We start from the raw sequence: 72,089 nt of genomic DNA, 5'->3' as shown, positions 1-72,089 counted from the left end.
AACGCAAGTGATTTTTCCATGTTGTTTTCATATCCTGCAACTTTGCTGAATTCATTCATTAATTTTTATTGCTTTTTTTGTGGAAACGTCAGGGTTTTCTAAATATAAGTTCATGTCATCCACAAATAGATACTTTTATTTTGTTCTTTATGATTTGGATGAGTTTTATTTATTTTTCCCGCTGTTAGTTTTGGCTAAGACCTCCAGTACTGTGCTGAATAGAAGTGGTGATAGTGACTTTGCTATCCTTCTCTGAGAGGAAGTACTTTCAGCCTTTAATCATTCAGTATGAAGTTAGCTGTGGGCTTTTCATAAAGGGTCTTTATATTGTTGAGGTAGTTTCCTTTTGTTCCTAGTTTGTTGGGTGTTTTTATAATGAAAGGGTGTTGAATTGTATCATATACTTTCTCTGCATCTGTTGAAATAAGCATATGGTTTTGTCCTTAATTCTGAATCATCCTCACATTGCAGAAATAAATCCTTCCTGGCCATGGTGAATGATCCTTTTAAGGTGCTGTTGAATTTTCATTGTTAGTCTGTGGCATCAATTGTAAGTCCCCTTTCTGATTTTCCTTTCTGAATTTTAGTTGAGTCCTTCTTTTCCTTCGTTAATCTAAATAAGGTTTTGTCAATTTTGTTGACCTTTTAAAAAATTGACTCCATTTCATTGATTTTTCTCTCTTCTCTATTTTGTTTATCTCTGCTGTAATCTTTATTATTTCTTTTCTTTTAGCTTTGGGATTCCTTTGTTCTTTTTTCTAGTTCTTTGAAATGTAAAATTTTGTTGTTGATTTTAAATCTTTTTTTTTCTTTTTAATGAAAGTATTTATCACTATAAAATTCCCTCCTACTACTCCTTTCACTGCATCTCATAAGTTGTTTTATGTTGTGTTTTTATTTTCATTTGTCATAAAGGAATTCATAGTTTCCTTTGTGTTTCTCTGAGTCTTTGGTTGTTTATGAGTGTGGAGTTTCATTTCCATGTATTTGCGGATTTCCCAGTTTTCCTTCTGCTACTGATTTCTAGTTTCATTCCAGTGTGATCAGAAAGACACTTTATATATTTCTAATCTTTTTTAATTAGTTAAGACTTATTTTGTCATTTTATATGTAGTGTATCTTGCAGATATGCTTCACATGTGCTTAAGAATGTTTATTCTGTTGTTCTTGGATGGAATGTTCTGTAGATGTCTGTTATGTCCAGTCCAGTTGATCTATAGTGTAGTTCAAGTCCTCTATTTTCTTATTGATCTTCTGTCTGATTGTTCTATCCATTATTGAGAGCTGAGTATTAAAGTCTCTATTATTATGCTGTTATCTATTTCTCTCTCAATCCCATCAATGTTTGCTTAATATATTTAAAATTTCTGATGTTTGGTGCATAAATATTCTACCAAGTGGACTTGTATTTCCAGGCATAATGTGTCAGGTTTTTCTTAACTAAACCAGCCATAGATAGAAAAACTAGATTAATTAGACAAAAAAGAAAAACGAAAATGAAAAAGAAATGTGTAGAACGTAAGGAATTTGTATAATGACTACTGAAAAGACAAGCATTTGTGCTGCTTTTCTCTCTGGATTATTTGCCAATTCTGAAAGGAATCCTTGAGAAGCTGAGCAGCTAAGCAGAGTTTCAAGCTAAAGGTACAAAAAAATGAAAACATAAAGTGCCAAACAGGAAGTACCATTTCAATATTCCAGACTTACAGTTGGAACAATGAAAGGCTATGTTAGGGAGTAAAAGTGAACCAGAAATAAATCTTCTGGGGGCCAAAGACCAACCCATTCACCTCAGGCCTTAATTAGATAAAAATAATTTAGGATTTCTAGATTTATAGCCTAAAAGCCCATTGGGAGCTAAAGTAAAAACTCTCTTAAAGAAACACGATTATTCAGAAGCCCAAATTGCCTCTAGAATTTTTATAAACAAGGTCTGGCATTCAATAAAAAATAAAAAGACTTAGAAATAACAAGAAAACAAGATGACAGAAATTAGGAGAAAAGGCAGACAATAAAAGATTTTACAAAAATTTAGATAATAAGATTTTCAGAGTAGAGCATAAAATGACTGTAGTGAATATGTTCAAGGAATTAAAAAAATAAGAATATTTGGATGCATAATTGAGACTATAAAAAAGGATCAAGTGAAATTCTAGAACTAAAGAAATACAACACTTAAAATCCTTAAATTAAGAATACATTGGATAAGTTAAATGCAGATGAGACACACCTCAAGGATGAAGTTCTAATACCTAGAGTTGGGATTCCAGAAGGAAAAGAAGGAATGAATGCACCACAGCGATATTTAAACATTTAACAACTGGGAATCTTCCAAAACTGGTATCACTGTATCTACAAATAAGTTCAGAATATTCTACTAAATCCAAAGTAAGATAAATATACCCACAAAAACAATAACAAAAAAAATAACTATACCTGGGCATATCCTAGTTAAACTGCTAAAAAACAAAGGCAAATAGAAAAATGTAAAAGCATCCAATTAGAAACAAAAAAGAATAAGAGTGATATGCAACTTTTCAACAGAAAGCCAGGAAACCAGAAGACAGTAAAATATCTTCAAACTGCTGGAAAAAAAAATATCAGCAACCTAGAGTGAAAACATCTCTTGAAATTGAAAATGGAATAAGAACATTTTGCTCAGAAAAACAAAAAAGTAAGATAATTTATCACCAGCAGACCTGCACTAATGGATATATTAATGGTGAAATTCAGACAGAAGGAAAATGTTCCCAGATGGCAGCTCAGAGATGCAATAAAAAGTGACAGAAAGGGTAAATGTATGTAAAAATATCTGTATGCATGCTAGGAAATACAACAATAATAATGTGTGGCATTTAAATTATAAAAGAATGAAAAACAGAGACATAACAAGTTGGTGGAGAAGGGTAAGTGTGATTAAGTTTATTAAGGTCTTCGTATTATTCAAAATATTCTAAAAATATATGTGGAAATCCTTAGGGTAATCACCAAAAAATAACAAATATGTATATAACTAAAAAAGCAATAGAGCTAGAAGAAAAATACATAATGATGAAATATGCTTAAATAATCCAAAAGAAGGCGAAGGTTGATAGCCATAATATTGAACAGATGGGGCAAATAAAAATTGGGTAGAAAAAAAAGAAGGTCTAAAACCAAATATGTGTCATTTTTTTAATTTAAACAAAATAGACAAAAAAATGAGAAATGTACGTTTGCTTATGCTGTTAGGTAAGATGAAAAAGGTCATGGCAGTCTAACAGACCTGGTGAGAACAACTGATTCCAATATAAAATCAGATTACTTTAGTTGTTTGCACAAGAACTAGAGGAACACAGGTTCCAAAGAGCAACTTTCAAAGGTGAGTCAAGGAGCTTTAGCTTCTCTTTGGCTGCACATACTGATTCTGGGCAGGGCTACAGACCCAGCATCTTGACTTGGCCTAACAGAGGAAAAGAGGAATTATCTGAAGAGTGGAGATTTCCCAGTGCTGGGGAGACAAAGACCCTCCACGGGCAAGAGTCTGTGAAAAAAACCTAGAGTAGAAAACCCTGGAGGAAAATGGTGAATTGACAGTGACAGGTTGTGGCTTCCTTTGCTTTATGGGGGCCTTGGATGGCAACAGTAATGACTGAAAGGGGCACAGAAGGACTGCCGCAGTGCTGGTTATATTTTATTTCTTCATCCAAGACATGGTAACACCAATGTGTTCTATCTACGACAATTTAGGAAGCTATATGCTTTTGACTTAATGAATTAATTAATTTTTAATATTTTTATTATTTTTTAATTCCGCTATAGCTAACATACAGTGTTATATTAGCTTCGGGTGTACAATATAGTGATTCGGCACTCAGATACAACACCCAGTTCTTGTCACCACAAATGCACTCCTTAATCCCCAGCACCTGTTTTCCCAACCCCTACCACCCCCCACCCCCAGCACCCCCCCCCCGGGCACCACCCCTCCCTAAGCAGCTTGTTCTCCATAGTTAAGAATTTGATTTCTGGTTTGTCTCTCTCTCTTTTTCCTTTACTTGTTTCTTAAATTCAACATATGAGTGAAATAATATGAAATTTATCTTTCTCTGACTTATTTTGTTTAACATTGTACTCTCTAGGTCCATACATGTTGCAAATGGCAAGATTTCATTCTTTGTGATGACTGAACAATATTCCATTGTGTATATATGCCACATCTTCTTTATCCATTCATCTACGGATGAACATGGACTGCTTCCATAATTTGGTTATTATAAATAACGTTGCAATAAACATAGGAGTGCATGTATCCATTTGAATTTGTCTATTTATATTCTTTGGGTAAATAACCCAGTAGTGCGATTACTGAATCATAGGGTAATTCTATTTTTAACTTTTTGAAAAAGTTTTATTGGGGCACCTGGGTGGCTAAGTCGGTTAAGCATCTGACTTCACTTCAGGTCATGATCTCCCAGGTTGTGAGTTTAAGCCCCACTTCAAGGCTCCGTGCTGACAGCTCAGAGCTTGGAGCCTTTTCCAATTCTGTGTCTCCCTCTCTCTCTGGCCCTCCCCTGCTCATGCTCTGTCTCACTCTCTCTCTCTCAAAAATAAATAAACATTAAAAAAATTTTTTTAAGTTTTATTATTAGGGCGCCTGGGTGGCTCAGTTGGTTAAGCATCTGACTTCGGCTCAGGTCATGATCTCGCAGTTTGTGAGTTTGAGCCTCGTTTTGGGCTCCATGCTGACAGCTCAGAGCCTGGAGCCTGCTTCAGATTCTGTGTCTCTTCTCTCTGCCTCTCCTCTACTCGCACTCTGTCTCTCTCTCTCTCAAAATAAACATTAAATTTTTTTAACTCTTATTATTTTTTTAATGTTTATTTACTTGAGGGGGGAGGGCAGAGAGAGAGGGAGACACAGAATCCCAAGCAGTCTCCACACTGTCAGTGCCAAACCCAACACAGGGTTCAATCTCACCAACCATGAGATCATAACCTGAGCCAAAATTACGAATTATTTTTTTTAATGTTTATTGATTTTTGAGAGAGAGAAAGAGAGCAGAAGCAGGGGAAGGGCAGAGAGGCGGGCAGGGGATCCAAAGCAGGCTCTGTGCTGACAGCAGAGAGGCGACACAGGGCTTGAAATCACAAACCCATGAGATCATGACCAGAGCTGAAGTTGGACACTTAACCCACTGAGCCACCCAGGTGCCCCAAGAGTTGTTTTTAACTTTTTGAGGAACCTCCATACTCTTTTCCACAGTGGCTACACCAGTTTGCATTCCCACCAACAGAGCAAGAGCGTTCCTTTTTCTCCACATCCTTGCCAACACTTGTCGTTTCTTTTTGATTTTAGCCATTCTGACAAGTGTGAAGTGATATCTCATTGTAGTTTTGATTTGCATTTCCCTGATGATGAGTGATGTTAAGCATCTTTCATGTGTCAGTTGGCCATCTGGATATCTTCTTTGGAAAAATGTCTCTTATGTCTTCTGCCCATTTTTAATTGGATTATTTGTTTTTTGGGTGTTGAGCTGTGTAAGTTTTTTACATATTTTAGATACTAACGCTTTATTGAATATGTTACTTGCAAATATCTTCTCCCACTCAGTAGGGTGTCTTTTAGTTTTGTTGCTTTTTCCTTCATTGTGCAGAAGACTTTTATTCTGATGTAGTCCTAATAGTTTATTTTTATACGAAGCTATACATTTTTGTTGAAAACACCTTTCCTATATGCAAGTTATCCTTAAATAAAAAATATTAAGGAAAATACGTGGATTGTCAGACTGGCCAGTTTTTAAAATTTAGAAAACACAACCATATGCTACTTAAAAATATTAGGATATGAAAAGGTGAAAAGTGAAATGGAGGAAAAAGAAAGTTGGTGTGGCTGTAATTAACTCAAAACAAAGCAAATTACTAGAGTAATAAGTGTTACTAGAGAAAAACAGAGAAATTTTATAATGATAAAATTGTTGAATCACTAGAAAGACAAAAACATTCTAAATGTATAGGTACTTAATTATGTAGCCTCAAGATATAGTTAGCAAATATTTACAGAATTAAAAGAAATAGACAAATATAATTATAATGGGAAATTTTAATACCCACCTCTTAACAGAACAAGCACAGAAAAAAAATCAATAAGTACTTAAAAGATTTGAAGTGTACCATTAACCAACTTGACCTTAACATTCCTATTGTAGTTCACTTACATAAAAGAGTGCACAAAGCTACTGCATGATACACATTGTTCTTGCACACAAAACATTTACTGAAACTGACCACACACTGTGTCATAAAGCAAGCTTCATCAAATTTTGAAAGATTGTATCATACAAAGCACAACATCTGATCATAGTGAAAATAAATATAATTAACAAAGAGAAATTAACACAAACTTATCAAGAAAATTCCCATGCTTTGCAAATAAAACAGTAGTTTCAAATAACCCAAAGGTAAAACAATCAGAGTGGAAACTAGAAAATATTTTGAAGTGGATTATAATAATAATAACATGTCAAAATTTGATGGATGTAGCTAAAGCTGTATTTTGAGAGAAATATTTGAATGCAAATGCATATATTGGAAAAAGAAAAGCCATCAATGACCTGACTTGCATCCCAAGAAGCTGGCCAAGAAAACAAAAAACAAAAAAACAAAAAACAAAAAATGAAGATACCATACAAACAAACGTACCATGTATATATTAAAGCCAAAGATATAAGGAAGAAAATGATAAAGATAATATAACTGAAGAGAAAAAACAAATGTGTAATCATAAAAGGAAAGGCAAAAATCAATTACTTATGAAGCCAAATAAAATTGAGAAGCTACTGGTAAGAATGATCAAGTATAAATGAAAGAATGCAAAATTACCAATATCAGGAATAAAAAGGGAGATAGTCTATGGGCCTTAAAATATATAATAAAATGAAATTTTGAAACTTTCTTACTCTTAATTTAGTGAAATTTTAAATAAAATAAACAAAGTCCTATATTAGCACCATATATGAAGATGAAAGATGAACAATGTTGTATCTATTAAAGAAACTGAATCTATAATTTAAGGGATTCCTACAAGTGAAACTATAAACCTTGTTGGTTTCATTGATGGTTTGTACCAAATGCTTTAGAGAGATATCATAAGAGCCTTAACTAATTTCATGAGAAAATAGAACCACAGGCTCATTTATCAACTTATTATGAGTGCAGCATATCCTTGGCACCTAGCTCTGAAAAGGACTGTTTTCAGAGTCATGTGGCTGTTAAGAAAGTAATGGGAAAAAAAAAAAAAAAAAAAACAAGAGCGAGAGAGAAAGGAACCAAGGAACACACTCTGAACTGTAGAGAACAAACTGATGGTTACCAGAGGAGAGGTGGTTGGGGGGAAGGGGATATCGGTGATGGGGATGACAGAATGCACTTGACGTGATGAGCATTGGGTGATGTATGAAAGTGTTGAATCACTATATTGTACACTTGGAACTGATAAAACACTGCATGTTAACTAGATAGAATTAAAAAAACAATTAAAAAAAAGAATGTTTAAATCCAGGTGAACTCTTCCAAACCATATAAAAATGTCCTAAGGAATTTTTTTAAATGTTTTTTAATGTTTATTCATTTTTGAGAGACAGAGAGAACAGAGAGTGAGCTGGGGAGGGGCAGAGACAGAGAGGGAGACAGAATCCAAACAAAGCAGACTCCAGGCTCTGAGCTGTCAGCACACAGCCCAGTGCGGGGCTTGAACTCACGAACAGTGAGATCATGACCTGAGCCGAAGTCGGATGCTTAACCGACTGAACCACCCAGGCTCCTCAGGTCCTAAGGAAAATATTAACAAACTGAATATATTATAATATAAAAATATAATACATCACAACCAATAAAAATGTATTCCTCCAGTACAAGGTTAGAAATCAATAAACAAAATTCACCATACACAAACTATATATATATATATATATATATATATATATATAGTCATTGAAATGATGCAGAAAAACTATTTTGATAAAGGGTATTTTCTTAATTTAATAAAAGGTATATACAAAAACCTTGCAGTGAACATTATACTTAGTGGTAACCTACTATAAATATTTCCCCTTAAGCCAAAGAATAAAATAAGATTGTTTGACATCATAGCATCTCTACAACATTGCACTGGTGGCCATAGTCATTGCGATAAGACCCCACCCCCGCCAAAAAAAAAAAAAAAAAAGGAAAGAAAAAAATGACACTCATATGGAAAATATATAACTGTAATTTCTTTACAGAACAAAAGTTTGTCTATGTATAGTAATTCCAAAAGAATTCATAGGTAATCTGCCAGAGTTAACATATTAATTAAACAAGAGTTCTGGGTACAAGATCGATATACAAATAGTAACTATATTTTAATAAACCATAAAATAAAATTTTTTTCTCTTCATAAAAAAAACTCTAAAGCATTATTTTTTAAATGTTTATTTAATTTTGAGAGAGAGATCAGGAGCGGGAAAGGTGCAGAGAGAGAGGGGGGACAGAGGATCGGAAGCAGGCTCCACACTGACAGCGCAGAGCCCAATACAGGGCTCGAACTCACAACTGAAGTCTGACACTCAACACACTGAACCACTCAGGCACCCCATATTTTTAAAGAACTAAATAAACAGAGCAATAAGCTATGTTGAAAAACTAGATATTCTAAAAGTATTGATTCTCCCCAAGTTAACCTATAGACTCATGCCATTTTAATCATAATATCATCAATTATATATTTTTTTACTAGCAAATCCTAAAATTCATATGGAAATAAAAAAGCCAAGAATTATCCCAGTTCGCTTGTGCCATCTTTTTTCTTGCACCAACCTTAACTCATTTACCCTGTTATTCTACAATTAGATTTCTGAATATGAAAACAACAGATATGTATATATTTATACCCAGAAGATAAGTAGAAGAATTTTCATTGGCACATTACTTATAGTACTTAAAAATGGAAAGAGCATAACAGATTTGCTGAGGGTTGGTATATTCCTACAATAGGGTACCACCCAACAATTAAAATGAACAGACGGTTGCCACATGCAATAGTGTGGATGAATCACACAAATATAATGTTAAGTAAATGAGGCTATTTACAAAGAATATATAATGCATGATTCCACTTTTTAAAAAATTCAAAACCAGGGGTAACTAATCTATGGAGTAAAACATCAAGAGAGTGGTTATTTTTGGAGAAGCTGGGTAAGTAGGAATCAGGACGGTGTGTCAGGTATATCAGCCTCTGGCATCCTGGTTACTTTATTTCTTGATGTAGGTGTGGTTATGTGAATTGTTCACTTGCAGATCATCTACCAAGCACGTTTTCCTCTAAAAAAAAGTATTTATAACATAAAGTAAATAAAATCCAGTGGGTTTTGTTATTGTTGTTTTAATAGAGTTAGATATTCTGAACTTTAGTTCCTCATGATAAACAGTTTAAACTTAGATTGGTGGCTTGGTCCTAAATTGCTATTCTGTAAGATTACTATGAGAGTTTGGCTTATTTTCAGGAGTAGACTCAAGGACTAATTTGAAGTAGTAAGTAATTTGAGTATACAGGGAAATAAATGCAGATGTGAGCGTAGAATATATACATAATGGGATGATTCTGGGGGAATGGGGTGGCAAATGAAGATCATGGTCTACTGTCATTAGAAACACTAAAACCAGTTGCTGTTCTAGTCTAAGGAAAGGAAGGATATGGAGAGGCAGCATGGTTCAAAGCGTGGGTTCTAGAGCAGGCATACCTAGATTCAAGTCCAAGTATTGGCTAATTACATTCTGTGTGTTATTGTGCATTTAAATAAAATAAATACACGTGAAAGTGTCTAATTTTTTAAAACTGTTGAATTTTTTAAAAATAAGTAAGTAGAAATAAATTAGCTAAAATGATCTCATCTCATTTCTATTTACCCTTAATTAAGATTAGCTCATATAATTAGTTGGATCATGCCCAAATTTCTGTGTTTCATATTTCATGCAACTGAAGTTTTCAACTGAAAGGGAATCTTAAAGCATACTCTCTATTCTAAAAGCCCAGCAGGAGAAATAAAGCTCCTGTAATTAATGTAAGTAAAATGGTTATTAATAATATGCCCAAAACTCATTATGCAATCAAAAATGAAATTTGCTTCAATTGTCTATCAGCTTTGTCATTTCATGCTTGAACAGTATTAGAAAGGAATCTCTCTAGTTACCTGCCATATCAAGATTAATGGATAATACAACAGAAACTTCCTTCTCATGAAAGTTTTCACAATTTACTCATCATTCTTAACTCTACATCAACAAATTAACCTTTCCTGCCAATCCAGGAAATTAAAGTCGGAGATTTTGGAGGGGAAAAAAAAGGGTGTTTTGTAGTCATTGGCCACTTGTAATACTGCAGTAAGGTAGTTCCAATGAGTAAGCTCATAAGTCTATGTATAAGTTTGCCAGATAAAATACGAGACACCCAGTTAAATTTATTTTTCAAATAAATAATATTTTTCTTTTTTTGGTAAAAGTATGTCCTTAATATTGCATGGATCCAACTTATACTAAAAAAAATATTTATTGATTATCTAAAATTCAAATTTAACTGAGTGTTCTACAGTTTTATTTGCTATTTCTGGCGACCTTACCTAGGTAATAATCATAAGCACAACTCAAATTACAGTAATAAAATTCTAGTCTAATGCTGTCCAACCAAAGAAAAAAAAAGAAGTCATGTCATTTGATAGCTTAAGTATTATACAAACTACTTATTGCCTCCAAGCGTAGATTTTTCTCACAGGCTGAATTATCTAAGAAGCAAAAATTTTAATTGACTTATTTCAAACCAAAAGTCTGCTGACCACTGCCAATCTTCAGTAGTTTGTTACTGCCAGCTGGTTTCATACTGAGATAAGGCCAGTATGTAAATCAAGTGCATCGTTAGGAACCTCTTTACTTATCTGACACTTTTTTGGTAGTGAGGTCTTTTGATAAAGTAGTGTGTTGATTGCAGTTCTGAGCCAGGACCCTTATCTACACATTAACTGAGCTCAAGGACTTTAAGGATCGGATGGTATTGTGGTAGACATGTTTACTTAGAGAAACCCAAAGGTAAATTTTCTTTGTAGACAATTCTTCTTTGGTGTGAGTTGTATATTTTCTATTCTTGGATTCAATACATACTTCATAGGCAAGATACTTCTTTAACAATTGACATTTGAAAACATATTCAACTCTGGTATAGATCATGACAATATTATACTATGGATCGTAAGTAACATAAGGTAGAACAGAAGAATGCCAATCAGCAAAGTCATTGTGTAGATTCCTGTACTATTGTTAAAACAACAATATGCATCATTAAATGAAACCCTGTGACAATCTTTTATAATGTGAACATGTCAATAAAGTAAAAAAAATATTATTCTAAAAACTAGCTTTTATTGAGCACTTATCACATATCAAGGATTGTTCAAAGTGCTTTATTCAGTTAATTCATTAAATATTCTGTCAGAAATGCAGGTTTCCTGTGCTCACATACAGTCAAAAACTCAGGCATACCATTTCTTAGTAAGAAAGCTTAAACATCACATTAAATTTAGGAGAATTCGGTTCAAATAAAACTGATAGTAAGAATGCAAACATGACTTTAGTTAATGAATTTCCTACTGGTGATTCTCTGTTTTGTTCCCTAACTCTCATTTAGTTCTGACATTGACACGAAGAATAGTCTAAATAGGATAAATGCAAAGGAAGTAAAGGAGTTACCCAGTTACATAAATTTTATTTCATTACCAATGTTTATTTATGAGTAGTGTTATTTGAATTGTGAAAGGGTTATACCATGCTGTTTTTAGGAGATCGAGTGATGGCAGAAATGAAGTACAGCAAAATCCCTCAGAGAAGAGGGATTCATTTGACATTGTAGATAAAGATGATGCATCTGAGTGGCTACAGTTTGGAAAGAAGAGGCAACTGAATTCTCAGGTCACAGTTCTCCGGGTTAGGACTGAGGTTAAGTGTGCACATGGTCAGGGCACAGATGTGGGCTGGAAAAGCAGCCAACATGGGAACAGACTGGCTGGTCCAAGGAAGACAGTTGGAAAACTATGAAGAAAAACTTGCACTAACAGAGAAAGAGGGCTTCAACTCCGCCCAAGAAGGATCTAGAGATAAAGAATAAAATGATAAAAAGGAAATGTCCTAAATCTTACGGTCCCAAAGATTCACAAAATGAAAGACTATCCGAAATCAACAAACCAATGATTCAAAAATACTTCTTTAAAGATATATTTGGTGGAGGGGAGATGGGTGGTTCAGTCGGTTAAGCATCTGAGTCTTGATTTCAGCTCAGTTCATGATCTCCTTGTGTCATGAGTTTGAGGCTGCATTGGGCTCTGTGTACTCACCATGTGGAGCCTACTTGGGATTCTCCCTTCCTCCTCTGTCTGCCCCTCCGCTGCTCATGTTCTCTACATCTCTCTCAAAATAAATTTAAAAACTTGAAAAACAAGTCATATTTGGAACAAAATGAACAAAAATGGAGTTGTCCCATTGTTACAAGCCGTCTGACTGATGTCCAAAGAAAACTTGGATCTTAACTATTTTGTAGCTAGCTTCAATGTTGATGAAAATGACTTAGAGATCAAAAGGAATGAAACAGTCACTCATAAGGGAGAATAGAAGTATAAGCTACATGGAAAAGGTACGTGTGCATGGTTGTTTACATGTATGTGTGCATGTGTCTGATTGTACCCAGTCACACTGAACAGATTGAGGTCTATGCCAAAAATGAATTATATGTCCGTCACTGAGGAAATTGTGAGTGAAATCTCTAAGTGTCTACTGATGATCCCTAGTGGAGGGCAAAGAATGGGAAAGACACAGAATAGCAGCTGATGGAGAGATGTGGCTTTGCCTTTGAAGGATGAGAGAGCTGTGGGCATAAACTATAAGTTAACTTTTGTCCAGGACATTTCATGAGTATATAGAAAAGGAAAGAATATCACTTAGATCCAGAGCAAGACATGCTATATTAACTTTATTTCATTTTATCGGTATTTTTAAGCAGGTAGGTTGTACACACACTTTGGGCATTATACATTTCTAGTTCAGCATTTAATATGAAATGATCTCTTATGCCATTTTAAGGAGAAATTGAGATAACACAAGCTGAATGACAGCATAGGGTAAATGACAGTTGGCTTTGCAACCATAAAAATGATTAAGGACTGATATCAATCTGGAAAGAAGCTTCTATAGAAAAAGACTGAAGGGTTTGGATTAAAATTTAGGGAAATTATCATTGCATTCCTGGTCTTTTTTAAAGCTCGACAAGATAGCAAATGCTTTGGCTGATTGGATCAGGGCTCCCAGGATAAAATGAGAGCAAAATTTGACAAGTTGAAATTTAATAGAGAAAAGATGACAGGACTTGCACTTGGGTCCCCAAAATAACTCTAGAAATGGAAGATGGGACAAATATTGCTTTGTGGCAGCACACGAAAACAAAAGTTGTGTTTACTGGTGAGGTGTTGCCAAAAAAGATAATGCGCTCTTGGGCTACATTAATTAAAATATAGCACCTCATCAACAGATACCATAATCCTGCACATGATTAGACAGCTCTCACAGAAAGTTCAGGGAAGTGGTTGGTGCCCAGCCATAAGAAGAAATCGAGCTGGTGCAGGGACTAATAAACAAGGAGCTAGCATGATTCACAATCTAGCTGCCTGAAGATAAATTAAAGGTGAGAGGACATTGCCATGACATCACCAGTGCCCTGTTCAGTCCTCTTTATCTGGCTAAGGAATCACAGATGCCTCCAATTCTTCTTCTGACAATGCACTTGTCCAAACGGGAGACCCTCTCCTGGAGAGTCACTTACTACCACACAGCGCCACCATATCACAACCCAAGGGGCAAGCCTTCTGCCCACCACCGACTGACACAGAGGTGCAAAGTCCAAACCCTTTCCCTCGATGTGGGACTGGCATTGTGGTATCATTCATTTGTACTCCAAAACTGTCCCGGTATCTAGGTTGACTCATCCTTGAGCCCTAGACATGGTGCATTCTGTCAGTCAGTTGAGGTACACATGTAACACAAATAATATAAAGAAAGCAAAGAAAAGAATAGACTGCTAGGAAAAATGATGGTACCCCAAAATAGCTTGCCGTCCAGCAACCTCAGTTAAAGTTAGTCCTTTCCCGTATTGCGAATGTGCAAGTTAGTGAATTCAGGGCCAGTCCAGACACGGGTGATGCTCAACATTCTTTCCTGTACCTAATGTGCAGCTTAGAAAATATGGCCATTGAAGTTTGTAATAACATAGAGAATAATATATATACTTTAAAGTTTACTTATTCTGAGAGAGAGAGAGAGAGAGAGAGCGAGCAAACGTGTGGGAGGGGAAGAGAGAGAGAATTCCAAGCAGGCTCTGCACTGTCAGCGCAGAGCCCTACATGGAGCTCAGACTCATGAACTCTCATGAGATCATGACCTGAGCTGAAATCAAGAGTTGAGTGCTTAACCAACAAAGCCAACAGACTCCCTGAAAACAATATCTTTTTAAATTAAGATTTATTTTTTATATATTAGAAATTTATTGTTTCATGGTGTCATCAAATTTTCCCTCTTTCAGCCATATACTGATGTTAATATTTGGCATTTTTCCAACAACAACAAAAAAGGGTTTGCTGAGCTCATATATACATATATATGCACCTATGTACATATATAAACACATGTACATAAAGGAAATAAAATTTCTTTAAACAATATTTACTCTTACCATGTGAGTACTGACATTTCCTATTTTATTCTATTATTTGGTTAAATAACCCATCAAACTCATTTTATAGCTAAGAAAAGCCTGAGACCATGACGTGCAACATTTGATTAAAGGGTCCCGATGTTCTTTCAAATCCCAAGCCCGCTTATTTTTTTTAGTGTTTATTCATTTTTGACACACACACAGAGAGAGAGACAGAGTGTGAACGGGGGAGGGGCAGAGAGAGAGGGAGACACAGATCAGAAGCTGGCTCCAGGCTCTGAGCTGTCAGCACAGAGCCCGATGCAGGACTCAAACTCACCAGCCATGAGATCATGACCTGAGCTGAAGCAGGATGCTTAACCGACTGAGCCACCCAGGCACCCTTGAGTGGTAGAGTTTTAAATGTGAGTTTCTTTAAGTTATAAGTACACAATAGGGGAGGTGCCTGGGTGGGTCAGTCGGTTAAGCAACCGACTTTGGCTCAGGTCATGATCTCGCGGTTCATGAGTTCTAGCCCCACATCAGGCCCTGTGCTGACAGCTTAGGGCCTAGAGACTACTTCAGAATCTGTGTCTCCCTCTCTCTGCCCCTCCTGTACTTGTGCTCTGCCTCTCTCTCTCTCTCTCTCTCTCTCACAAATAAATGAGAACAAATAAGTTAAAAAATTTAAAACTCTACTGCTCAGTAAAAATTTCTGAAGGTACCAGAGAGTCCAGCTCCTTGAATACTTGGTAAAACAAAACATTTGTGCAGTTTGACTGTCAGCTAAGCCCCCAGATTCCTGGGAAATCTAGACTTCATGAGATGTGATCACTTGTTCACCCCTAAATCACCTGTTCCAAGTCCTAAAAAAATCCTAATCCTCCCGTTCAGGTTTTGGAAACTCCTATCCTACTTTTGCAAACTGCTGCTTGCTTTCTTAAAAGAGCCTAGGTTTTCCATATATTGTATTGCCCCCAATTATCCATTTCCTCAAAGAATGCCTAAGAATACAATTAATATTTTTTGAGAGGTTCTGAAAAGGCATTACTCATAGAAATGTAGTGTTGTCATGAAGGGTGACACGATCTGCCCCATGTCAGGAGTGGCACTGGTTACCACCACTCTCAGCCTCTCTCTGTCTTTCTAGCTTCTTGGCCCTTGGCTTCCCCCTTTCTGGTCCTTTGGGTCTCTCTTCCTCCAAATTCTCAAACTCAAGATATCTTTTAAAAACAACCTGAGAGGATTCTTATGATAAAACAAATTTTTTACTATAAGAAAGGCAATTGATTTTATACTTGCTAAGCACAAACATCATTTGAAAGTGGAAATGACAGGAGGTATAAGGATTATCAAAGACATAATAAAAAGATGATACTAGGTCATGCGATAAAGCTTAAAAAGAGAAAATTCTATAAAGTGCTTCATCTAGAGCAGGTCATGAAACCGATGGCAGTGTTAATGGATTAGAATTTATGTTTAAAATGGTCTGATTTGTATTTAAGAATGCACTAACAGAATTTCTAATGGCTTCGATATAGGTTTTGAGAGAAATCTAGGAGTAAAAGATGATTATGAGCATTTTGTCCGAACATTCTTTACAACCAGTAATAACTTAGCATGAACAATTAGCATCTTCACCATCAAAAAAAAATGTAGTCAATTATTAATCTGGTTCGTCCTTCACATCAAAAAAGGTGTTTGTATATTTCTCCTGGACAGAGCAGGAGAAAAAGTCTATGAATGATACTCACTTATGAATTTTTACCTTTTACCATTACCTGTCTCTGTGTTATTACTCCGTTTTCTAGATGCTTCTCTGTAAAAAAATTAACTTGCAAAAATTTCATAAAGCAAACCATTTTCTGAAAATATGTTGGAGGCCACTCTACCTCTGTCTGGACTCTCAGAAATTCTCAGCCTACTCATTCAGTGGCCTAGTGCTGAGTGATTCATTTGTTCATTGAAAATGGATATTAAACATATATTTACATATACAACTACAATATACAGACTAATGTTTCTTCAATTATCATTTACCTGAGTGTCCTTTGGAGTGACATAGGTGGCTATAGTCTTAGTCAAATATTACAATTTTTCCTCAAACAGTTTTGGAATTTCCATGGGAACAGCCTTAAGATAAAGCCTCTGAGTCACATGAGAAAAATGGCATAATTATTTTTAGCCAAGCTTGATTTTGGAGTAAAAGAATATTTTCATTCATATATCCAATAAACATTTTTGAACACCTACAGTGTGCCAGGCACTACTCTAAGTATTAGGAACTCTGCAGTAAAATAGTTTCTGCTTGAAATGTCTTTGACCTGTGTCCAAATTTTAAATCAAACCTCAAAGAACAGATTTGCCAGCATAAAGAACTTTCAGACAAATGTGCTGAAGACTTAAACCCAAGTCTCCCAGAGGTGATTCTAAACTGTGTTGAAGCGTGACACATCCCTGGAATGAGCAGAGAGCCCACTTAGACAACTGGTCTGCACGATTATCTATCTTAGAGCCATGACTATAAACAAGGGTTGTAGGATTTACTAAAAAGTTGAACCTCCTGCATTTGCCTTCCATATTTCCCTCTTTTCTTTCTGACTGCCTCCATGATCTTTCAAAACTCCTATCATGTCCTACCTCATCTGTCCTTGCACTGTCCATATAACAAATATTCACTGCTCTAGTTGTGCTCCCTCTCAGCACAAGGGATGCAAACTGAAAAGAACAATTGTCTCTGGACATTTCTCTCTGTTTATTTTGGGTCAGTGGTGATACACAGACAAACACAGGAAGGTAGGTGCTGAGATAGAGGACCTCATGGGTTCTATGGGAGAGCAAGGGAGGAAAGCTAGCTAGACCAGGATAAGTGTGCATTCAAAGAAAGCATGGTCCAAGCAGAGAGAACTGGTCAGTATCTAATGGGTTTGCCAGATGACTGATGCTTGGGAGAAGAAAGGTCTTATTAGAGAATCACAGGACAGAGAGAGTGTTGGAACACCGAGAAGCTTATGACTGGTTCACATAGGTGTCTCCTTCAAAGAGAGTATGCTCCCCTAGGAAATAGACTGCCTGATTCAGTTTTTCTATCTCTGGGGCATGGTCCAGTGCCCCACTGGATCTAGTTGGTGCAAAATGAACACTTGTGGGAATGAGGAAGTACTGCTGTGCTTAAAGAGATAAATGAATATATCTGGGCAAATTAAAAAAAAAATAATTGAAGTGCCACTCTTAGATAATGATAAGAAGTCTACTTTTCCGTGTTGGACCATCTTTGTTGTTTGTTTTGTTTTGATAATCAACCGTGCCAGCCAGCAAATTCTATGTATTGGAGTTAGTGACATTTCTGATATACAAATCTCATGTACCACACAGGATTATGTTCTGTGGGCTTGCATCAGGGCAATTTGAAGGAGGCAGAACCCTGGAGACATGAGGATATTGGCTGTTTCAAAGTACAAAATGAAGAGAATTGCCTAATTTGGAATAATGAAGCTAGTTGCTATGTTAGTAACTACAAATGAATGGGTTTCCTTCCTTATTTTTATTTACTTGTTTATTTATTTTTAAAATGAACTATAATTAACATACAATATTGTATTAGCTTCAGGTGTACAACTTAATGATTCAACAATTCTATACATTACTCACTGCTTATCAGATAAGTGTAGACACCATCTGTCACCAAACAACATTATTACAATATTATTGGCAATACCCCCTGTGCTGTCCTTTTCATCCCATGCATCATTTGTTGTATTAGTGGAAGTTTGTACCTCTTAATCACCTTTATCTATTTCACCCTTCTCCCACCCACCTCCCCTGTGGCAACCTTCAGTTTGGTCTCTGTATTTGAGTCTGTTTGTTGTTTCTTTGTTCATTTGTTTGCTTTTTTAGATCCCACACGTAAGTGAAATCATATGGCATTTGCCTTTCTCTGACTTCTTTCACTTAACATTGTACCCTCCAGATCTATTCATGTCATCACAAATGTCAAGATCTCATCCTTGTGTATGGCTGAGTAATATTTCATTGTGTATATATACCTCCTCTTTTTTACCCATTCATCTATCAATGGACACAAGACATGGGTTGCTCCCATATCTTGGCTACTGTAAATAATGCTGCAACAAATATATGTGTGCATATATCTTTTGGAATTAGTGTTTTTATTTAAGGGGTATAGTAAATACCCAGTAGTGGAATTACTGGATCGTAGGGTATTTCTATTTTTAATTTTTTGAGAAAATTCCCTACTGTCTTCGACAATGGCAGTACCAATGTACATCCAGTCAACAGTGCATGAAGGCTAGTTTCCTTCATTGGAAGGAATGAGTCAGATATAAGTGTGGCATAACACAAACATTTCCCAACCAAGAAAGTGGCTGTTGCAATAATATTTCCAGAGAGGAAGGTTAGTACTGAATATGTGATGAGCTTTTTCAGAAAAAATAAGTAAATAAGAAGTTTTTATCACCAGATAAAAGCTTTTATCACCAGTCTGCAATGCACAGACTGACTCAGATGAGGGATAAATATCAGACAAGCCTGAGATGAGGCATGTTCTAACAAAAACAACATCAGAGGTTCTTCAAAAAGGTCAATATTGTAAAGAAAAAAGAAAGGCTGAGGGAGAAGTCCATATTAAAGAGACTAAAGACACATGACAACCGAGATAAGGAAAGAGAGAGAATGTTCTGAAGGTCACTATTGGGTCAATGGGCAAAATTGGAATATGAACAACAGATTAGATGAAAATGGTATATCAGTGTTAAATGTATGGAATTTACTGAGGTTGTTAACTGTATTATAGTTACACAAGAGAATATTTCTATTTGCAGAAAATACCTGCAGAAATATTAAGATGTGAATGGCCATTATATAACTTGCACTTGGATGGCTCTTACAACGTTCTGTGAGTCTCTATGCATGTATTCATACATAAGTATATACACACGCATGCAGAGAAAGAGAGAATGATAAAGCAACTAGAATAAAATATTAACAAAAGGTAAACCTGTGTCATGGTGTTGCTTATATTATTTTATAAATTTTCTGAGAAATTATTTCTTTTTAAAATTTTTTTTAATATTTTGTTTATTTTTGAGACAGAGAGAGAGACAAAGTACGATTGGGGGAGAGACAGAGAGAGAAAGAGAGAGGGAAACACAGAATCTGAAGCAGGCTCCAGGCTCTGAGCTGTCAGCACAGAGCCTGATGCGGGGCTTGAACACACAGACAGCAAGATCAAGACCTGAGCTGAAGTTGGATGCTTAACCAACTAAGCCACCCAGGCACCCCTCTGTGAAATTATTTCCAAATAAAATATTAAAAATAAAACAAAATAGTAACAGGTTTAAATGCATGTATTCATTCCTCCCTTTTCTCCCTCACTCCCTTCTTTCTACATGGAGAGAGAAAGCTTGTGGAAAGCTTCCCAGGACCCACAGAATGGCAAGAAGCAGCACTGGCTTGGGAAAGAAAGACAGTGCATCCTCCACATTCTCCCTGCCAGCTCCCCCCAAGCTAGAGTCCCACAGTCTTCCTTCCCACTGCCACTGGCACCTGCACTTTCTAGAAGACCCATACTCAACAAGCCCCATTCTTACCATATGAGCACATATGGTGCCATAAGTACACTTAGACAGCAACAATGTGTATACTCCAGAAATGCTTCTTCAGTGAGGGATAGGTACCAGGACCCAGGCCTGGCTCTGCCTTTTGTTGACCATGGTCTTGAGCTCAAAAGAACCCTGAGTCTCAGATGCTTGGTGGGCAGCATGGGAAAAGGGATAGCACCCATGCAGAGGCTGCTGTGAATGTAAATCACGTATTGCCTGGAAAGGCATTCTGTAAACATACTGCCTGTTTGCATCCAGTCATCTGGTTGATTGACTTGTCTGTCTTCTGTTCTAGGCCATGTGTACAGGAACAAGTGCCTCCAGCCTGGCCAAATTGTTTGGAGTGTGCAAGGAGGTTGCAAACAGTGATGGGTTCTGAAAAGGGAGAAGGAGAAAAATGCTCCCAGAGAAACCAATCCCAGAGACAATATCTTAGGGACCTAGAAAGGGGATTGGATAGAGACATTCTCACTCTCTCCAAGACCATTTTTGTCAGTATATGGTCTGTCATTATCCCAGCATGTGTAGTCAAACTCTGGAACATTTGCAGATTTAACAGCCAAATCTTGGGATTGGCTGGTGTTTGTAAATTGGCCAAATCAAAAATTGCATTCTAGAGGCTGATGTGCTGGGATGACAGTGAACATCCCAACTTCTTCCCTTGCATTGTTTTTCACCCAGTAAGGATGTCTACATAGGGTTTTACCAGAGAAACCAGGAAATTTTGCTCGACGCTGGAAAATTTATTAATATAATTCAGCACATCAATTAGGTATAAAGAAAAAACATTGTATAGCCATCTGTGAAGTCTGTCAAAAAAGGCTTTGACAAAACTCAATAGACACTCTTGATTTAAGAGATTTTATTCAGCAAAACAAATAAAATATAGCTATCTTATCCCAAAAGTCAGCACATTGTTAAAAGGGAAACACTAGAAGCCTTACCACTAAAGTCAAAATGAAGACACAGATGCTGTGTGTGTGACGGGCTAACCTATCCTGAAATGAAATTCATAGACGATAATCTACCTCCACATAAAAGTTCAAAAGAAAATGTGCATCAGTATTATGTCCACACTGTGATAAAATTTTACATTTAAAAATTGTTTTTATTTCAGACACAAATGCATAGTCACTATTCTATTTGAAGACAAATGAAAGACTCATAGGTATACACCAAATTATAATAAATTGTAATGGTGAGAATACAAATACTGAACTAAATATTGTCAATAATTTTCTTTATATTTGACATTTTGACCAAAGGGATAAATAAGCATACTTGTGTCCACATAGGTATAAGTCTATATGACCATTGCAATTATGACAGGAAAAGGTGGTGAAGGTCAGTGTCATTGGAGATATGATGTTCCAAAATGATAAATAACTCAAGGAAATTCCAAACAACACCAAGTACAACTTGAATTGGCAGTTGCTCTCTTTGAAAACCCAAAGTATATTAAAAGTGCAAAAATTTTTTTAAGTATGTATCTTAAACAGAATTAGGTTCAGATCCTTGTAAGTAGGTTTTCATCTATTTGACCGTCTAGGGACAATTGGCATTCATGCTTTGGGGGCTTGGAAGAATGTTTATCATGTAATATTCAGGAAGTTTAGCATCTCTGGCACTCCACCACACAAAAAATGCCAATCACACTTCAAAATTATTGTGACAGTTCAAAACACCTTGACATAGTTTCCAAAATAGGCTCTGGGGAAGCATTCTATAAACCACTACTCCGTTATGGGCTGGCTTTGTGGACCAGGGACCAACGTTGACTCCCACACTCAGAAGAGCCTCACACTTGAGTTTAATGCTTTAATGGTCACCATCTTGAAATTTTTTTTGAGAGAGGTATTAGCAGAGAAACAGGGAGAGAGAGAATCTCAAGCAGACTCCACACCCAGCACAGAGCCTGACACAGGGCTTGGTCTATGACCGTGAGATCATGACCAGAGCCCAAATCAAGAGTCTGACAACTGACTTAGCCACCAGGCACCCCTTGAAATTCTTAATAATGTTATCTTTGAATTTTTGTTTTGTAAGTGAAGTTTATTGAAACAATGGAGCGTGTGCTAAGAGTTTGGAGCCTTGGGGCAGTTTTATTTACTATAGCCTTGTAGTATAGATTGAAATCAGAGGGCATGATACCTTCAACTTTGTTCTTTCTCAAGATAGTTTTGGCTATTTGGGGTCTTTGTGGCTCCACATAAATTTTAAGATTATCTGTTATAGTTCTGAGAAAAATGCCATTGGTATTTTAGTAGGGATTACATTGAATCTGTAGACAGCTTTGGGTAGTATGGACATTTTAGCAATGTTAATTCTTCCAGTCCATGAGTGCAAAATATATTTCCATTTATTCGTGTCCAATTTCCATCATGAACGTCATACAGTTTTCACTGCTTTTTTTAAATTTTTAAAATTTTTTTTAATATTTATTTATTATTGAGAGACAGAGCATGAGCATGGGAGGGGCAGAGAGATGGGAGACAGAGAATATGAAGCAGACTCCAGTCTCTGAACTGTCTGCACAGAGCCGGACGCAGGGCTCAAACCCACAAACCACAAGATCATAACCTGAGCTGAAGTCGGGCGCTCAACCAACTGAGCCACCCAGGCACCCCCAGTTTTCACTGCTTTTAATTCTTTTCTGCATCTATTGAGATAATCATATTATTTTTAAATAAATAGAAATATATTCTTTGTTATTTCATTCTTTTTGATATGATTGTAAGTGGAATTAGTTTCTTCATTTCTCTTTCTGATCATTAATAGTGTATAGACACACAACAGATTTCTGCATATTAATTTTATATCCTGCAAATTTACTGAATTTATTTATTTATTAGTTCTAACAGGTTTTTTAATGGAATCTTTGTGATTTTCTTTCTTTTTTCTTTTTTTTCTTTTTTTTCTTTTTTTTTTTTTTTTTTTTGAGAGAGAGAGAGAGAGTGAGACAGACAGAGCACGTGCCAGGGAGGGGCAGAGAGAGACAGAGACCACAGAATCCAAAGCAGGCTCCAGGCTCTGAGCTGTCAGCACAGAGCCTGATGCAGGGCTCGAACTCACAAACTGTGAGGTCATGACCTGACCTGAAGTTGGACTCAAGCAACTGAACCACCCAGGCACTCCCTATGATTTTCTCTATTTAGTATCATGTCATCTGCAAATAATGGCAGTTTTATTTATTTTTTTTTTCCATTTGGTGACTTTTATTTCTTTTTCTTGCCTGATTGCTGTGACTAAAACTTCCAATACTGTATTGAATAAAGGTGGGGACAGTAGGGATCTTTGCCATTCCTGATCTTATAGGAAAAACTTTCAGCTTTTCACCATTGAATAAGATGCTAGCTGTGGTTTTGTCATATGTGATTTTTATTATATTGAGTTACTTTCCCTCTACACCCACCTTTTCGAGAGTTTTTATCATAAATTCGTGTTGAATTTTGTTAAATGCTTTTTCTGCATCTCTTGAGATGATCATATGGTTTTTATTTTTCATTTTGTTAATGTGGTATATCATGTTGATTGATTTATGAATGTTGAACCATTTTTGCATCTCTGGAATAAATCACATTTGATCATGGTGTATTATTCTTTTAATGTATTGTTGAATTCATTTTAATAATATTTTGTTGAGGATTTTATATCTCTATTTATTAGGGATATTGGCCTGTAATTTTCTTTTATGTGATATCCTTGCTCAGTTTTGGTATCAGGATAATGTTGGCCTTGTAAAATGATTTTGAAAGGTTTCCCTCCTCTTCAGTTTATTGGAAGAGTTTGAAAAAAATAACTATTATATTTTCTTTGAATATTTAGTAAAATTCACCAGTGAAACAACATGGTCCCAGACTTCTGTGTGTTGTGGAGGTTTTTGATTACCCATTTAATCTCCTTACTAGTAATTGATACATTCAGATGTTCTATTTCTTCATCATTTAGTTGTGGAAGATTTTATATTTCCAGGAATTTATTCAATTCTTCTAGGTTGTACAATTTGTTGATGTTAAATTGTTTATAGTAGTCTTATAGTCTTTTGTATTTCTGTTGTTATCAGTAGTAACTTCTCTTTCACTTCTGATTTTTATTTCTTTGAGCCCCCTATGTTTCTCCCCTCACTTCTTTTGTGAGTCTAGAAAAATTTTTTTTTCAATTTTGCCTGCCTTTTATTTTTATTTATTTATTTGGTAGGCTCCACACCCCGCATGGAGCCCAGTGCAGGGCTTGAACTCATGACCTGGAGATCAAGACCTGAGCAGAGATCATGAGTCAGCTGCTTAACCAACAGAGCCACCCAGGTGCCCCTGTTTATCTCTTGAAAGAATCAGCTCTTAGTTTCACTGACCTTTATTTTTTTTTCCCTTTTAATGTTTATTTATTTAGTTTTGGGAAAGAGCGAGAGAGAGTGAGCAGGGGAAGGGCACAGAGAGAGGGAGACAGGAGACACAGAATCCCAAGCAGGCTCCACATTGTCAGTGCAGATCCCGATGTGTGGCTCAAACTCATGAACCGTGAGATCATGACCTGAGCCAAAATCGAGTCAGACATTTAATCAACTGAACCACCCAGGTGCCCCATCACTGACCTTTCTTTTGTTGTTTTAGTCTTTATTTCGTTTAGTTCTTCTCTGAATTTATTTCTTCCTTCTACTCACCATGGGCTTCATATGTTCTTTTTCTAGTTCCTTTAGGTGTAAAGTTAAATTGTGTCTTTGAGATTTCTTTGACTTGAGACAGGCCTGTATTGATATGAACTTCCCTCTTAAGACCACTTTTGCTGCATCCCATAAATTTCGGTGTGTCGTATTTCTGTGTAGGTATTGTACATACTTTTTTCTATGATTTATTCTATGACCAAATAGTAGGTCAATAACATGTATTTAATTTCCATGTATTTGTAATTTTTCCCTATTTTCTTCTTGTAATTAATTTCCAGTTTCATACCATTATACTCAGAAAAGATGCTTCTTGGTACGATTTCTATCTTCTTGAATTTATTGAGACTTGTTTTTGTGTACTAACATTTGATCTATCCCACAGAGTGTTCCACGTGCACTTGAGAAGAATGTATAATTTGCTGCTTTTGGATAGAATGTTATGGAAAGTTCTATACATATATACTAGGAACATTTGGTCTACTGTGTCATTTAAAGCAAATGTCTCCTTATTTATTTTCTAAATGTATGTAACAATTTGTTTTTCTCTTGCTGCTTTTAAGATTCTCTCTTTTTCTTTAACTTCCAACATTTCAATTACTATGTATCTTGGTGTGGTGTTCTTTGGGTTCTTATTTGGAACTCTCTGGGTTTCCAGGACTGGGTGTCTGTTTCCTTCCCCAGGTTAGGGACTTTTCAGCCATTATTTCTTCAAATAAGTTTTCTCCCCTTTTTCTCTCTCTTCTCCTTCTGGAACCCCTATAATGCAAGTGTTATTACACTTGATGTTGTCCCATAAGCCTTTTAAGTTATCTTCACTTTTGCAAATTATTTTTTCTTTTTGCTGCTCTGTCTGTGTGAATTCCATTGTTTTATCTTCCAGCTCGCTGATCTGTTTTTCTGCTTCATCCAGTCTGCTGTGGAACCCTTCTTGTGTATTTTTTAGTTCAGTTATTGTATTCTTCAGTTCTATGACTTACGTTTGGTAGTTTCTTTCTTTCTTTCCTTCCTTCTTTTTTTATTTGAGAGGAGGAGGGGGAAGAGAGGAGAGGGACAGAGAGAGCGGGGAGGAGAGAAAGAGAGAGAGAGAGGGAGAGAGAATCTTAAGCAGGCTCCACACTCAGTGCAGAGCCCAATGCAGGGCTTGATCCCATGACTCTAGGATCATGAGCTGAGCCAAAATCAAGAGTTGGACACTCAACAGACTGAGCCACCCAGGAGCCTCTGTTTGGTAGTTTCTTATATTTTCTTATATTTTCTACGTCTTTGTTGAAGTTCTCACTGTGTCTATTCATTCTTTTCTCAAGTTCAGTTAACATCTTTATGACCATTACTTTGAATTTTTATCAGATACATTATCTCTGTATCATTAAGGTATTTGTCTGAGTTTTGTTTTGTTCTTTCATTTGAAACAGATTATCTATGTTTTTACTTTGCATGACTTTCTATGTTTTTATGTATTAATTGAAAACAACTACCTCTCTGTCTTGAAGGAACAGGCCTGTGTAGATGATGATCCTTCTCATTCAACCTTTCCCTAGCTCTTGGTTGTCTCTTGACCCATTCTGATTGTCTAAACCACCCGATTTATTCTTAATATACCTCCATTGTTTAGGGTGTGCCAAGACCTGTCAATGATCCAAGGAGAGAAATCTCATTTAGCTCCTAGTTTCAGGCTGATTGGAAGTCAGACCCTCAGGCAGCAGCTTTTAATATATGCAAATATATACAGTCCTGTGGGGCTGCAATTACAATCCCTGCTGGCATTCAGACAAGGTGATTTGGAGGTTTCTCCTCGGTGACAGTTGCAAAAATCAGTGCTCCAGACAAGTGTATAAGCTTCTTTTGGGGAAGTCTCATCAAGATGTAGTGAGGCCAAGGGAGTGCACAGCTATGGTGTTTCCCTGCTTACATTCCATGGGAGCACCTCTTCAGCCTCTACATGTGTGGGAAACTGAAGGCTGTCCCTCAGGCTGAAGTTCTAGGCTAAGTAAATAGACCTTTTGCAAAGGAAGACAGAAGTTGTGTTTTAGTTTGTTTATGCAGTGCCCTGGTGGTAGTGGCCTATCAACAACTGGTTTTCCAATTGTTACAGTCCTGTGGAGCTCTGGAATGCTAGTCCCCTTTGTCACCAGGGTCAGGAGATCAAGAGGCATCCTCTACGTGGGTTGTGCACTGTTACTGAATTTAGCAAGGCAGCTGGAGAGTGGATGGGGCGAGGCACACTTGCCAACTTCAGAGATACAGTGGGGAAAGGCCATGATGGTGCAGCCCACAAGCATCAGAAATGCAGTGGGAGAATGCCTTGTCTGTGCTCAAGTACCAGCTTTAGGCTGGGAGTGGGAGAATGCTGCTACTACTCATATGTGCTAGCCCCTGCTGGGGGCAGGGAAGTGTCACAACTGTCTGAGCTTGCAGACTTTAGCCAAGGAGTGAGCAAATTCCAGGTCCATGTCCAAGTTTGCCAGCTTGTGCTATCAGGCTATGTGGAACTTGTAACAATGGTATCTGTCCATGCCATCATTTCTGGGGAGCATTTCAACTGCCCCTGCCCCTCCAGCTGATGTCCTCAGATTAACAAATGAATTTCCCTCACCTACAGTCCAGAAAATTTAAACTGCTGTTTCTTTGCTGGGCCTCAGTGTAATTGAGACCACACATGAGTCCTCCAAGAGGGGAATCTCAGTAACCTCTAGCACTTTGGGATCCCTGGACAGCAATTCCATTGTTTTTACAAGCCACATGTTCTGGGGGTTTGTCTCTCCAGTGCAGATCCCAGGGGCCTAGGTGCCTGATGTACACCACCAACGCCTCAGCCCCTCTAGGAGAAGTAAGTGCCAAACTGGTGAGAAATCTCCCTATTATGTGTCACTATGCAGACAGTGAGGTTATTTTTGTGAGGACATGTTTCTGCCTCACTTGCCCATCTTGACATGCTTCTTTTATTATTTGTTGTGAAAAGGTAGTTCAACTTGTGTTCAGATATTTATCAGAAAGAAATGATCCATATATAGCTGTAGATTTTGTGTGTCCATGGGAGGAGGTGATGGTAGCTGCCATCTTGGACTTTCATTATTATTCCTCTCATGCTTACTTTCAGTTTATATTGCCCCACCCCACCCCAGGTTTCTGCTCCCAGCAAGCTGTGATTCACTGTAATCTGTTTCCCCAATTTTTTGGGTGGCAGTTTGCTCTGTAATCTCAACTCTCTGATTGATCTAATAAAAGTGTTAATTTGGTTTGTTCATATTTCTCAGTTGTTTTTGTGAAAATATAAGTGATTTCCAAGTTTTTTGTCTATCAAAGCAGAAACCACAAGCCTCAAATCTGTTGATTATGAGTCCATCAAAAGGGAAGATATCCCAGTTGGGTCTGAATTAATCAGGCAGAATACTCAAAAGAAAGACTGGGCCCTCCTAAGAATTCCTTGATGGCTTTGTAGTCACAAGCTGTCATGACCTGAACTGCCTACAGACAGAATCTTGTGCTGGGGCTTCATACAACCTCTAGGAGCTAAGGCTTACAGAAGGACAAGGAACTAAATTTTACCAACAACCATGCTCAGAGAAGGACCCCAAGCTCCCAACACAGTCTGGCTGATACCTTAACTACAGCCTTGTGAGACCCTAAGTAGAGAACCCGGTCAGCCATGTCCAGGCTCCCGACCCACTAACACTGTGAGGGAATACATGTGATTGTTTTAAACCATCAATATAGCAGCAAAAGAAAACTAATTATATGTACTTACACATGTCTATGAGGGTGTGCATGTATATGTGTATGTGAATACCTGGAAAGGCTTGCATGTACATACAATTCCACCAGAAAGATAAACAAGAAACTGTGAACAGTAGTTACCTGATGTGGGTGCTAGAGACAGAACAGATATGGAACATGCAGAGGGTAGGAAAGGAGCTTTTTATTGTCTTTCTTCTTACAATTTTTTTAATGTTTATTTATTTTTGAGAGAGAGAGAGAGAGAGAGAGAGAGAGAGAGAACAAGTGAGGGAGGGGCAGAGAAAGAGGAGACACAGAATCTGAAGCAGGCTCCAGGCTCTGAGCTGTCAGCACAGAGCTCAACATGGGGCTCAAACTCATGAACCATGAGATCATGACCTAAGCTGAAGTCAGATGCCTAACTGACTGACTGAACCACCCAAGAACCTGCTTCTTCTAATTTTTTGGTGTCTAAATCATGTAAATGCATTACTCATACACAAAAATTAAAAACATGGGAAATTGCTACTGCTTCAAGACCTATTTTTGTGAATGGTATATGTGCTCTCTGGACTCCAGTCTCCAGCTTCCTTTGAGGTGATCAATCCTGACAGAGAAGACGGCAGGTCACTGGGAGGTTTGTGAAGCAATGTACTCATGACTGCAAAGAAATCAGTCCCAAAGTTCTTTCATTATGTTTTTTTTTTTTTTTTTCCCCAGCAATTCAAGGATCTCTAGGGGAACAAAGAAACAAGGGTGGCATAGAGGCAAATCCTGATCAGGCTGCAAATGCAAATGTATGTGTACTTTGTGGCTAAAAGTTTCATTCTAAACATGAAGCTAATTCTGAGCAGTTTGTCCCACTTTATGATTTGAAAGAAAAATTTAACTGTATTATTTTGTCCCAAATTTTGTAAGTGGATTTATGTCAAACTCTGGACAGTATAATCACCATTTTCATCCACAGTATATTTTAAAAAACTATCTATTCTAGTGGAAAACTTGGTTGAGCTAAACATGCAGCATTTAAATGCAAAACAGTTTTTTTTGAAGAGCTGCAAAGAAACATTTATCTGTTACTATTAAGTGAGATTTGAAACAGAAAATGTATGAGGCATCCTATAAAGTAGCGTGACTGATTTTTCTCTCCCCCACCCCACCTCTCTCTCTCTCTTTTTTTAAACAAATGGGTTCCATTTTTCATCACCAAAGAGATGTTGCTCCATTCCTTGAGTCACCTTGAGATGATGCGCATTTCGTTCAATTGGAACTACTGCTATTTTGCGTTGCTTATTTGAAAGTTTTCTTTAAAAAATTGAAGCATGTTTCCTTCGATTTCTTTATTGCTCTCCATAGTTTTAAAGTGTATTTGAGGGGCATCTGGGTGGCTCAGTCGGTTAAGCGTCCGACTTCGGCTCAGGTCATGATCTCTCAGTCCGTGAGTTCGAGCCCCGTGTCGGGCTCTGTGCTGACAGCTCAGAGCCTGGAGCCTGTTTCAGATTCTGTGTCTCCCTCTCTCTGACCCTCCCCCATTCATGCTCTGTCTCTGTCTCAAAAATAAATAAAGGTTAAAAAAATTTTTTTAAGTGTATTTGATATTTGTCCATAACCCATATTGGCTTGGGCTGCCATCCTGGGGTGAGAGGATGGTGATAGGGAAGGAGAAAGACAAGTATTGGCTTCATGGAAAGGAAGCTGATACTTCGAGAAGGGTAAGTGATTTCCTTAAGCCTCCATAGCTTACTGGCCCAAACAGGATTCAAACCAGGTCTGTTCAAGATCATATCACCATCCTAGGCTGCCTCCCAAAATCTTGACAAAATGTTTATGGTAAACAGACAAACAAAAGAATGGAGGCTGTGAATGAATTATAAAAGACTGGATGGGGGGCAGATGTGAGAACAGTATGGGGAAAACAAGATCTTAACTCCTGTAAAGCCACTGGCCTAAGGCAAGGGTTAAAAGTTTCCATACACAACGAGACAAATACATCCTTCTGGGAAAGAGAAGAAATGATAGGTAACAGCCATCAGGGAGTATTGGTTGTCTGGGAAAAATTAGAAGTAACAATTTAAAGCCTGTGTGCACAAGTACTCCTATTTTCCAGGAGCCCTAAAAGAATGTCAACTGTGGAGAAAGGCATCCTGTTACTGTCTTGTGTCCACTAAGAGTAACAATCACAAGATAATGACAGTAGGACTAAAGGATGCTTCTCTACTCCCTGCCCATCACTCCTTGGAAAAGTGTCTTTATAAGCCTTGCATGCTACCCCTTCTGGGAGTGACATTCCTCTTTCTTGCTGGCTCCCTTGTACACAAGCTATCTCTAATAAACTCCACCTGCTTTCTTTCTCTCAAGTTCACTGTTCATTTTTATGACACTGAGACTCAAGAACCTGGTCTTGGGGGCCCCGTAACAGAAGGAAAACTGCCTTCACTGGGTAAACGGCTATTAGCGGAGGCAGATGAGTATGCCAAAAGGGTGAGGAACCACCCTGCCAATGGTGGGGACAGCCAAAAATGGTTTCCTTGAAACACCTGGAGAGAACAACCATCTACAGGAAAGCATTTGCACCATGTGGGTACATATACCTCTGCCCTCTTCCCTGAGCCAACCCATACTTCGAGATCTCAAGAAGAAAAGTAAAGAAGCCAACACACTCTAGGTTATTATATTGTAATAGCGGTGAGCACAAGGCTTTAGGGAAGCCAGGGAAGGGGACTACACAAACATGGGCTCTCCAGTCTGGTCTATGCAGAAAGATAAGGTCACTTGCCTTCTACAACAGAGACATCTTGTCCTAAAGAGGCCATGCCAACAAAAGTGGCTGTGTCATCTCTATCAATTCCATGTTAGCCTTGAGAATTCCCTACTCAACTAGAAACCAGTCATTTCTAGTTGGGATATCTGATCTTTGGGTTTTGTTTCACTTGTTTTAATTTGTTTGCTATGTTTTATTGTTAATTCTAAGGGCTGACATGCTTCCTTCTTGGTGTTTATTTGTTCATCTAGGTCATGCGTATTTTTTATGCCTGGCCTGCTGCTCTCAAGATGTCAGGTTACTAGTGCTGAGTCTTCTTTCTGCTCAGAAAGCTCTACCTCCTGTCTGTTGTTACTGCCTTTGGTTCAGGTACATATCCAGAATCTACCACTGGCACTGTCTTTTCAGATGTTGCCCACATTAGCAAACCTGTCCTGGCCTCTCCTGTCCTGCTCTGTCCCACTGAGGTTAAGCCTGGGCCAGCCCACTCATGTTCTCAGATGGCATTGGTCTGCCAGCAGAAACCCTAATGTACGGAGAAAGATTTTTTGGAGACCACAAATATCCCCCCAAAGGCTCTCACACCATGCCTCTCTTCTGTGCCTGCAATTGATGTTTTGCTGTTCTCACAGAATATCACCTCTTTACAAGTCTTGACCTTGCCCAAACTTGGGACAGCTGATCTCTGATGATGCCACTTCAAGAACCCTGACACTCATCACTTGTCAAGGTGCATCATGATTAAGGGTCTTAACCTGAAATGTCTAGAATCTGTGAGATATCCCAGTGCTTCAGAAAGAGTGTGTTTGAGGGGATCTCAGAGAAAACCTGTATTTTGACAAAGCCCTGATTAACACAAAATGAGATGTATAAATTTCCTCAAAGCGTTCTTCAACAGTTTCAGACACTAATATCTGAATAAGATAGTTGATAAATAATAATCAGTTGCCTATTATTTTTGAGGCATTATTTTAGATGGTAGGAACAGAAGATTCTTCAGAAGGTCACATTCTAGTTGGCAGAAACACAAGAGCTAATACAGAAATAAGTGCAATAATGTCAGCTAATGACAAGTGTCATGACGAAGATAAAGAGCGCAATTTGGTAGAGTGACAGAGTCTGGTTCATGCATTAGCTGCCTGTGGACTTGGGTAGTACAAATGAGTCCCCCCAAAAACAGTCACCTCTGTGCCTTGACACTGGTTTCTGCCCACTGAGGAAATCAGCCTTGGGGCAGAATGGATGTCACAAGGGAATGCAGAGACCTTCTTTGGTCCTTGTCACCCCTTGTATCTTCTTGACCATCTAACTACTAGAGAAATGGGAGCAAGTGGTCTAATCCTGACCCTGATTTTCCCTTCACGGACTCACTGCTGTCCATAAAAAGGAACATAGCTGGGCAGATAGGAGGAAATCATCCACAGATCCATAGAAAGAGTGGATCCCACTTTCACATGACCTAGCTGCTAAAATAAATATGCATGACCATGAGAAATAAGCCCTTCTGGTTAAGTATTACCATTCATCTCCTAAGTGCACAAGAGACTGGATCTCATGCATAGCACGGAGAACAAAAATGTGGCTGGGGCCAACCTCTCCGTTAGGCACAGGGCACAGTGCTTTGGGCCATCCATTCATTTTAGGGGCCACAACAATATTTTCATTTTAATTTATCTAAAATCTAAAGACAAAAATTAATATAATAGTAATGGGTATATAATAATGAATCCAGCCTGGATTATGTTTATTTTATACCAATGTAGTTGTAAAATAGAATGTTTAATTTTTTTTTTTTTTTTTGTATGGAGGGAATAAAGCTCATGATTGCAAAAGTGACTGAGGGAAGTCCTGTCGCAGCCCTAGTGGTGGTTTCTGATTACCTACTGATTACCTACTGAGTGAAGGAGTGAATCAAAGTCTTTAGAATAATGATCATATTAGGACTGAAAGATCCCTTAAAAATTTTTTTAATGTTTATTCATTTTTGAGAGACAGAGAGAGACAGAGTGTGACTGGGAGAGGGTCAGAGAGAGAGACACACACACACACACACAGAATCTGAAACAGGCTCCTGGCTCTGAACTGTCAGCACAGAGCCAAATGCAGGGCTTGAACCCACGAACTGTGAGACTGTGACCTGAGCCAAAATCAGATGCTTAACCGACTGAGCCACCCAGGTGACCCCCTACAGATCCCTTTTAAAGAAAAAAAAATTAAAATCTCTCTGGACACCAGGAATGTGCCCAGCATATCCAGGGACCAGTTTGGTTTCCCCTCTCTGAGCCTCACCACCCTCAGTTGAAGCCCCTGAGCTGCTGTTTGCATGGGTGTAATTCATATAACAGATGTTCAAACCACATTTAAATGTATTAATGGCTTTATCACAGTGCTTCTGAATGAGCCAGTCCATATTTCACAGTTTTCTCGTTTATAAACAATCAAAAAGACATGTAAAAGGTCTTCACTGTTCAGTTGGTTGAGCATCTGACTTTGGCTCATGGTCTCACGATCCATGGGTTTGAGCCCTGCCTCGGGCTCTGTCCTGACATTTCGGAGCCTGGAGCCTTCAGATTCTGTGTCTCCCTCTCTCTCTGCCCCTCCCCAGCTTGTGCTCTGTCTCTCTGTCTCTCTGTCTCTCTCTGTCTCTCTCTCTCTCTTAAAAATAAACATAAAAAAAAATTAAAAACTTAAAGGTCTTCACCAGAATGCAAGATGCTCAGCATTACCCTCCCAAACCCTGAATTTTCTTTGAGATCAACCAGGAAATGTTGGTCAATAATCCACATTGATTTTTTTGAACCCCTCCATAAGAACTTGATTGAACAGGTTTCCCTGTTGAACTGCTCACTATTATTCTGGTTACATCTCAAAGATCACCTATATGATCATGACATTTCCATTTCCATGCACAGCATATACTGACAGACATGATGGGCTCTGTCCATAGCTCTACAATTATCCCAGATGACACATCCTCAGCTTCCAGCAGACAGGTTTACCCACACTGTCCTGGCATGTCATTCAACTTCCCATGAGATCACCTATGTTAACATTAGTCTCTACTGTGAGAAATCCTCTTCCATCTGTCTGCCTCTCAGATGATGCCTAACTTTTGGGAACCACCCCAATACCCACCCTCTTTCATAAGAGCAAAGGACTGGATACTCTAGGGTATACAAAAGTGAGCAGACTGTGGGCCTTATCATCACAAATCTAATAAGCTTTTTAAATGACTTTCACACACATCATTATAATTCAAGATAGGATATTTTAAGTAAAATAGTAGAGAAACAATTAAAGAGTGTTCTATAGGACCCCAAAGGGTTTTCTTATTGCAAAATATAATCACTTGTCAGTTTGCTGAAAATTCTCTGCCTTGCTTACAGATAGAAGCCTAATTTTGTGTGTGTAATAAATAATTGTCCTGATTGTAAATATCAGTAAAATATTGTATAGGTATCAAATGAATGGACTCATTCTAAGTCACTCCTTAGAAAATAAACATTTCAGATTTAAATACACTTGTCAAATGTGCTTACTCTGTCACTTGTTTATAGATGTTATTAATTTTAAGGAAAGTAGACATTTTTCCCTAAGAGAAAGGAGAAAAAAGACCACAACAAGATAAACGCAAATAGCAGATTAGAGACTTTTCTAATTGTGTTTTCCTCATTACTAGCTGTGTAATGTGGTGTGAAGAGCAAGTACTCTGGAGTCAGAACTTCCTGGGTTCTGCCACTTAATAGAATGTGAAATTGAGCAAGTCACTGAAATTCTCTAAGCTTCAGCATTTGAGGACAACATTACTTACCTCTCAGGATTATTATGAGAATAAAAACGATTATGAATATAAAATGTATGGCATATAATATATGGTCAATAAATGGCAGCGAATACTAGTCTGTTTATCTTTTATCCAAGACACATGTGCTCCAGATTGGTTTGATATGTAATCCAGTGTCCAGATGTTGATTTGACATTATGCTTTCAAAATCCCATGGGAAGCATCATTTGATTTCATTCGATACAATCTGAAGATAGCTAATGGTGAAATATATGAGTGTGTGTTCTTGGAATCAAGGTGGGCTTACATTCTTTGAATTTATTTTTTGTATTATATTTTACTTTTCCCAGTTTTATTGAGATATAAGTGACATATAACAGTGTGTAGATTTATGGTGTACAACATGTTGATGTAATATACTTATATATTGTAAAATGATTACCATCATACCATTAACTAAACCTCCATCTGCAACATAATTGCCATTTTTTATTGATGAGAATATTTAAGTTCTAGTCTCTTAATAACAGTCAACTATATAATACAGTATTATTAGTTATAATGACTATGCTGGACGTTAGAACACCAGAATTTGGTAATTTTGTAACTGGAAATTTATACCCTTGACCAGTATCTCATCATATTCCCAGCTCCCCAGTCCTTGGTAACCGTCACTATACTCAATTTTTCAGAGTTCATCTCTTTTAGAGTCCACTTCCATACCTAAAGTGATATCATAGAGTATATATTATTCTGTCAGGATTATTTCACTTAGCATTATGCCCCCAAGATTCATCAAGTTGCTCCAATTGGCAGTATTTCCTTGTTTCTCAGCACTGAATAATATTCCATTCAATTCCTTTAAATATATACTCAGAATTGGGATTGTGGATCACCTATTTTTAATTTTTTGAGGCATCTCCATACTGTTTTCCACAGTGGCTGCACCAGTTTGCATTCCTGCCGACAATGCATGAAGGTTCCCCTTTCTCCATATCCTCATCATTTGTTATTTCTTGTCTTTTTGATAATAGCCATTTTAACAAGTGTGAGGTGAAATCTCATTGTAATTTTTATTTGTATTACCTTAATATCTAGTGATGTTGAGTACCTTTTCATGTACATGTTGGCCACTTGAATGTCTTCTTTGGAAACTAGACAATCCAGTTCCTCTGCCCATTTTCTAATTGGATTATTTGTGGGTTTTGTTTTGTTTGTTCTCTTTTTTCTTTTTTCTTTTTGCCATTAATTTGGATGATGAGTTCTTTATATGTTTTAGATATTTTTTAAAAATTTTTTTTTAATGTTTATTTATTTTTGAGACAGAGAGAGACAGAGCATGAACGAGGGAGGGTCAGAGAGAGAGGGAGACACAGAATCTGAAACAGGCTCCAGGCTCTGAGCCATCAGCACAGAGCCTGACGTGGGGCTTGAACTCACGAACCGCCAGATCATGACCTGAGCCGAAGTCGGACGCTTAACCGACTGAGCCACCCAGGCGCCCTATATGTTTTAGATATTAATTCCTTATCAGATATATGACTTACAGATATCCTCTCCCATTCCAAACATTGCCTTTTTATTTTGTTGACGATTTCTTTGTCTGCATAGAAGCCTTTTAGCTTGATGTGGTCCATTACTTGCACTTTGGGTGTCGTATCCAGGAAACTGCTGCAAGACCAGTGCCAACAAACTTTTCCCTTATGTTTTCTTCTAGGAGTTTTACAGTTTTTAGCCTTATGTTTAAATCTATAATCCATTTCAAGTTAATTTTTGAGTGGTGTGACAGACGGATCCAATTTCATTGAGTATTCTTAGCTCCTTTGTCAAATATTAGTTGACCACATATGCAAGACTTTATTACTGGGCTCTCAATTATGTTCTATTGTTCTATGTGTCTATTTTTACACCAGTACCATATTGTTTTATTATAGCTTTGTAGTATAGTTAGAAATCAGGAAGCATGATTCTTCTGGTTTTATTCCTTCTCAGGATTGCTTTGGCTATTAGGCTCTTTTGTGACTCTATAAAAATTTTAGGATTCTTTTCTATTTCTGAGAGAAACATGTGATTAAAGTATTGAAAGTGACTGTATTCAATCTATGGATTGCTTTGGGTAATATAAACATTTTTAACAGTACTAATTCTTCCAATCCATGAATGCAGGCTATCTTTCCATTTATTTATGTCTTCTTTAATTTCTTCCATCAGAGTTTTATAGTTTTCAGTGTAGAGATCTTTTACTTCTGTGGTTAAATTAATTCCACATTTATTTATTACTAAATAATATTTAGTATTTTTAAAAAAGTTTATGTATTTATTTTGAGAAAGACAGAAAGTGTAAGCAGGGGAGGGGCAAAGAAAGAGGGAGAATCTCAAGCAAGCTCCCCACTGTCATCACAGAGCCCATGCATGACTCAAACTCATGAACCCATGAGACCATGACCTGATCCAAAATCAAGAGTCTGATGCTAAACTGAGCCACACAGGCGTCCCAGTATTTTACTGTTTTTAATGTGACTGTGAATGGGATTATTTTTTTTTTTTTTAGATATTTTGCCATTAAAGTATAGAAGCATAACCATTTTGTTTGTTGATTTTCAGAAGTTGCTGGTTCATTGGAGCAGTGTTTTGTTGCATTCTTTAGGATTTTCTGTATAAAAGATTATATCATCTGCAAACAAAGACACTTTACTTTCCACTTGAATGCATTTTATTTCTTTTTCTTGCCTGATTGCTCTGGCTAGGGCTTCTAGTACTATGTTGTATTAGAGTGATGTGAGTTATCTCATCTTATCTTGTACCAGCTTTTACAAGGAAAGATTTCAACACTTCACCATTGAGGATGATATTAGTTTTGGGCTTGTCATACATGGCCTGTATTGTGTTGATATGTGTTCCCTCTATACCACTTTGATGAGAATTGTTATCTCCAAAGAATGTTGTATTTTGCCAAATACTTTTTCTGTATCTACTGAGATGACCGTATGTATGATTTTTACTTTTCTTTCTATGAATGTGTGTCATGTTCAATGATTTGCATATGTTGAATCATGTTTGCATCCAGGGATAAACTCCACTTGATCATGGTGTGTGACCCTTTTAATGTGCTGTTAATTTTGTTTTTTTCCATATTTTGTGGAGAATTTTTGCATCTATATTTTTTAAGGATATTGGTCTGTAATTTTCTTTCCTTGTAGTGTCCTAATCTAGCTTTGGTATCATGGTGATGCCATCCTTGTAAAATGAATTTGAGTTGTAAAATGAGTTTGAGAGTGTTCCCTCCTCTTGAATTTTTTGGAAGGGTTTGATAGGAATTGTGTAATTCTTTAAATATCTGGTAGAATTCATCAGTGAAACCATCTGGTCCTGGGCTTTTCCTTGCTGGGAGGTTTTTGATCGCTGACTCAATCCTTACTTATAATGATTCTGTTCAGGTTTTCTATTTCTTCCTGATTCAAACTCAAGAGGTTGTATGTTTATAGAAATTTACCCATTTTTCCCCTAGATTATCGAGTCTGTTGACATACAATTATTCAGAGGTATGTCTCAAAATCCTTTATATATCTGTAGTATCAGTTTTAATGTCTCCTATTTCATTTCTAATTTTATTTTATTGAGTCATCTCTCTTTTTTTCTGAGTTAGTCTCATTAAAGACTTGTAAATTTTATTTTTTCAAAACACCATCTCTTAGTTTTATTGAAATTTTCAATTGTTTTTCTGATCTCTATTTCATTTATTCTTGCTCTGATCTTAGCTATTTCCTTCCTTCTGCTTTTATTTTAGTTAGTTCTTATATTTGTGTTTGGGTTTTTTAAAAGGTTTTTGAGAGGTAAATTTAGATTGTTTATTTAGGTCTCTCTTCTTTTTAATTTTTTTTAACATTTATTTATTTTTGAGACAGAGAGAGACAGACCATGAACGGGGGAGGGTCAGAGAGAGGGAGACACAGAATCTGAAACAGGCTCCAGGCTCTGGGCTGTCAGCACAGAGCCCGACACGGGGCTCGAACTCACGGACGGACCGCGAGATCATGACCTGAGCCGAAGTAGGCCGCTCAACCGACTGAGCCACCCAGGCGCCCTGGTCTCTCTTCTTAATATAGGCACTTATCACTACTCTTAGAACTGCTTATGCTGCATATATAGGTTTTGATGTGTTGTGCTTCCATTTTCATTTGTTTCAAGATATTTCTTGATTTCCTTTTGGATTTCTTCTTTGACCCATTGTTTGTTCAGGAGCATGTGATTTAGCTACCACCTGTTTGTGCATTTTCCACCTTTCTTTCTGTTATTGACTTCTAGCTTCATACCACTGTGGTCAGAAAAAAATATCTAATAGGAAGTTAATATTCTTAAATTTGCATAGGCTTATTTTGTGAGCTGTCATCTAATATATCCTGAAGAATGTTCTGTGTGCACTTGTAAAGAATGTATATTCTGCTGCTTTTGTAGAGAATGTTCTGCATATGTTTAAAGACTGACATTTTCTTGCTGATTTTCTGTCTGGACGATCTATCAATTGCTGTAACTTGGATGTTGAAGTCCCCCTTTATTGTTGTGTATTTGTCCCTTTAGATCTATTAGTATGTGCCTAATATATTTAGGTGCATGGAGTTGATGTCAGTTGCATATATATATAGTCATATCTTCTTGATGAACTGACAACCTTATTATTATATACTAACCATCTTTGTCTCTTGTCATTATTTTCTTGTAAAGTATATTTTATCTGATACAATTATAGTGGCAATGCCTGCTCTCTTTTGGTCTCCACTTACGTGGAATAGCTTTCGCCATCCTTTGAGCCCATGTGTATCCTTAAAGCTGAAGTGAGTCTCTGGTAGGCAGCATAGAAGTGGGTCTTATGCTTTTGTTTTGTTTTGTTTTTTGTTCACTGTATGCCTTTTGATTAGAAAATTTGATCCATTATCATTTAGATTAATTTTCGATGATAAGGACTTACTAATGCCATCTTACTTATTGTTTTCTGACTGCTTTGTCGCTCCATTTTTATTTTCCTCCTATCTTGAGGCCTTCTTTTGTAAATTGACGATTTTCTGTAGTGGTATGTTCTGAGTCCCTTCTTTTTGTCTTTTGTGCATCTATTTTATTTGTGGTTACCAAATGTGTATTTTATATGTAACAGTCTATTTAATGTGGATAAGTATAACTTTGATGGCATACAGAAAACGCTTTCCTTTACTCTGCACCTTTTATGTTTTTGATGTCACCATTTTACACCTTTTTATGTTGTGTATGCATCAACAATTTGTTCATTGTTGAAGCTAGAGCTATTTTTAGTACTTAGTCTTTAACAATTGTATGGAGTGAAGAAGTTAACACATCATAAATTACGGTATTAGGGTATTCTGATTAAGATTATATGCTTACCTTTACCAGCATGTTATATATTTTCATATGTTTGCATCTGACTAATTATCATCCTTTTGTTTCAGCTTGAAGGACTCCTTTCATTATTTCTTATAAAATATTTTAGGTTTGTGATGAATTCCCTCATATCTTATTAGGGAAATCTTTATAGCCCATTCATATCACATTTCTATCACATTCTGAAGGCCAACTTTGCTGGGTATTCTTCACGGACAGTTTCCTTTTTAGTTAATTAATTAATTTATTTATTTATTTTAGAGAAAAGGGGTGTGCAGGTGGGGTATTGGGGCAGAGGAAGAGACAATCTTAAGCAGGCTCCATGCTCTGCATAGAACCTGATGTTGGGCTTGATCCCACGACCCTGGGATCATGACTTGAATCAAAATCGAGAGTCAGATGCTCAACCAACTGATCCAGGTGTCCTTTTCTTACTTTGAATATATCGTTCCATTCTCTCCTGGTCTGCTGAGAAATCTGCCTGTAGTCTTTTGGGTGTTCTCTTAATGAGTTTTTGTTTTCCTCTTGCTGCTTTTAAAATTCTTTCTCTGCCTTTGGTTTTAGACAGCTTTATTATTATGCCTTAGAGCATATCATTTTGGATTGAAATTTTAGCGTGACCTATTAGCTTCATTAACTTTGATGTCCAAATTTCTCCCCATGTCTGGGAAGTTTTTAATTACTATTTCTTTAAATAAGCTTTCTACCAACTTTCTTCCTCTCTTCTCTTTCTGAGGCTCCAATGAGTCTGGTGTCTTATACCCAAGCAGCCACAGAAGCCCAAGCTAGCTGCGAGTGTGGCTCCCTGGTTTTGGTGAGGGTGGAGAGGGACTAGCATCTTACACTTGCACAGCTACAGAGAACTTGGATGGCTCCTGGTGAAGGTCTCGGGCTCCAGCGGGAGTGGAAGGGGCAGGGAGTAGGGAAGGACTCAGGTGGTTAGTGTCAGCAAATGTAACTATGGAGCAAAACTGATCAGATCTGCAGGGTATCTATGGTGGTGGTGCTGACCACTGACTCCATCAGTGACAAAATTCTGCTGAGTCTGTCTGCAGAGCAGGTCTCTGTGAACCCCAATTGGTCCCACTGCCTGTCATCTAATAATAGACTGCTTTTCTTCTGTGTTCCTCACCAGCTTTTCAGTCTGAGTGGGACAAAACTGAAAAGGGGACCTTCACACAGCACCCCAAGAGGCTGGACAAGCTGATCCCTCACCCTGCTCTTCTTGTCCTGGTGAGAGGCACTCTTTCTAACTGGGAAGTTTCTCCCTGGTTCTGAATAATACCAGATTGGGGGATGAGATGAGGCAGGCAAAAAATGAAGTTGTTTTCCTAATTTGTTCTATGGTGTTGCTAAAACCCCAAAGGAAAGACCCAAGAGGTCTCCCAGAACTGCTTTGCTCAGGAGCTGGCTGTTCAATCCTTGATCTTTGTGAGGGGGTGGGGAACCTGGCTCCTCTAACATCACCATTTTCTCCTTAACCTCTATGCACTCGTTTTTAAAATTTAAACAATGAGCAGCATAATTTCAAAATGTATCTTAAATGGTTCTGGTCAAGAGTTTAGCTCAGCTACTCCATAGTATCACTGCCTTGGCATCCATTCTGTGTGGCCAAAGTGGCCTGAAGGGGCATTACACTGACACTAGCCCCTCATGCAAGCTTATGCCCTAGACAGCAGCCGCAGAGTCACAAGTAAATATTGGTCCCCAATAGGACTTCCCTAATGGTCCTTGTGCTCAGTCTCCTCTGCCATCCAGGACCTTCCCATTATGCACCCGTTAGATAAGACCCCATGGAGCTTACCAAACCACATCTTTTGGGTTGAATTGGCCAATCCAGCCTTAACTCAGGAAACCCAAAACACTCTACTCTTGGATACTAATAAAAGCATGCACCCCAGGTCCTGCCTTTCTGTCTGCCTGCACCCTACCTTGGCCTCCCGGTATGGCTCATAGAGGTGTGCTGTATACTCCCATTAGTATGTGTGAATAATATACCTCTTCATTTCAATTCGTTTGGAATTTTTGGTTGAAACTTGGCTCATCATCCTTTACCCTGGGGCTGTTACTTACCATGTTCATTTACCAAAACCATAACAGTTGTGCACTTACATTTTTGAGAAAAACAATACACGATGTCAAAAATATACATAGGTCTTATCAAAGGAATCTTATTGATAGTTTCATCATTGCAACTTTTCATTCTTAATCACATTACAGAGATGTTTTAAGATCTTTGCAGCCTAAGGACAGATATGTACACAGGTTACTCCAGGGGTGAGGTCTTTTCATAAGAAAACACAGGAAATAAATACTAAGAGAGGGGTACCTGAGTGGCTCAGTTGGTTAAGCATCCGAATTCAGCTCAGGTCATGATCGCACGGTTCGTGGGTTCGAACCCCGCATCAGGCTCTGTGCTGACAGCTAAGATCCTGGATCCTGCTTCAGATTCTGTGTCCCTCTCTCTCGCTACCATTCCCCAACTTGTACTATGCCTCTCTCTCTATCTCTCAAAGATAAATAAACATTTAAAAAATGTAAAAAATTAAAAATAAAAAAGGGTATACTCTTTATTAATAAAAATAAATAAATACTAACAGGGCATCTTAGCAAGATTGATGAAAACTGATCCTTTTTTGGTAGGAACGGGAGTCCAGTGAAGAGGCACAAAGTAATTTTATATCAAATCATTAGATTTTTATAGTTTCCCAAGGTGGCAATAAGAGATAATGCCTATTTGGATGCATGAATTGTTTTTTAAAAATATGTAACTTTTATTTTTATATTGCAAAAGTTCTATTTGCTAACTAAAGAAAGAAAGAGAGGAAGAGAGTACAGGGAAGCCAAATGGAGCAAAAGAAATCATGCTTCAGTCTGCCATTGACATGGCGTATACGCTTTCAAACTTTTCAATATTTTTGATATTACAATTTATTTGAAAATAATTTTGCACTGCCAGGATATTTTAGAACTTATTTTTTTCCAGGAAATTATACAATCAACATCTTTTCATGTCAATAAATAAATTTCTGTAAGTTCATTTTAGGAGCTGTCTATCACCCTGTTATATGGCTTTAGGTACTTTCACTATAACTCTCTCTGCTGCAAGTGTTTTCACCACCACTATTTTTGTTGCAAATATTTTTGTTGCATGACAAATTGGCTGTAAGGAAATTTAACTGTAAGAAGATAAAATCATGAACAATGAAAGAGGGCCATTCTTTTATAATGAAACACGAAAAATGAATAATAAAATAAAAAAACATGTTATTGCAAAATATAAAATATTTGAATGCATTTATAATGTGAGTAGGTTCATGACAATGCTGCTCAAATAACAGATTTTATTTTGTGGATTGTACCTAAGCACTTGTTTTCAAACTTGTTTTAAACTTGTTCTTTTTCTTTTCTTTCTTTTTTTTTTTTTGTTTGTTGATTCTTCTCATTGAGCATCACATTTTTTTCTGTTTTTTTTATTTTAATTCCTATATAGTTAATATAGAGTGTTATATTACTTTCAGGTGTACAATATAGTGATTCAACAATTCTATGCATTACTCAGTGCTCATGTGTTCTCTCTATCAGTAAAATTTCTTCATTAAGGGAGGCATTGGTTTCCAAATACTAGGATGTATATTTGTAACTGAGCTTTAGAGTGTGCTGTAAATGGTTTCTACACTTCTGTTCATTTCTTGGCATATGGTCACATGTCTGTTGATGGATATTCCAAAGTTCCATGGGACATGTGGTTTCAAAAATCTGTGCCACAGTTTAGACCATTATAAGGGCTAAGATTTATATCATATAAAAATTGGAATACTACATCAATGGAGAAATGAAACCAAACTGTCCAACCAAACTGTCAACCAATTACTATTTTTTCTCCTTTACAGCAAAATTGCCTTACAGCCAGTGGTTTGCATGGTGAAAATATTTGCAGTGAAAATGCTGGGAACAGAGATGTCTAAGCAAAGGTGTTTACTGTGAAGCTACCGGATGAGGTGCTGTTGAATGATTATACTGTCATTTTTCTAATCAATATCCCATCCTTATAGATTTCAGTTTTTTTTTTTATTTTCTCCTCCTCTCCAAAACATTGTGATATAGGGACATTTTACACATATGCACTCTGTGATCTTTTCTAATTGATGGATTGAAGAAACGTTCACTCATTTAGAGCCTTAACTGCAGGCTGAGAAATGGCACTATGGGAGGGCTCTGTGCTCACTCCAGCAGTGTGGAAGCGTGTGTGTTCCCACAGCCTCCCCATGATGGGATCTCAGAAGAAAACAACAGATTCTCATTGTTGAATCAGCTTTTCCTGGTTTCTAACAAGGCTGACATGTTGTGTGTATTTATTCCCTGTCTGTGTTTAAACTACTTGTTCATGCTTTTCACCCAAACTTTTCTAACTACAATGTGCACTCTTTTCTTAATTCATATAGATGCTTTACATAACAGGGAAGTTAACACATTACTATATGTGTTACCATACGATGCTGGTTTTTTCATTTGACTTTCATTTTTATATGTTTGAGTTAACTCTAAATTGTTTAATTTTTATTCCATTAAATATTCTTCTGTTCTTTAAAGCAGCATAAATATAGTCACACTGCATGTATCAGCAATTTAAATTCAGGAGGAAATACATTTTGAGAACTCTCAGAGTGAAGGGCCAAGGTGACATCTATTATCAAACAATCCACACCATTGCCAAAACACACAAACTCTGCTGCTTTGTTTTTTTTTAAATAAAGGTTTGCTGTAAGTTTCAGTCTTTTGCAGGGAAGCAAATGAATATACATAATAATAACCTCTATAGATCTGTGATAATCCTTTCGCACATATTGAAATGTCTGCAAAGCAGCTAAATGTGTCTCTAGGATTTAAAAATGCTTAATACATTAATCTGGAAACACAGATGTCTATCTGGCCATACAAAAGAAAGCTTAATAAAGTTTTCAGCGGAAAAATTAAGGTCCAATCTCTTTTATAGACCCTAAAATGCCATAGACCATAAATGGCAAACAGCTGCGCATATGGATCCAGAATTCTAAACATCTAAATGCCAGGAAGTCACTCTATGTGAGCTATTTTGTTTTAATTGAATGGCCTTGTTATAATAAGAGAAATGTGTTCAATTGGTTTAATGCATAGCATTCTTTTGGTTTAAAAGGCAAATCATTAACAAGGCTTTGCCTTAATGATCTATCATGATAGATATGTAGTAAGATATAAATGCTCACCCACAATGCTTCATGAGTGACATGTAACTGTACAATCAGAGAGTCACTTTGTGCTGGACATCTAACATGATACAGCTCACCTGAGCACTACACTTTCCATACTTCAGATGGAAGCTTTAGAAGCTGACTTCTGCAGGTTTGATTCCCCCAACCCAATTAATATTCCAAGAATGGTGAGGGGTAGAGAGAAAACAATGATCTGAACTGTTAACCAAGGTGAATGTCACTTATAAACCCACAAAATGAATACATTATACCCAAAGAAATAATTCTTTTTCCCATTATGCCTACCTGGACAATCTAAGATCATATGCTGGAGCCAATTATTTATAAAGCAGGCATTGATTTCATTTTTGTTTTCTTCAGTATGAAACAAGGTGGCATAAGAAATGATGGTTCACTACTTTGTTTATATTAATTACATACAGGCACTGAAAGCTGATAGTGTAAGATTGATTGTAATTGAGCCATAATTTTAACACAGAGAAACATCATCCATTTACCTGGACAGCTCTTTGGTGAAATATATTTCTAGAGCTGAGATAGGATGGAGAGGGTCTAAAGATAACAAATGATAAATGTCTCTTACTTATGGCCAAGTGAAGTAGTTCTTAGTGTGAACCAGTGACTGCTCAGCTAGCAAAGGTATTCTCTGGTGATATGAATCTTGCAAAGTTTGAACATTTAAAGAACTATTTATCACCCAAAGTTCTATATTTGGCAAATATACCTGAGAGATTCTAAATTTTTGGAAATAAAATGGTTTTTACGGCAACCTCTGTGTAGTACCCAGCCACTGGACATCCTCCGTCTCTGTCCAACTGGGTCAGGTATTTGCAAAGCCAGTTCAGATGTCCAGAGAGTGTCTGCTCCACAGCAGCATTGAAAAGAAAGGCCCTTGGGCTTCTGTGAGCTATAGTAGCCAGAGAAGAATCTGAAAGGAACCTCAAGTGTGATGAAAGGGAATGCCACTAGGCCACTGAGACAAACACCTGCAGCTATGGGACATGGTTGAGTTTATAACTTTGTATTGGGGCAACAGAACAGCACAAACACAGCTTTTTTTAAATCTTTCTTTCTTTCTTTCTTTCTTTCTTTCTTTCTTTCTTTTGAGATTGGGGGAGGGGCAGAAAGACAGGAAGAGAGAGAGAATCCCAAGCAGGGATCACTTCACTGTCAGTGTGGAGCCTGACACGGGGTTCGATCCCACAGTGAGATGATGATCTAAGCAGAAATCAAGAGTCAGGCACTTAATCCACTGAGCCACTCAGGTGCCCCCATACTCAGCTTTTTATACAAGATGTTGGAAAAAGAGGTAGGAAGAAGGAAGGTGAACATTCATTCTTTCATACTCCCTCCAGCTCCAGGCCAGCAAATATCCACCCAGGCTAGAAATCCTCACCAAGGTGAAAAGAAGGAGACCAAAGGGCAATGTTGACCATGTTATGAACTTGGTCTTGGCAAAGGCGTAGAAAGGGTCAAACCAGGGGAATACTGAGGTGCTTTGGGTTATGAACTGGTCCACAGGGCATGTCCAGGTTGGAATAGAAACTGTGAAATCAACCTCAGTTTGAGTTGTCCAGGTGCTGGGAAAATAGGGAACATTTGGGAGAATGATGTGTTGGTGGACTGTAAGGTAGGCAGCATGCTAAATTTACAAAGCTATGTAAAACCTTGAGATTTCCAGCTGATCTGGATTTGGAGGTTAATTTAAGATCAGCTTTAGTACTGTTTCAAGTACAATTTGTAGTAGGTTTACAGATGGGGTGCGTGCAAGCAATGTAAGAAAGTAGTGAACTGCACCAAGGAGCCTCTCCCAGATCTTGCTTCATGTATCCCAGGGGATCCTTGAAAGGGTGAGGATGGGAAGCATAGTGCTATTCCTAGTGGGAACCCTGGAAAAGTGTCTGTGCCCAGGAGACACCCCCCCCCCAAAGACAGAGGTGCCTGGTGACAAAAGGATTGTCATTGTCATTGGTGGGGGTGGGGAGTGGGATGTGTCTGCCTTCTCCCACCCCCATCATAGCCCAAAATCTACATTTAAAATTTGAAAATTAATGAACGTGGGGCGCCTGGGTGGCTCAGTCGGTTAAGCGTCCGACTTCGGCTCAGGTCACGATCTCCCGGTACGCGAGTTTGAGCCCCGCGTCGGGCTCTGTGCTGACCGCTCAGAGCCTGGAGCCTGTTTCAGATTCTGTGTCTCCCTCTCTCTCTGACCCTCCCCCATTCATGCTCTGTCTCTCTCTGTCTCAAAAATAAATAAATGTTAAAAAAAAAATTAAAAAAAAAAAAGAAAATTAATGAACGAAATGACCTTTACTGTATACCCAATTAGTAACCTAACCATAAAGAAAAAAAATATTTTCATGACTCTAAAATACAATGATTTTACTATACTATGCTCTAAGGACAAAACACACATGGAGAAATTTCAAACACATTTAGTAATTACAGTTATTAATAGTATTGGTGCTATTTTGAAATTCATACATATTTGAGCAAATATTTAATTGTGCAAATAATAACATTATTGAACAAGTAAGCAATTATATTAATCGAGTTAAGAACAAAGATTTTTAGTGTAAAAGAGGTATAATTACAAATCAGTAGCATAAAAACTCTTTCATGTTATGTTTGATTTATTTTTCTTGTTTTCATAAAACAAGGACATATTTTCTAGCTGTATCCACTGTAAAGCCCAAGTAGATTTAATGACAGTCTAGTAGCATTTAATGAACCTTGCACATGAATGTGGCCACTGGGTACATTTTCCCACTAAAAGGAACTGCACTCCAAGTCTGAGGAAGGACTATTCAAGATAAGTCCAGCACATTTCATGTGGCCAGAAAGCAAGAGGGCTGTAGAGAGCCATGGGGGTTTTGTCAGGGACTCAGCCTGAAGGAAGGAGTTCCCAACAATCAAGGGGAGCTGTTCTGACCAGTGATGGGGGCAGCGGGGGCGGGGGAGGGGGATGTTGCAATTGATTAAAACATCAAATCCATACAAACTCATGCTTCAGAAAAATCTAGAAACAGAATGATCGCTATTGGACATTTTTGGAAACTGCTAAGGTATTGGCTCATTATTTTGAAAACTGGTACATAAAGGAAAAGGATAAGAATCAAAAATCCTACATTTTTCATACAAACATGTTTCAAGTATCCATACCGTTGAAAGTGGAAAATTCCTCAAAGAAGAATTCTAATTATTAAATAATGAGTGATGGCCTTAGAAAAGCACCACTTGGCAGTCCCTAATGAGACAATGGAGCTAGGAAATGGTCACAGGTGGATATGAACACCACTAAGAAGTTGAAGGGCAACATTAGGCTGCTCAATTAGGCCAGCAACACTTGAACCCATTGCTCAAACCCATACCTGTGAAGGTAGGACAATGGGGTACCATGTGCCTCCCGTTGTGATGCAATAGGAGGCACACCATAGCACCTGAGATGTATTCTTGCCAAAAACAAGAAAGTGTTTTATTCTATTTTTTTAAGCTTATTTATCATTGAGAGAGAGAAAGGGAGAGAAGAGAGGCAGGGGAGAAGCAGAGAGAGGGAGACCCAGGATCCGAAGTGGGCTGTACACTGCCAGCATAGAGCCCCTCGTGGGGCTCAAACTCATGAACAACCATGAGACCATGACCTGAGTCAAAGTCAGATGGTTAACTGAGCCACCCAGGGGCCCCAGAAAGTGTTTTATTCTAATCAAGCCTCTAGATCTAACCACTAAGCACAAGTTACAACATGTTGAAGATACCTTCATGGATGCAACATGCAGTCAATTATACTTTGTTTAAACCATCTGCTTCTCATCAGTGACTGTGTGGCCTGGGGAATAGAAAAGGAGGGGTGTCTAGGTGGCTCATTCGGTTAAGCATCCAACTTTGGTTCAGGTCACAACCTCACAGTTTGTGAGTTCGAGCCCTGCATGGGGCTCTCTGCTATCAGCACAGATCTGCTTAGGATCCTCCGTCCCCTTCCGTCCCCCTCTGTCTCTCTGCCTTTCTCTCATTCATGTGCATGCTCATTCTCTCTCTCTTTCATAAATAAATAAATAAACTTTTTTAATGCAATAAATATTATTTTAAGAAAGAAAGATGAAAAAAACAAAAATAAAATAAATAAATAAGAAAGATGGAAGAGAAAAAAAACGACACAAGAAACATACCAACCAACTCCATGTTGAAACTTTTGGGGTCCTAATTCGAGTGGGTAAACTCTTAAAAGCCATTTTTGAGCTGTAAAAACTGGAGATTTGTACAGAGACTGTATATATAATAACATATAATAATACTAAAGAATTATTTCAAGTTTTGTTGAATGTGAAAATGCCATTATGGTTATTTTTAAAAATATCGTCTGTTAAAGAAACAGACTGCAGTATTTATAAATAAAGTGATATTATGTCTGAGATCTGCTTCCAAATGCTTGAGGGAGAAGGTAAGGAAGGCGGGTGTGTGAGAGGGTTATAAATGAAACAGGGTTGGCGAAATGAATTGTTGAAGTGGGTGATGGGTATATTCATTAAATTATCCTCTACATTTGTGCATGTTTGGAAATTTTATTAATATGAAAGAAAAATAAGAATAAATACAGTCCATTGTCAATTCCAAGCCATGTTGCTCTCCCAGAAGTAGAAAAGGGCCCTGGAGATTCTGAATTGCAACAGTCACACTTACAGCTCAGCCTGTTTCTGGCTCCATCCAAGGGTCAGGAAATGTATTTGGTCAAAGCTGTGTCTGATAACATCATTCAGAAACCATTATCTTAACCCACTGAGAAGAAATCTGCCTCTGAGAAGACCAGGTTGTCAGCCTCACCCCAAATCTTGGGAGAATCTGAATGATATTTTCACCAGTCTCCAAAATGAGTAAGTCATATTCAGATTATGTCATCCATGGTCTTATAGTAGCTCTTAACAATCACTGGCATGATAGACTGGGTGCATGGCAGCTGGTGAATGGAAGGCACCCCCCCCATCCCTAGGAAACTCATTTCAGGGTGAGGGATAAAAAGCAATAAAGTTGTCATTGCAATAATGCTTCACCTTGTCAGGCGTGGATGCTTTCATGCCTCAATATATTTTGTTTAGTAAATTATCCCCTTGTCTGCTAAGAATAGAAGCCACAGCTGCTTAGGTATGACAGGAAAGTTGTTCATTTCTTTGAAAAGTGCTATCTTCCTTCACATAAGCATCTAATTCTAGCAAACACTGGCCCAAAGCTATGTGAGGTCCTCCAAAGAATCTGTGGCTAACGGTGCACTAAGGCTACTAAGATGAAACTTATATGCTCATAGTTCGTAAAGAGCATTCTTTTTCCTAATTTTTTCCCAGTCTTAAGAGAGAGAACAGACTTTGTGCAGCCATCTCAAGTATGATAGTTAATTTTATGTGTCAACTTGGAGAGTGTTTATGGATTAGATTAACATTTAAATGGGTGAACTTTGGGTAAGGCAGATTGCCTTCCATAATGTGAGTGGGTCTCATTCAGTCAGTTGAAGACCTGAATAGAACAAAAAACCTGCTTCCCTGAGCAAGAGGGAATTCTCCAGCAGACTGCCTTGGGGCTTCATCTGCACTATTGGCTTTCCTGGGTCTGCGGCCTGACAGTCCACACAGATTTTGGACTTCCTGGACACCATAGGTGCATGAGCCAATTCGTTATGCATAATAAGCAAATCTCATGTGTATGTGTATATATGCATGTCCTACTAGTTCTGTTTCTCTGAAGAACCCTTACACATCAGAGAAAGGCATTATCTCAGATCCTCACTTGATATAGAAATATTGGGAAGCCCATAGCCTTTCCTGAGATGAATTCTTCCAGCGTTCAGTCGTGTGTGGGGCTGAGCTCTAAGACATGACACAAATGGCCCAGGTGGGCTTCGGGTGTAGCTCTCCACCTGCAGCCACAATATCTTTACCTCCACCCTTCTCTTCATGAACAAGCATGTATTCGGGTTTGCTTTTTAAAAGAAATACTGTGCTTATCTTTTTTTCAGAGAATATTAATCTTCAAATTAGAAAGACAAATCTGACCTGAAATTTAACCTCCAGGCTAATTACTATCTGTGAAACTTTGAGCAGGTTTCTGTGCTCCAATTTCCTCATCTGCAAAATGAGGATAATTAAAATTCCTACTTCAGAGATTTACTGTGAAGATGGAAATGAAATTATAGGGTGCCAGGATGGAATGCAGAATGTGATAAAACAGTCTAACTGAGTTACTAATGTGTGACAACCTTGCCGAAGGGGAGTGGGGAGAGGTGCTGACCTGAGTAACTTTGGAGAGAGGAGCAGAATCTGTAAGACCAAAGGCTAAAGGAACTGTGCATAAGCACTGTCCTCCATATGATAGAGTTTTTTCCACAGATACAGGTTAACAATTCTGATACTGCCATGCATATAAGCTGGAATTGAACAGTTAAATAAATGGATGGCTAATGTTATTTATGGATAGAAAAGAAAGGAGATTAAAATGATCCATGTGGTAAAGGATTGGAACTGGAGACAACTTATTAATTCATGTTTACCTTAATATAGATACAGATGGTTATCTGCGGAAATAGAGGTATGTGTACATACAGAGATTAGTATACACAAGTCTATTCCCTTCCTCTGACAGTTGAGAGGGGTTAGAAGCAATGCTTCTAATGCTTCCAGTAGTGGCAGCATAGATAGAGCCCAAAGTTTACTTTCTAGTACTATTTTCCAATAACAGAAACCAGGGCTCATTTGGAGCAATGGTAGATTCTAGGACTGAAGCAGAAAATACTCAGGAAATGTCTGGAGCATCTTGTGGTGGCAGAAAGAAAGGACATGCACAAAAACAAAAGCAGAAAGATAATACTCCTGGGGTACCTCAGTCACTCAGTCAGTTGAGCATACGAATCTTGATTTTGGCTCCAGTCATGATCCCGGGGTCATGGGATTGAGCCCCGTGTCGGGCTCTGTGCTGAGCATGGAGACTGCTTAAGATTCTCTCTCTGTGTGTCCTTCTCCCCTTCTTGCACTCTCTCTCTCTCTCTCAATAATAATAATAATAATTATTATTGTCAATAATAATACACCTTAAGTGTAGACTGAACATAGTGACTTTCTGCCAAAGAGGACAGTATGGAAGGTGGGGGATGGCAGTAACTCTACAGTGGAAAAATCTGACAGATACACCTCAGCCAGATGTTCAAGGTCAACATCAACTGTGATAAATCATATTGATAGTAAGTACCTTGACATGATGTAATGAAAATGGCACTCTACCCCTATGGTAATCCTCCCAAAGACTCATAACCCCAGTCTAATCATGAGAAGCATCAAATTCCAATGGAAGGATATTCTGCAAGATACCTGACCAACACTCCTGAAAACACTCCCATCAAGTCATCAACCACAAAGGAAGTCTGAGCAACAGTCACACCGTGGAGGAGCTCAAGGAGATACGATGAATAAATATAGTCCTGGATGGGATCCTGGGAGAGGAGAAGCACATCGAGGAAAAACAAAGAATATTAAAAAAGAGTATTGACTTTAGCTAATAATAATGTATAACTATCAGTTTATTCATTGTAAAAAATGTCCATCACAATGTAGAATTTATTAACAGTGGAACTGGGGTATATGAAAACTTTCTGTGCTATTTTCACAATTTTTCTGTAAATCAAAAACTATTCTAAAAATATGTTTTATTTAAAAATGAAGTCATATGTTTTAAGTTCTTGACACGATGAACGGCTACCCAACATTATCGTTTTCCATCACTACGTAGTTGCTGTTGTTGAGTAACTAAATATTACTCAAATATTTGAGAAAATAAACTAAATGGGAAAACTAAATATTAGTAAGTAGAACAAAATAAAATAAATCTTAAATCCCAGACCACTTTTCATAGTAATGATTAGAGGAGGACCAAGAAGATTCCCCTGTTAATTTTATCCATTGATTTCAAAGTTAGAGGACCAAATTAAAAGAAACAAAAAAGGGATTACCAATAAATCCCAAGCTAGTTTACAAAGCATGCATAAAATTTTTAAAAATTAGTTTCTTTGGTTATAAAACTTGAATAGAATTATCTACTCAAAATTCACATTAAAATGAAGAAGTGGTTTTCCAATATTTATATGTGGTACCAGAAAAGAGTTAAAAAGACCATGGCAAATGTCTCTTTCTTTTGCTCAGAATTGAGCCATATTTCCTGCAAGATGCTATAGCGTATTAGTTTGCAAGGGCTGCCATAACAACATACCACAGACTTGGGGGCTCAAATGACAGAAATTTATACCTTTAGCGCAGAAGAAAGATTATGGGTTACTATGAAGATTAAGTGATGTCAGTAAAAAGCACTCAGCAGAAAACCTGGCCCAGAGGAAGCATCCAATAGAGTGGCTGGTATTTTTTTCTTCATGACCTCCATACAGGGCTAAGACAATTCTATCCAGGTGCTTTTGCTCCTTTCTGACCTCCACAAATCTGGGGTTGGCCCTGGTCTTATAGTAGGGCAAGTGGTGAGTCTGAATGTGTGTGTGTGTGTGTGTGTGTGTGTGTGTATGTGTGTGTGTGTGTGTGTGCATGTGTATGCATACATGTGCATGTGTGACTGCATGCATGTGTTTGGGGAGGCTGGAAGCAAGAAGAGAGGGAAGAGGACCATGGTTGGAAGCAGAAATGATCCTGGCTACCCTGAAATCAGAACAGGTATGTGGCTGCCAAACTACATTAAGACTAAACTCTGGGAACTTCATTTTGCTTTGTACCTCAGCTTGTTTTTCTGAAAAGTCATTTCTTGAGTCAGATGCCCAGGTGTGAGTTTGTCTGAAATTCCTACTCAGGTATTGCCAATCCCTCAAAACTTTAAAAAACTAATGATAACACATAATTATAAATGTATTTAACTTTTCATAGCACGTTTATATATATGACCTAATTTTTTTTTCTCTAAATAGCTGCATGATGAGAGTAATATAAATAATATTGGCCCATTTTACAAATGATAAATGGACCTAGGGAAAATTCTACTCACTTAGAGCCAAATAATGAGGTCAGAAATCCAGGTCTTCTGAATTTTATCCCAGAAAACCAGATATTGTTTCCTTTAGAGTAGTATAATGAGCACTGCTTTAAAATTGAATAACTAGACTCTTGTCTCATTTGATTGATAAATTTTAAAGTTGAATTCCCAATAATTATACCCATACCATAATTTTATACTGTTTGAATTTTATTTCTGATGCTAATATAAAAGTATGTGTGCTTGCTATAAAACTATGCTAAGCATGACTATGCTTATGGCCCTGTGATACAACGGATTTAAGTATACAAATTGAGCTTCAGTAGGCTTATTTGCTTGGCTTGTTTCTGTGCCTTCTGGGAAATTTAACATGCTGTGAAATCACAAAAGACTTCCAGATTAATATAAAATATAATACAGCATAAAGAACCACATAGTTGTGACCATTCATCTCGCTTCTTAGCAGTCCCCCGTTACAGATTTATGAAGGGAGAACTTCAGTCTATAAAACCAGGTAGTAGATTCTTTCCAAAGTAACTTACAAAATATAGCACATTCTGATTTGAAATACTATAGTTTTAAAACAACTGATTTCAAATTCCATTTCTGGCCATGATGAAGCAGTTGCAGGAGACCAGCAATGCCACCAAAAAGAACTAAGAAAAACTGGATAAAAGACAAAAAAAAAAAAAAAAGAAGAAGAAAAAAGTTTAAAGTATGGATGACTAGCTGAGATGACCAGGACTAAGGTGCCAAGTCCTGTAAGAATGCATCTCAGAAAGTTCCACAGCTGTCTTTTCTTCTCTGGGGGCATTTCCAATTCTTTGGGGACTGTGGGAGGCTGAGCATGTAGCAGAGGGCTGGGCACATGGATACTGCCAGGAGGAAAAGAAACCAGTGGAACTTCTGAGAAACTCATGATACAGGAGAGACACAAATTTGAGATTTGCAAACTTGAGACTCCTAAGAAAATTTGGGGATCCAAATCCAAGTGATAGGAGAGGTCACGGGAAGTTGCCCTGCTTAGTTCATTCCTCTTGAGACATGTGCCAAGATCTGGAATTGCAAAGGTCAAGAAGATTCAAAAAATAGACAAAAGCTGCTGATAAGCAAAATTAAGTTTTTGCTGTCTTAGTGGACTTAGAGGGATCTCATCAAAGAGAAGAGGTCCTAGTAGACACCTCAGGATCCCAGGTGGAACCTCTGGACAGGACACAGATGAACTAGAGGTACATGTGGCCTCACAAAACTATAACTCAGTTCTAGTCAGATTAGTTCTTGCTTGGAATAAGATCATCTATTCCTTATCTGTCTGCCTTCCAAATGAAGGAAAGGATCCCTCTGTAATAAAATAACATCATCAGAGCCTCCAGAACTTATAAACTTATACAATGTCCAACATTCAATACAAAATATTTAAGCATGCCAAAAAACATAACCAAGAGAAAAAAATAAAAAGGTTAAAAAAAAGGCTGATTCATACATGGTCCTAATAACATTAATAACTTAAAAATGTATTAAAAGGACTTTTAGGAAACAGTGAAAAGAATGTTTATGTCTACTTAGAGAAGTTGAAAAAAAAGCTTCACAGAGGAGGTGACATTTGAGTGGAATCTTGTGGAAAGACTGGCAAAGGCATGAAAGACACCAGAGCATTTGGCAACCTCAGTCCAGAGCAATCTCAGGTCAGGGTCCATGGAGCCTGGATGTAGGATTTAGGTTGGTGGAATACACTGGGGCCTTTGTGAGGACTCCTGAAGGTGAGACTAGTAACTAGGACTCTGTCCTTCAGGAAATGTGGAGCCCAGAGAGGTCCTTCCAAGTGTCATAGTATGGTCAGATGGCTTTAGGCAGATGGCACATGGAGGCTGGGCAAGGACTTGGGGTATTAATGGCAGATGCACCCTTAGGAGCCTGCAGTGGGTCTGCAGGAGATGCAGGATGCCTGAATTAGTCAGTGGCCCTGGAGTTGCAGAGGTGGGGGCAATATTAGAAGGTGACATAATCAGAACTTGGCAACTATTTGGATGAGTGGAAGATTGATAAGGGATAACTATGAGCCTTTATCTTGGAAGCATGGAAAGATATAGTTGGCACAAGTCAAATTAGTGAGTGTAGGATGGGGATAAGCTTAGGGGACAGGATGTAAAGAGACCTGATATAATAAATTTAACAGGAGACAGGATGAGTTGCCATGACTACAGATCATTGAAATAAATATTTCTAGTCCCCTCCTACATATTTAGAAATATAAGTCTATGCTTCAAGGGAGAGATCTGGGGACACAGATTTAGGAGTTCTTAGCATGTAAGAAGAATTGGAAGACAGGACAGTGAGTGTAGTCACACAGGGAGAGTTGATGGTTTGAAAATCAAAAGACTGGGGAACACTGAGATTTAAGGGGCAGAGAAAGCAAGTGAACATTTTATTGTTTATTATCTGCTGTCATCTTTATTATTATGTCAGACCCTTATCTTCCTATGGAGCTGCAGTTGCCTTTCCCCACTTGCTTCCTCATGCGTATACCACCCCAGCTGTTGACTATTGCTTACCTCCCCCGCGCCCCACTCAGCTTCCTCACCTCAGTTGACCACAGCTGACCTAATCAACATGTGACCAAAAGACAGGACAATACAAAAGGCCCAGGGAATGAGAGCACTACTGAAGCAAAACATGAGGTCACTGTTCCACTTTTCCAGTTAGCATGAGGAAGCATTGCCTGGTAGTTAAGGACTTGCATCTGCATTTGGACTTAGTTCTAGCACTTACTTGTTGATGGACTTGTTGATGGTTGAAACTGTCTAAGCCTTGCTTTCCTTGGGATGGTTCATTTACTCAGCAAAAATGTATGGGACATCCCACATGAGCTAAGCAGGCAGCTTGGCATTTTCTGTTGGCAAAAAAAACAACAAAAATCCTTGCTCGATGGAGCTTACATTCATGGTTCCAAGCTCATAGGAGTGTTGCAAGGATAATATGAAATAAGGCATGGGAACTGTTAAATCACAGGTAAACTCTCATTAAATAGTAGCTAGTTGTATTACATGCAAGGCATTAACCAAAACTAAATGTTGACTCTCTACTTCCTGAGTGTTTCCAGCATCAGAGCAAGCGACCTGGAGTAAGACTTGAAAAGAACAGAAATATTACAATCACCTGCATTGTTTTTACTCATAAACTAACCACACAAACAGCTATGTTATCCATTCTAAACTGCCAATATTAAAAATGAAGCATTGCCATTTCAATATTTCACTTCAGCTTAAACTGATAAAGTAAATTATTAAAATTTTAATATGCAAGTGATTTTTTTATGGATTCTTTACCACTGATACATTATATTTTGTCACAGAAAGAGCTGAGACCAGCAGTGGGGTCTATACATGACCATTAGGCACCAGCCCACTCAGCAAATGTCACCAACACAATGCAGGATGACACCAGCTGTGTGGTGTGACATCTTTCATCAAAGATTCAAGAAGGCCTCAGAAACAAAATTTTAACTCCCACAGTCCTGCCAGATCTGGGTGTCACAGTAGTAGAAAATGAAATCACTGCCACCACCTTACCTCCCTCTTACCCCTGCTCCTCCCCAGACTTACAGGCACTGGGACTCATGCTGCTCATTCCCCCAGATGGCCCATCCTCACCCTGAGCATGTTATGCAGAGCAGGGCAGGAGTTTACTCCCACAAAGATAATTGAGAATTATCTTTCCAATTTCTAGAAAAGGGGATAAATGTAATAAATATATGATAGGTTGTGACACAGCTCATTGAACTTTTCTTAGACAATTTTGGAAATACAGGTGGAGTACTTTGTTCAAAGCCTAGAAACTAAAGGCAAGTGGTGGGAACTTCTCAGTGTGTGGTCAGAGTTGTTCAGGGCCCCTGACCCAATACCCCAGTATTTTGGCACTCCTGTGGTGTGCCTTGGAGGGATTGAGGAACATTGAGAGCAAGAGCACTTTTGTCCAGTTAGCAGTTACTTTGCTAATTATGAAATTTTAATGTAATATTTTATTCATAAATTTCCTATGCCTCTAGTTAAGTGATTTATTTCTCCAAGGCCTGATCACTCATGTTAAATTGTCCAATTGGATCTGTATTTATGATGAAGATACATCCAGATCACTTGTTCCCAAAAGAATATGAAGAGATAGATGTACTGAATCTTCTTCTTACTTGGTAAGTTACAGAAATTCCACATGGTGTTATGGAAATTCAGGGCCATTTGTGTTACTATGGTAAAGCAGCAATCTGCTGTGTTACATGTTATATCTAACAGCCTATGATAAAGAAATTTCCTAGCCACTTTTTCTTGGAAACTTCTAACTAAAAAATAAATTAATAAAAAAAATTAATAAAATAAAATAAAATAAAATAAATATAAATGCCTGCTTTGGTAAGGTTATTCATATTACAATACCAATGGTTATCATAGTACAGCTTAATCTTATTCCTTTGGCTTATAAATCATCAATTCATCTATCAAATTCTGTCAGATAAAACAGAGATGAATTGTTTCAATCAGAAAAGGTAAATACATCTGACCTTCAGGTAGGGGAGAAAATACAAGTGCCATGAGAAAGATGCCTTGTTTCAAGAGTGCTGATCAGTATCACTCCTCAGAGCTAAGGGGTCAATGATCTCTGGAAGTAAGGGGAACAGAAAGAGAACCTGATATTCATCGTTCCATGGAAGGGCACATGCTTTGTTTTGGTTAGGCTCTTTTAGGCTGGAAGGAAGACAGAAGTGATTTGAGCTCTTGAAAAGATGCAAGAGGAAGTAAGGGATCCAGGAACATAATCTCAATTATTTCCCAGCCAGGCAACCCCATTCCACCCCAACCCACCATGAGATTGGAATACTGTGCAGAAAGGGAAGGTCACTGAGGAGCAAGTTATCCTGACACGCTCTAAGGAGCAGGAGTTACTGTCCTTAAACCAGCGCTTCTCTATCCTGGTGACTCTCTGTTATAAGGAGACCAAATAATGAACTCCCTTTGTCTATGCCTCAAGTTCATATTCCCCCAAGAAATGGGATCTGATGATTCTGCCAGCAACCGTCTAATGTAGAGGTTGACAAAATACAGTCTGCAGGCCAAATCCAGCCACATCTTCTTTTATACCACTGCTGTCATGCTCCAGCTGGCACTCCCTCTATGCTCCTAGCTACCCAGCTACCCAGCTACCCAGCTCCAGATTTCTGCACCTATTTCTGCCTACACACTGGGACTCCACTGTTGGCAACTTCCAGGCACCAAGAAGTAGTGTTTCAGGCTGGAGGCAGTGATTTAGGGAGTCACTTGTCTCCAGCCATGTTGCCCATGGTGAGATGGCTGGACATTCTGGGAAGCCCTGCTAGATCTGGGTGTCACAGTGGTAGAAAATAAAATTGACCACTGCTACCACCTCCCTCTTATTCCTGCTCCTCTCCAGACTGCCAGGCACTGGGACCTATGCTGCTCATCCCCCCAGATGGCCCATCCATCTATCAGGCATACTATGCAGAGCAGGGCAGGAGTTTCCTTTCTTGTTACATAAGTACCTATATAATATACTCAAGCTGAGTATATTATATGGATCTAAAATATTTACTGTCTGGCCCTCTTTTTAAACATTTCCTGACCCCTGCTGTATAGAAAGAAGCCCATTGAGCAGAACTAATGAAGCCAAACAATTCTCAGGCCACTGAGAATGTTCTAGGTGGGCCAGGCACCCATTCCTTACCTGATGTGCTGCTGCTCTGGGAAATGGGGTCATTCTACAGAGCATGGCCCTCAAGAATAAGCAGCAAGCCTAAGCAGAAGAGAACAGTATTTGTGGCAAGCATTCCAGATCCTCCCAGAAGCCTCAGAAGATCGACAGGCATGCCATTGCTTGGTCTGTAGGTGGGGGCTGTTTCTAACATGCCATGGAACCTACTGCGTGTAACACAGTAGATGACACATAGTAATGGCAGAAGAAGCATTTACTGAGTTTCTACTCTATGCCAAGAACTGCTCTAGGTGCCAAGGTACTGTAGTAACTTAAAGTCTCTTTCCTCCTTGTGCTTCTGTTCTGACAAGCTGACATTGGTAAGTCATTTCACTCAATCATCACCATTCCCAGCATGAGATCACTCAGGTTCTGTCCAAATCCAAACTCTATGTCCTCTCTTCCATGCCTGGCTATTTTGCAGACTGGGAGTTTAATAAATGTTAGCAAAATCGAATTTCAACTAAGCATTTTCATCAGAAAATATTGTCAAGAGTAATATCATCAAGGTCGCAACAGACATTATTCCTGACTTCAGTCCCCTTCACAAAACCAACTGGCAACTATCCATAGACAAGAGAACACTGTGAAAATCTCAGAATAAGGAAATGAGACTGAAGCACTGCCATGGGTCACAGACACTGAGGAGGACCACATTAAGAGAAGCAGCTGCACTGTGCCCTCATTGATCATCCCCCAGATTGGCATAGTACCACACCAAAAGGGTCCTCTGGGGCCTCAAGTTGCTCCAGTGGGAAAAAGAGAGCCCAAGGTGACGATCCAACTCCCCCAGCCTTGTGGGTTGCTTCTCAAGAGGCCCATTCCAGGTCTCACCCCACAGGGATTGCTGGAAAATCTGCAGGCCTTAACTACTGAAGATCAGATTGGAATAGAGAAGGAGAATAGACCTTACAGCAACCATCATTAGGATCTTGGCAAATCAAGTTCTTCTTTGTAATCATACCCAAGTAAAAGTCCAAGCCTATTGTTTTGCCTAGCTGCAGAGCCAAACTAGTGGTTCCATCTGGCCAGGGACCTCGATATGGATGTCTCTCTGATTTAGGACTCCAAACAATGGCTTTTCTGGCTTAGAGCCTATTTTGCTGCACTTCCTGGGCAGGGAAGCTAATTTGTAACCCTATCTTTACACTATCTATACACTATTATCTATACACTATCCATAAATTATCTATACACTATCTTTGTTTTGTTTCTATACACTAACAGCAAATTAACTAAAAAAGAAAAAAAGAAACTATATCATTATGATAGCACCAAAAACAATAAAATATTTAGGAATAAGTTTAACCTAGGAGGTGAAAGATCTCTATACTGAAAACAGTAAGATGTTGCTGAAAGAAATTGAAGAAGACACAAATAAATGGAAAGATATTACACATTCATGATTGGAAGATTTAATACTGTCAAAATGCTCATACTACCCAACATCATCTATAAATTTAATGCAATCCTTATCAAAATACCAACGGCAATTTTTATAGAAATAGAAAAAAAAAAAGTATTCCAAATTCATTTTAAACCAGAAAAAAAAAACAAATAGCTAAAACAATCATCATAAAGAACAACGTGGGATGAATCACACTTCCTGATTTCTCACTATATGAAAAAACTATGGTAACCAAAACGGTGTGATATTGGCATAAAAGCAGATACATAGATCAATGGAACAAAACCAAGTGCCCCAAAGTAAGCCCATATGTATATGGTCAGCTAATAGTAGATAAGGGAACCCAGAATACTCAATGGAGAAAAGGAAGTCTCTTCAATAAATGGCGCTGGGAAAATTGGACATTCACATGCAAAAGGATGAAACTAGACCCCTGTCTTCCACCGCTTACAAAATTAACTAAAAACAGATTAAAGACTTAAATGTCAGACCTGAAACCATGAAACCCCTAAATGAAAACATAAGGAGAAACGCTGCTTGGCACGAGTCTTGGCAATGATTACTTGGATATGACAACCAAAGAACAAGCAACAAAATCCTGAACATGGAGAGGTAAGCTAAGTGCTGGCATATCACAGTAACCACTGTGTAAGGGAGATCATTGAAGAGCAAGAGGAAGCTGTCTCCAGATTAGACCCAGTAGTGATAGCAGGACCCATGATAACGTTACTATATAGAAATATCATTTCACCAGGACATTCTGACAGCCTCATCAAACTAAAGAGCCAAACCAAATCTAATCATCATAGAGTGGCTGTCTCCAGATTTGGAGCACTCTGGGCTCTGCTTGCCTTGCTTATTACCATCCTTGGAAAAGTACAGACAGTGCAGCCTTCTGTCAAAAAGACTTTGGACATAAAGCACAACAGAACTGTGGCTATTTGTAAATCTATACCATGACTAGAGAATACTAAAGACTCTTTATTAATAACCTGTAGCAAAAAACGGGTCAACAAACAACTTATTAATTTTTTGGTAAGATTTGACTTATTACATAATAAGTGGGGTTAAGTAAGATTTTTTTCCTGCAGTCCAATTAAATTGATTCCCAAGTGGAACAAATGGTTTTTGAAACCAGGGATTCAGACTGAGGTGGATGTCCTATACATTTGGCTGAGTCTCTCATGGTGTGAAAGATGAATAAGGACAAATACATGGAGTTGGGAAGATGTTTGTGACAGGCAGATATTACAGTGTCCCAGGACAGGGTAAGATGAACAGGACCAGTGAGTAAACACCTACAAGAGTAGAAAGCAGTGCTTCAGCAAAAATGATTTTATTTTCTGGCTCACCTGGAGAAACAGATAAACGCCAAGAAAAACAGTTCCTGTGAAGAACTGGTGTCCGTGAGTTCAATAGTCATTTGGTTTTATGTCCTATACCTTCCGCAGTCACACACTCATGCATAATTACTGCACAGAGAGAAGAGGAGCAGTGGTAAGCCGAGGGCATTACAAGATCCTGAACTACCACAGAATCAATTCCTGGTCATTAGATAATACTTACTCTAAGTACACTAATGTTTTTGTTGTTGTTGTTGTTTGTTTTTGTTTTTTTTTTTACAATGATCACCACACAATCATTTTACAATGATGAAAGGAAATGAAAAGATAAAATAGAAATGAAAGAAATTTTTTAAAAAAGGATTCTGTTTACCAAAGTATTCAATGAGACCAACCCATCTTCTGAAAATTCTACTTCATTATGGTTTTAATGCATGGTAAGTACACATCAGGGTGACTTAGAGTTTTGGCCACTAAATAAAAAAACCTCGTGTGAGGTTTAGATTATGATATAAAGATGTGTGGGTATTCATTCAGTTCTGTCACGTTCCTTCATCCTATAACTATTTCTAAATATTGTGCCATGCCATTAAAGTAACTATTTTTAATTAGCAGTGGAAAAAAGCTGCCAATTTTTATTTTTTCCCTTTTTAAAAATTGCACTTGTGTGGAAAGAAAAAAAGAGAAATTTTAATAATCTTTACTTTCTTTGTTTGGTTACTCACTGAGTTATTTTCAGTAGCTTATTTTAAAAAGATGCATAATGCATTTGTCTGGCTCTAGGAGTGTGTTCTTTGAATTACAGAGAAGGAAGAAAGAAGCAAATTACCATCACTTTACATTCACCCAGATAATGCTGGAACACAATGGGGACTCATGGTTGCCTGATGCTGCATAGAGTTCCTTAACCACCAGCATGAGCTTTCCCCCTTCTCTCCTTATAATTTGGGATAAGAAGGGTAGCACATCTGAGGAAATGCATTTTATCCCAAGGTGTTAAGCAAATTTGTTCTGGTCTTAAATGTTAATGGCACGCCATGATAAAATGTTATTTGGAGACTCTATATATTCGGCATCATCAACTTGGCAGGACTGAGTGAAGGTGGATGTGGGTCCTAATGGTAGTGAGTGGTAAATCCAAAACCTAACCCCTCAAGTATCACCCTATCTCTGGCTGGCTCCTAGAGCAAATTTCACCTTCCTGGAGCCCATGATGGCTCTCTGTAACTGGTAGATTTGCTACTTCACACCTAGGACTGTTTTCCCATCAGAGCTACTAATCTCCATCATGTCAACCACTCTGCATATCCCCAACTTTGAAATATTCTGCTGAGGAGTGAAGAATGGATCCTCTCCAGCAAATCCCAGAATTATTTTATCAAGCCTACATTTAGAGGACATGTTCTGCTTTTCAGTCTATTCACTTATTTTAATGAAGAATCAAATAAAATGCCTAAAATTTGATTAGATCCTGGTGCAAAAACAGATCTGTTATGAAAAGATATTATCTCTATCTCACAGTCCCCCTTGATACCTTGACGTGTGTTTCAGTAAGTAGCGGTATTTCTTCTTTTTGATGCTCTAATTTCTTCAAATTTGGCCAGTGGAACTCTCTTCAACATGGCACCTGTGTTTTTTTGAAACCTTCGTGTTAGTCTTGGGGCAATTCTAGCTTTCTGGCATATCAAGATATTCCAAGTTTATGTTACACTTTTTCTTCTCCAGATCAGGGATCAGCCATTTCTTCAAGGATTTCTTGTTTCTTTAAGTGAAGAAAGGAATTTAGAAACCAGTATATGGATAGAAGTTATGCCCAATGCTGTTGGGGTGTATTTTGAGGTCTTTCAGTACAAAGTTCTGGGGTATCACAGACACACACATCAAGTCATACGGATACATACATGCACATACACCCACACCTTTTCTTGACATTTTCACTGCACTTGATTATCGAGGGGTGGTGACAATCAGCAATACAGAGATACTGATTCAACAAATATTTACTGAACATCCACCATGAATAGGTATCAGTAACAGGGACATAGGAATGAAAATAACAAAGTCCTTGCCCTCATAAAGCTACGTTTTAGTTCAGGAGAGAGGCAATAAACTAACAAACATATAACATAATATCAGACCATTGTAAGTGCTACGAAAAAATAATAAAGCAAGTTAGAGGAATACAAAGCACAGGTTTGCCAAAAGGTGAAACTGTACTTTAGATAAGGTAGTGAGAGTAGTTAAAGTTTAAGAAAGAAAGGTTTGAATAAATGTGAGAGGCAGCCATGAAACTACCAAGATAAAGAGATTTTCAGGCAGAAAAAGCAGGGAAGAGAGAAGACCCAGAGTTGGAAATAAACTTGACATTTTCAACTATTGGTGAAAAAACCAATGTGACAGGAGAGGAATAAGGGGGCAGTGACCAAAAATGAGGTAGGAAAGGTAGGCAGGACAAGACCATTAAAGGATACTTTAAAGCATAATAAAGACCTCAGAATTGTCTCCCAGTGTGATAGAAGCTATTGGGTGATTTTGAGCAAAGAATTCGCATAACCTGGCTGCTAATTGGAGAAGATATTGTAATCAAAGCAGGAAATCAACCATAGGGCTAGTGTGATAATCCAAGCAAGGGACATCAGTAAATGCATCTGGTAGCAGTAGCTTGGAGGGGATGTGACTGGATTCAAGATGTATTTAGAAGGTGAGGCTGTCAGAATTTGTGAATGGATTCAATTAAGGTATGAAGGAAAGGAATTAGGAATGATTCTTTTGATACCATTTACTGAGAAGGGCAAGACTGAGAAAGGAATGATTAGTGGGGTAGATCAACAGTTTGAGTTTGGAACATGCAGAATTTGAGATGCTATTCAAGTTCCAAGGGGCAAATGAGGAGTGGACAGCTTGATGTGTAAGTCTAGTGCTCAGGGCAGAAGTTGGAGATGGGGATGTCTGTTTGGGAGCACTGAGGTTAGAGATGACTTTTTTTTCAAGTTTTTATTTAAATTCCAGTTAGTTAACATATAGTGTAATATTAGTTTCAGGGGTAGAATTTAGTGATTCATCACCTACATGTAACACCCAGTGCTCATCACAACAAATACCCTCCTTGATACCCATTTCCCATCTAATCTATCCCTCTGCCCACCTCCCCTCTAGCAACTTTCAGTTTGTTCTCTATAGTTCAAAGTCTGTTTTATGGTTTGCCTCTCTCTTTCTTCCCCCTATGTTCATCTGTTTCGCTTCTTAAAATCCACACATGAGTGAAATCATATATTTGTCTTTCTCTGACTGACTTGTTTCGCATATTTATAGAGAGAGTGTATAATACACTCTAGCTCCGATCAAGCCATTGTAAATGGCAAGATTTCATTCCTTTTTATGGCTAAGTAATATTCCATTGTATATACTACAACATCTCTATTCCTCAGTTGGTGGATATTTGGGTTCTTTCCATAATTTGGCTATTGCTTACAATGCTGCTATAAACTATAAACATCATGGTGCATGTATCCCTTCGAATCAGTATATTTGTATCTTTTGGGTAAATACTTAGTAGCACAATTGATGATTGTAGGGTAGTTTCATTTTTAACTTTCTGAGAAAACTCCATACTGTTTTCTAGACTGGCTTCACCAGTTTGCATTCCCACCAACAGTGAAGAAAGAGGGTTCCCCTTTCTCTGCATCTTTGCAAATGCCTGTTGTTTCTGGTGTTGTTAATTTTAGCCATTTTTACAGGTGTCAGATGACTTTTATTTTATTTTATTATGTTTCATTTTTTTACATTCATTTATTTATTTTGAGAGAGAGTATTTGGGAAGGGCAGAGAGAGAGGAAGAGAGAGAATCCCAAGCAGGCTCCATGCTATCAGCACAGAGCTCAATGTGGGGCTCAATCCCATGAACCATGAATTCATGACCTGAGCTGAAATCAGAAGTCTGACACATAACTGACTGAGCCACCCAAGCACCCTGAGATGACATTTTAAAATACAGGACTGGGTAGTGAGGACAAACTCAAGAACTAAGCTTGGAGGAATTCAACCATTTTGCATTAAGAACAAGGAGGAGAATCACTAAAAGTGATCCGGCGGCGGGGGGGTGGGGGGAGCCAGTGAGGTGGGAGAGAAATTGAGAAGGTATGGTGTTCTGGAGGCCAAGAGAGAAAGGGTTTAAGTTGGGAGTGGTCCCACTTGACAAATGGCTGATAGGTCAAGTGAGATGAGAGATGGGAAGTAATCCCTGGATGGGGCAGAATGCAAATTACTGGTGATACTGATAAGGGAAACATTGGTGGGGTGGTGGGTACAAACACTTGAGTAGTTTATATCTAAGGAGAAGGTAGAGGAGATGCTGAAGCCATCTCTATAAGCAACCCAGAAGGCTTCTGCTATAAAGGGAAGCAGAAATGACTAGAAATTATCAAATAAGGAGAAAAGAACTTGAGGAGATGAATACAAGTGGGCTATGCCTCCTGCCATCATCAATAACTGGCACAACTCCAAATGGGGTATGCACTGGGGTTGCCAGATGGTTTCAGCAAAAATACCTGGCACATTGTGCAAAGGCTCGTTATGTGCCAGCTTTTCTTAATAAGCAAACTGTCATAACAGCAAATGGTGGAAGTCAAAAGAATGAGCAATAACATTAATGTTCAAGTTGTGTTAAAATATAACAATAAAAACTTTCTTGATTTGAAAATGTCAAGCATCAACTGTCAAATATTTTTAAAACTTTCTCCTCAGTAGCAAGCTCAAATACCAGGCGATCCAGTTCCAAACTGGAAAAAATGCAGCCCTTACAGTAACTGCTTTCACCATGACTTTCTGTGTACCTGTATATACAATTTGGAAGTGAAAGTTCAGTTGCTTGAGATGGTGTATGTTTCATTTGAAAAAAACTTCCTCTTGCCACTGGAATTTTCTCTCATTTAAAATTCTACTAAGAGGGGTGCCTGGGTGACTTGGTCAGTTAAACGTCTGACTTCAGCTCAGGTCATGATCTCACAGCTTGTGTGTTTGAGCCCCACATCCAGCTCTGCGCTGACAGCTCAGAGCCTGGAGCTTGCTTTTGATTCTGTGTCTCCCTCTCTCTCTCTGACCCTCCCCCGCTCACACTCTGTCTCTGTCTCTCTCTCTCTCTCAAAATAAATAAATAATAAATAAATAAACATTAAAAAACAAAATAAAATAAAAAATAAAATTCTACTAAGAGTAGACCAGGACAAATGATCCTAAAATTTGTATGAAACTACAAAAGATTCTGAATAGCCAAAGAAATCTTGAGAAAGAACAAAGTGGGAGGTGTCACAATCCCAGATTTCAAGATATATTACAAATAATATCAAAACATTGTGGTCCTGACACAAATATAAACACATAACTCAATAGAACAGAATAAACAGCCCCCAAATAAATCCATGCTTATATGACCAATTAATCCACCTCCATACAAAGGAGGTATGAATATATAATGGAGAAGACAGTCCCTTCAATAAATGGTGCTGGGAAAACAGGGCAGATACTTAAAAGAATAAAACTAGACCACTTTCTTACCATATACACAAAAATAAACTCAAAATGGATTAAAGACCTAAATGTGAGACATGAAACCATAAAACTCCTAGAATAAAATATAAGCAGTAATCTCTTGGACATCAGCCATAGTAACATTTTTTCTAGGTATATCTCATCAGGCAAGGGAAGCAAAAGCAAAAATAAACTATTGAGACTACACCAAAAGACAAAGATTTTGCACAGTGATAGAAACCACCAACAAAACAAAAAAGCATCCTATGGAATGGGAGAAGATATTTCCAAATTATATATATGATAAAAGGGTTAATATCCAAAAAATATTAAAAAACTTATACAACAGAACACACACCAAAAACAAACAATCCAATTAAAAAATGAGCAGAGGACCTAAATAGACACTTTTTTTCCAAGAAGGCATACAGATGGCCAAGAGATACGTAAAAAGATTCTCAACATCTCTCATCATCAAACCAAATCAAAACCACAATGAAATATCACTGTACACCTGTCAGAATGGCTAGAATAAAAAAGATAAGAAATAACAAGTGTTGGCAAGAATGTGGAGAAAAAGGAACCCTGGTACACTACTGGTAGAAATGTAAATTGGTAAAGCCACTATAGAAAACAGTATGGATGGCCCTCAAAAAATTGAAAATGATGTATAATCCAACAATTTTATCACTGGAAATTCAATCCCCCCTCCAAAAAATGAAAACACTAATTTGAAAAGATACATGCACCCTTATATTTATTGAAGCATTATTTATAATCACCAAGATATGGAAGCAACACAAGTATCCACTGACAGATGAATAGGTAAAGAAGGTGTCATACAGATATAGATATATATACATATTTATATATGTAAGTATGAATATTATACAGCCAAAAAAAGATGAGATCTTGCCATATGTGACAACATGAGTTGACCTAGAAAGTATAATCCTAAGTGAAATAAGTCATACGGAGAAAGACAAATACCATATGATTTCACTTAATAAGTGGAATCAAAAAAAAAAAGAAAGAAAGAAAACAAACAAACAAACAAACAAAAAGCAAACAAAGCTGAAACAGGCCCTTAAACACAGAAAACACACTGATGGTTGCCAAAGGAAAGGGAGGTGGGGAAGATGGGAAGATGGGTGAAGGGGGGTGGGAGGCTTCTAGTTATGGAATGAATAAATCATGGGAATGAAAGGCACAGTACAAGGAACATAGGGAACTGCAATAACGTTGGATGGTGACAGATGGAAGCTACTCTTGTGGTGAGCATAACACGACATAGAGACTTGTGCATTGATGCTGTGCATTGGAGACTGATATAACATGGTGTGTCAACTGTACTTCAACAAAAGTAAATAAATTAACAAATTAACAAATTAAAAAAATAAAATTAGGGGCACCTGGGTGGTTCAGTTGGTTGGGCAACCGACTTCGGCTCGGTAATGATCTCACGTCTCCTGAGTTCGAGCCCCGCGTCAGGCTCTGTGCTGACAGCTCAGAGCCTGGAGCCTGCTTTGGATTCTGGTCTCCCTCTCTCTGTCCCTCCCCTGCTCACATGCTATCTCTCTCTGTCTTTCTCAAAAATAAACATTAAAAAAATTTTTAAATAAAATAATAAAATAAAATAAAATTCCACTAAGAATAGGTGCTCATGCTATGTTCGGCTAGATAGTAGTAATAAAAGTAAAACACCGACAGTTTTAATCACAAAAATGGTCCTGATTGATCACTCGTCTTTCATTCTCCCCTCCTGCCCCTCTTTGCCTCCTCACTAGCTTTTTCTGTTTTATGTAAGAGGAGGTGGGAACTGCAAGTCCAGGTTACACGAAGAGGCCATTTCCAGAACCTTCCGAATGTTCCTCACTCCCCAATCACGCCTTCCCTTTTCAATGCTTTTCCCTCACTGCTGTCTTCCTACTGTTCAGTTTCACCTCTTTTCTCTGCTTATGCTCTTCTGCATTAATATCTTTCTTTTCATAAAAGCTTTCCTGCCTGGTATTGCTGGTCTCTGGCTCCACCTTTCACATTCAGTTGACTCTTTCCCTTTCTTTCCAGGTCCCCACTCTCTGTGTCCAAACTGCCAGAGAACCCAAGTGCAGCATGGTAATCTGGACCTTTCCACCTGCCATCTACATAAACTCTTTCAGACTGTTTCTTTACATGTGAGATGGGAATGATAATAGTATATACTGCAAAGGATTTTAGTAAGGTTTAAATGAAACGGAGTGCTTTGCAGAGCGTCTGACATTTTTTTAAATGTTACTTGTTAGTTTTCTTATTATTTCCTTGATTTTATTATCTCAGTCACTATACAATAATTGAGATTAAGAAAGCAAACTTTAAAAAATATACAGATTTTCAGGGCACCTGGGTGGCTTAGTCGGTTGAGCATCCAACTTCCGCTCTGGCCATGATCTCAAGGTCCTTGGGTTCCAGCCCCGCATCAGGCTCCGTGCTGACAGCTCAGAGCCTGGAGCCTGCTTCAGATTCTGTGTCTCCCTCTCTCTCTGCCCCCCCCACCCCCGCTTGTGCTGTCTCTCTCAAAAATAAATAAACATTTTTAAAAGCTAAAAATACATAGATTTTCAAAAAGATGAGTTTCAATATTGAGTTTAATGCCCTAATTAATGTCAGTCAGGATCTAGGCAAAAAAAACATATGGCTAACTCAAATTGGATAATTTTAAGAGAATTTAATAAAGGATTATTTACAAAAAAAATGTCAGAGTATAGTGGAATAAGAGTGCAGTACCTTGGAGCTGTCAAGATCCAAGAGTCATAAGCCAAGACCCGAAAGGAGCAAGGGGAGGTGGAAAAAGTAGCCAGTACTTGGGGAGGGCTGCTAGATAGGGGCCATGGCCATAGGTAGAAGGTCACATTATGCAGCAGGAAGGAAGGGCATAAAGGAATAGGTTCTCCAAACTATCTTCCCTGCCTTTTATCCTTCAACAGCGTTCCTGTGTTTGCCAAACCCAACACAGAGGTCAGCATCCTGGGATACCAGCAGATGAAGAAGAACGGAAGATGGTCTAGAGAGACGGGAGTCCTGATTTGGTGATGATTCTTTTACATGAAGGTAGGGCTGCGAATCAGTTGAAATCTGTCAGTGGTCATGCTA

This window comes from Neofelis nebulosa, chromosome 9 (assembly GCF_028018385.1).
Source record: "Neofelis nebulosa isolate mNeoNeb1 chromosome 9, mNeoNeb1.pri, whole genome shotgun sequence".
Classification (NCBI taxonomy): Eukaryota; Metazoa; Chordata; class Mammalia; order Carnivora; family Felidae; genus Neofelis; species Neofelis nebulosa.
The sequence above is the reverse complement of the archived record's forward strand: the minus strand, read 5'-3'. Positions refer to the sequence as shown.